This window comes from Cajanus cajan, chromosome 1 (assembly GCF_000230855.2).
Source record: "Cajanus cajan strain Asha chromosome 1, NIPB_CcT2T_4, whole genome shotgun sequence".
NCBI lineage: Eukaryota > Viridiplantae > Streptophyta > Magnoliopsida > Fabales > Fabaceae > Cajanus > Cajanus cajan.
Genome location: NC_138517.1, coordinates 32683259 through 32755347, shown reverse-complemented (window position 1 = coordinate 32755347; position 72089 = coordinate 32683259). Strand labels below are relative to the sequence as shown.

General features: G+C 29.3%; 3 protein-coding genes and 1 long non-coding RNA gene across 8 annotated transcripts in view; 3 read left to right on the top strand and 1 right to left on the bottom strand.

The window, feature by feature from the left end:
• The window catches only part of LOC109815363 (large ribosomal subunit protein uL30w), a 2867-nt gene extending 2083 nt beyond the window's left edge, over positions 1–784 (top strand). The window contains exons 5-7 of the mRNA XM_083059319.1: positions 48–127; positions 213–315; positions 408–784. Coding sequence (XP_082915445.1) covers positions 48–127; positions 213–315; positions 408–623 — 399 coding nt within the window. The 3' untranslated portion in view covers positions 624–784. The remainder of the gene's footprint in view (positions 1–47; positions 128–212; positions 316–407) is intronic.
• Positions 785–11732: 10948 nt separating this feature from the next.
• On the top strand, positions 11733–13471 carry LOC145953939 (uncharacterized). Its single transcript, XR_014431156.1, has 2 exons — positions 11733–12235; positions 13253–13471. It is a non-coding gene; the product is annotated as an uncharacterized LOC145953939 (long non-coding RNA).
• Positions 13472–34103: 20632 nt separating this feature from the next.
• Positions 34104–34602, bottom strand: LOC109815372 (uncharacterized). The gene has a single exon (XM_020380083.3). The coding sequence runs from the start codon at positions 34499–34501 to the stop codon at positions 34298–34300; it is 204 nt and encodes a 67-aa protein (XP_020235672.1). The 5' UTR covers positions 34502–34602; the 3' UTR covers positions 34104–34297.
• An 18604-nt stretch (positions 34603–53206) lies between these two features.
• LOC109815370 (protein TRANSPARENT TESTA 9) lies at positions 53207–69528 on the top strand. Of its 5 annotated transcripts, XM_083059313.1 has the most exons (22): positions 53211–53494; positions 54363–54414; positions 54504–54580; positions 54658–54791; positions 54906–55002; positions 55163–55220; positions 55733–55841; positions 55962–56085; positions 56173–56359; positions 56506–56641; positions 56729–56828; positions 57116–57204; positions 57278–57348; positions 60290–60400; positions 63285–63350; positions 64384–64521; positions 66102–66207; positions 66300–66371; positions 66477–66535; positions 66660–66819; positions 68317–68483; positions 68677–69528. In XM_083059313.1, the coding sequence occupies exons 1-22, from the start codon at positions 53442–53444 to the stop codon at positions 69019–69021; spliced, it is 2511 nt and encodes an 836-aa protein (XP_082915439.1). In that variant the 5' UTR covers positions 53211–53441; the 3' UTR covers positions 69022–69528. The 5 variants fall into 5 exon arrangements, with proteins under 5 accessions (XP_082915441.1, XP_082915436.1, XP_082915439.1 ...); XM_083059315.1 differs by having other exon boundaries at positions 53207–53494; positions 56506–56828; positions 68682–68820; XM_083059310.1 differs by having other exon boundaries at positions 53210–53494; positions 56506–56828; positions 66480–66535.
• The last annotated feature ends 2561 nt before the right edge of the window (positions 69529–72089 follow it).

The following is a 72089-nucleotide window of genomic DNA, read 5'->3' as shown; positions in this document are numbered from 1 at the left end:
TTTTTAATAACAGTATAGCCTTATTGTTATATTTATTTTGACTGCAGATATTTAATGGCGTTTTTCTCAAAGTTAACAAAGCAACCGTGAATATGCTGCGCAGGGTTGAGCCATATGTTACCTATGGGTATATAAAATTTCAGCATTCTTGATTATCATGGTTCGTTACTACCTGCACCATGGGTTCTTAATATTTTGCAAATCTACTTCAGGTACCCTAATTTGAAGAGTGTAAGGGAATTGATCTACAAGAGGGGCTTCGGAAAAGTTAACAAGCAGAGAATTGCTCTGACAGACAACTCTATTATTGAGGAGGTCTGCATGGTTATCAAGCAACAGTCTTTAAATACTTTCTTTGCTGGTTTGTTTTATTACTCAATTTTATCACTTACACTATTCATTTTCAGACTCTGGGGAAGAATGGGATCATTTGCATCGAAGATCTGATCCATGAGATAATGACTGTTGGACCTCACTTCAGGGAGGCAAACAATTTTCTATGGCCTTTCAAGCTCAAAGCTCCCCTAGGTGGTCTGAAGAAGAAAAGAAATCATTATGTTGAAGGTGGTGACGCTGGCAACAGGGAAGATTACATAAATGAGCTTATTAGAAGGATGAATTAGTTTTTTTGTCATATCATCGTTAGTATAAATTTTGAATTTTGAGGTCGAGACCCAAGACATTACTTTTGTTGATGCATTTATTATTTTGAATGATGTTTGAGCTTATTGAGATATTAATTCATTGCTTGCAATGCAATGAAAGGATCCTTAGTTTTTCGAGAGTTGATAGATTTTAATTTTGATGCTTATGAGTGCAAACGGGGATTAGGCGTGTCTCTTTTGCAGTCAACCGAAGTATTAGATTCTATTCTTCTATAGATTATCCTATAATATATAATTTTACTCTTGCTGGAGAAATTTTATGCGTCTCGTAGCTCCCCCAGACAGATCCTAACTATTATGCAGGTTAGGACGACCACTGCTAATCGATAATTAAATATATAATGCAGATTAAAATTGCTTTAGTCTCTAATTATTTCTAGATTTGATTTTCGCCTTTATATGATTGTTCTGTTTTTTATCTTACTAAAAAATGATTGTTAATATCATTTGGGAGTAATGGAGACAAGTTTTTATTTGAAAATAATTCTCTTCAGAATTTCGTCTGGTCTTTTATGATACTCAAATTTGTTATAAATGAATATTTTTGTCATGTTATATTTAAGTTTTATAGTAAATAAATTATGTTGTCATATAGTATTTTTATTATTTTTAGTTGATAGTTTTCAAATATTAAAATTTAAATTAGAAATAATGTAATCACATGATAGATAGATTATTACATTTAGTATAGTATGGTACTATGTAACGGAAAAAAACATTAGTTACTCTATGTTTCTCGTATATCAGTTCTTAGTCATTTATGTAATTTCTTATAAAAAAATATAAAGCAAACTCCTTATAGGATTATATATATATATATATATATATATATATATATATATATATATATATATATATATAAACTTCTAGTGAAGAAGAGAGTGAATGCGAATGTGAGGAAAATTCTTGTTCATGTGCATTCAATATCAATGTGATTAATGCTGAAATAAAAATAGCTCTAGAAATGGTAGATAAAATATCCAATGAAGAAGATAAAATAGAATATTTAAATAAATTAAAAAATCTAATTCTAGAAGAAAATTATGTCGAATCTACCTCCAGTTCGCATAATTTCTCGTTCTTTCTTAAATATTTCATATATCGTTTCTGAATTTTTCTTATTCAATATTTCATATTCATATCCTGTTTATATTCATTATACGAGAATAACTGGATTAGGACCTGAAGAAGATAATTTAGAAAATACTATTTATAATTTTCAAATATATCGAAGAACCATTTCTTCTACTCTTCAAAGATTAATAATAAGCTTAATAAATGATGATTAAATTTAACCATTTCTTGGAGTTGTGCAGCATTTTATGTACAAAATGCTTCGGAAATAGAAAGAGGAGAACCAAGAATGGTCATAAATTATAAACCTTTGAATAAAGCTTTAAAATGGATAAGATATCCTTTACCTAACAAATCAGAATTAATAAATAGAATATATAATGCCACAATATTTTCAAAATTTGACATGAAAAGTGGTTATTATCAAATAAAAGTTAAAGAATCAGAAAAGTATAAAACTGCATTTGTAGTTCCTTTTGGTCAATACGAGTGGAATGTAATGCCCATGGGACTTAAGAATGCTCCCTCTGAATTCCAAAACATAATGAATACTATCATAAATCCTTATTCAAAATTTGCACTAGTCTATATAGACGATGTGTTAATTTTTTCAGAATCTATTGAATAACATATGAAACATTTAAGAATATTTAAGAATTTAATCAAGAAAAATGGAATGGTAATATCCCAAAAGAAAATAAAATTGGCTCAAACAAAGATAAGATTTTTGGGTCATGATATATATCAAGGAACAATAACTCCTATTAAAAGAAGTATTGAATTTTCTGAAAAATTTCCCAATGAAATAAAAGACAAAACTCAATTACAAAGATTTTTGGGATGTGTAAATTACGTAGCAGATTTTATCCCTAATATAAGAATTCTTTGTAAACCCCTATATAGTAGATTAAGAAAAAACCCAAAACCTTGGACCCCCGAATTAACAAGAATAGTTCAAGAAGTAAAGGCCCAAGTGAAAACCTTACCTTGTTTAGGAATACCACACCCTGAAGCCCAATTAATAGTAGAAACCGATGCTTCGGACCAAGGGTATGGAGGAATATTAAAACAAAAACTAGAAAACCACCCTGAACAAATAATAAAATATCATTCGGGTATATGGAACCCAGCCCAATCCAAATATAGTACCATTAAGAAAGAAATTTTAAGCATTGTTTTATGCATGAACAAATTTCAGCATGATTTAATAAATAAAAAATTTCTTTTACGAATAGATTGTAAATCGGCAAAAGAAGTTTTAGAAAAAGATGTTAAAAACCTGGTTTCTAAACAGATTTTTGCCAGATGGCAAAGTTTAATATCTTGTTTTGATTTTGCAATTGAATTTATAAAAGGAAAGAATAATTCAATACCAGACTTTTTAACAAGAGAATTCTTGCAGGGCTCCGCTCATGTCGAACCCCCTAAAGAAAATGGGCTGTTCTTATATTGACCTAACTTGGAGGCTCTGCCACCATTACAGAGAAATATAAGTTCTGAGAATATTAATTCTGTTTAATAATTTGAAACATACTTGTTTTCTGAATCATTTGAATATCATTTTTTAGCTTTGAAATTTCCAAGAATAATTTTATTATCCCAACTTTGCCTAGTTCATTGTGGGTAGTGGAAACGTTGGTAAGCCGGAGAGTGGTAGTAAGACCTAGTGAGAGGCAGTAAAACCCGAGGTGTTCCCGTTATACTACTTGTGTGATAGGATGGAAAGGGTAATAAAAATATTCAAAGGAAAAGATAAGTTAGAAGAAGATATGAAAAATGATGAAGAAAATAATATGAATCAGTTATTACAACACGAATTAATAATCCCAGAAATAGAAAACCAGTTAAATAGGTGGATACTCCCAAAATTGAAAATCTCTAGTATATATGAAAAAGAGTGGACTTCAAAATTACTTCTGAATATGTTATAAAAACAGTAGACAAAGAAATTGATCTTAAAACAAGTCATGAACAAATCCCTTTAATAACTAAAGCTTTAATAGTTGAACATATTAAAAATTATAAATATATGCATATAGGTTCTATTCAAATTGCCATAAAACCTCTGTTTAGGTTAGGCATGGATACTCCTATATTCGTAGCTTTAAGAGATAATAGGCCAACTGAACTTGAAAATCAGATATTGGCTATGTTTGAAACGAATTTGCATAATGGACCAGCATATATTAATAATTATCCAAATTATTCAATAGCACTTAAAAGTTTTCACCATACCGATAATAATTTAATATTAGATGTTAAAATACAAGAAAATAAATGGAATGAAAATTCATACCCTATAGCAATACTTTATAGAATATATTATAAAGTGATGAAAACTCATTTGGCTCCTAAAGCCTTATTAATGAATCCAAAGGATGAAACTACCATGTTGTTAGTAAATCCTGAAAAAATAAGTGCAGTAATACCAAAAACCTTAAAACATAATGAAGTAACAATTGGATTAAAATGGAGGTTAGAAGATATATTAAAACCAGAACCCCCAGAACCAGTAGAAGTAGAAGAAATTGTAGAATATAAATCAGGAACTGTTGAAATTTCTTTTGCCCCTTTAAGAAGAATAAATTCTTTAAGAATAGGAGAAAGCTCTAGGGCATCCCCTAATACTTTTCATACTGCTAGAAGATCATTAGACAGATCAAGTTTAATATATCATAAAAACATGAATTTAAAAGGAATTAGACCAAACCATACAGTCCCAACCCCAGAATATACTTGGGAAGAAACAAAAACTCATAACTCTCCATCACAAACCGAACTTGCCGAAGAAGAAAATATAGATTCTACTATAAATGTTATAAATAAATTTGAAATAGATAAAGAGTTACTAAAACAAGAATTCTTAGCCGAAGAAAATAAAGAAAAAAGAAAATGGTTTTTTGAAACATTTACACAAGAAGAATTAAAAACCCTTAGAGAACAATATTATGAACATCTAGAAGAAATTCAAGAAAATATTCCATATTTCCAATGGTTTGAAGAAAATTGTTTTAAAAATTTAACTGTTAATGTTCTTAAAAATGCTACTAAAATATGGAAAACTAAATCAGGAGAAAAAATAAGTGAAATACCCCCATTAGAAGAAGTTAAATTCCCAAATATAGAAAATAAGGAAGTAGTAGCATCACCCTTTAAAATGATAGGAAGAAGAAATCCAGATGAAAATCCCACAGTATTAGATATACAAAATATTCATAGTCAAATAAATTATACTAATCAATTAATACATCAAGTAGCTTTAAAAGTTTATGAAGAAAAACCAGAAAGTTCAGATAAAAATCCTTTAGGAATAAAACCTTTAGAAAGATCTTTAATAACTCCCACTAGATTTACAGATAAAGAATATAAAGAATTTAAATTAGGAAATAACACAGACAATTTATTGTCAGAAATAAATAAAAAATTAGAAAAATTAAATATAAAAAATATAAATATAATAGATATCCCTCAAGAAGAAATAGGTAATTTAGATATAGAAGATTTAGAAGATAATATATTTAAAATACAGAGAAAATTTACCCAAACACAACCTAATTATAATATGCCTACTACTAGAAATTATTATCAAAGGCCAACCCTTCCAGATATACAATTCGAAGAATGGAACTTAGAAAATCCTTCCTCCTTTAATGGTGAAGGAATTTCTGAATGGAATATAGATGGGATGACCGAACATCAAATCTTAAGAAAAACACACGAAATGTCCATGGCTGCTTCAGCCTATAGAGCAAAACATAGTGAACAACAAACTGTTAAATTATTAATAGCTGGATTTACAGGAGCATTAAAAGGTTGGTGGGATAATTATCTCTCCTCTGAACAAAGACAATATATTTTAACAGTAGTAAAATCTGAAGACGGAACTCCCTTAATGGTAGAAACCTTAATAGTAACTATAATTCAAAGCTTTATGGGAGATTCAACTGTGTTTGATACAAAAACAAATATATATATATATATATATATATATATATATATATATGATTATCGATCAAATATCTATATAACAAATATGTCACATTAGAGTGATTTCATTGAAATTGAGTCATTAATTACATGACTATCTACAAGTTAAATAAGTTTTCTTGTTAATTAAGTCCTATTCTCATTAGTTTCTATCATAAGAAAAATAAAAGGTAAATTTGTAAAACAAAATAATATCAAGTAAAACCTTCATCAACATAAATAACTTAAAGTAATGGATTAGTTTTTCAACTTAAAGGCATAACTCAACTTCAACATCATCTCACAACTTAACAACTAAGGGTAGTCAACTGAATAACTAAAAATTAATAAGGCAATTAAATAAACAATTTATATTCAACTAATAAACAACTAAACAACTTATAACTTTCTCGATGCAAGAAATTTCATGCACAACTTAACAACTTTAAACAATTGGTTAGCTTCCAACTTGAAACATAACCTCAACTTATAACTTAAATCACAACTTTCAATCATCAAATATAACTTACAACATGAAAAACATTTTCAACATAAACAACTTTAATCTTAGGATAAACAATTTTAAGCAATGTGTCATCATGTATATCAACTTATGGAGATCTCTTATAACAGAGGTGAGTAATCTAAATGGCTAAGCCCTATCTAACAACAATGTTTGACTTGTTAAAACTAGGTCAAGTATAAACAACATTAGGCCTCTTAAAGTTCTATGTATACATATTAAATTGATTTTTCAAGTTTTGCTACTTAAACTATGAAAGTTTAATATCAATGTTAGGATAAAACAACTTAAGTGTGAGTCTATCACGACCTTAGCATGCATATCTAAGCCTCACATGAGATTAGTCTGCCAACTATTCACCAAATAATACACACTTTTTTAGCAATTAATTAAGGATTTTACCTATCAATTTTATATATTACTTGATTTGTCACTTTATACATGTATACCTCAACCTAATCCTTATACAAATTCCACATAAAATTTAGAAGAGACAACTTAAAAACAATCACACATTCAGAAGCCAACTTACCTACTGAAAGGTTATCAACTGGACTCTTAGAGAGCACCACAACTTAAATTTACAAAATGAAATATTTTAATTTTTAAAATAATTTTACTCTCCTTTAGTTTTTATGTATCTCAACTAAGAGATGTATTTTCACCATATCCCTAACAACCTAACAACTTAAATCAACTTTAAACATCAAACACCTTTCAACTTACTCAACATTTAATCAATTATCAACTTATAACTTTAACAACTTGAAATATCATCATACATCATCCTAGATCAATGCATAATGAACTATAATCATACAACATCATTTATATAAATGCATCATCATACTTCAACATTAAGCAACTATCAACTTTAACAACTTAAAGATATAAACAACTTTAAACATAATCAACTTCCAATAATAGGCAACTTAATGCATCATACAAGTTTCAATGTGATCAACCCAAAACATCATCATAGGTCATTATATAATTAAATACATTCAATCTTCATCTTACATCATGTAAACAACCAATTAAACAAGATAAGTTGAGAACGTTATAATTTAAAAAAGGAAACAAGTGCTTCAAGCGCCTAACAACTAACTCAAAGTTACCAACAACTAACTTGGAGTTATCAACAACTATAGCTTAGAGTAATTGAAATTTGCTCGGAGCATCCAAAATTCATTTAAGCGACCAAACCAAAAAGCATCTATAAACGTTCTCACTTACTCTCTTTGAGCGACTCCCATGGATCCTTTGAGTGAGTAAGCCCATAAAACATGTATGAACCCAAGAACAACTCATCAACTCAAGAAAAACATCCAACAATTCAAAATCATATCATCCAAAACTCAAACCTTGCATACAATTCATCATATACCATCTATTAACATCGTGCAAGTAAAAATAAAAAAAAAATTGCTACATGCAACAATAGTTCTTAGCAAGATCATCAATTCTCCACCTTTACCAGGAAAATCTCAAGATATGAAGAACACTAAGTTTTATCTTCAAATTCAACTTGAATGATTTTCAAAGCATAATCATCATATTAGAAACAATAACACATCTTAGTAAATCAGTTAACTAACTTGTTTTATCTCGAATCGCTCGGAAATAAGAAAAGGAAAAAGGAATAGTGAAGAATGAATCTCTTCGGGTATTTCAAATTCACAATCTTCTAACCTTGAATCTTCAATCCAACACCACTACTTGACTAAGGAAAATATCTACAATGCTCTCACAAAATTAGAAATGAAATCTCTCAAGCTCTAGAGCTTATCTCTCTAACTTCTCTCTAAAATCCTAGAGTTATGAACTTATGAAGTTCATTTCTCAATATATGTCTTATATATCTCAACTCTCCTCTGACCAACTTTCATACACTTAAGTTATATCTTCTATAACTTGAGATTAGAGTTATCACAATTCTAACTCTCATCCCACAAAGGCTAACAGCAACCAAACAACATAAAATAACATTCTCATTTACATATATCATAAACATATATAATTAAGAAAGAACATAGTGTTACAAATAACAAAATGATAAATTAAAAATGATTATAGGTTAAGAAAATCTTATATAAGTATTTCTGTTAAAAGTAAAATAGTAAAAAATATTGGTGTTGAAAAATTATTATTAAAACACATACACACATTTATAAATATTTATACATATAATTAATCAAACAAATTTATATCATTTTAAAAATTACAATTCTTAAAATTTATAATTTTTAAATATAAAAAATAATTGTTGTGAATTAAACGTCACTTTTTAAAAAGTAAATAAAAATCCTCCAGAAAAGTTCACCGTGGATAACTCTCACCAAATCGCTCTGATTAACCTCTTATAATCACACACCTAAAAAAACAAAACAAAAGCAAGCCTATGAAACCTGTTTTATAAAATAACAGGGATACCATCCTTTCCTACAAAATAGTAAACCAAAAGCGATGACTCACTCTAATGAGGATAATCACAACTTGAAGCTCTATTGCACATGATCTCAATCATGAAGGCTCAAAGAGATTTCTAGTAACCACTATTTTAAAGAAACATGCCTATTTATTTATAATAAATATTATTTCAGGAAAACATTATTTGTTAAATATGAAATTTTTTAAGTTGATATTTTTGAAAATATTTGAGATATTAATTTTGATTACTATAGCAAATATGTCATTCAATTTTTTACAATCTTGGAATCTTTAATTTATAAATGGATTTGGATAAAAGGAATGCCTTATTTAGATTTTAGATAATTTTATTTCTAATTTTTTTTATTAATAAATTGATTTTAAAAAAAAAACTTAAATTAAAATAAGACATGACTTTATGTAAGATCAAAATTAACCATTAATCTTTTTGAATATTTTTAGTGAGATTACTAATCACCTATACTTAATAAAGGTACAAGTTATATTACATTTAATTTTTAAATCCCTAATCAATACAAATATGCACCAATTATTCCATGATAATCGATTATAAGGGAAGATTGATTTCCCAAAAACCTTTTCAATAAAAAAAAACTTTTTTCGTGATTTATATTTTATAGGCTTTGATTTTAGAAATTTGTATTTGGTAAACTTGAGTAATACAAAATAAAAATGATTTTAGGTTTTCAGATTCTAATCCTTTCCCAATTTTAATCCTAACAAGTCAATTACAGATAAAATTAAATGCAAGACAAAAGTATTTTAACACATCAAAACTCATGTTTTAACTAGTGGAGGTGGTTCCAACGCAATTTAATTAAGTGGTGATTACAACACTAGAGTCTCTCACAACCTCCCATCGACAAGCATAGAGAGACTATCGGTGTATCCATCAGTCAATGTGTGAGAGCCAATAGTTGAAAAATGCTCGAAAATCTAAATATGTAAAACCATTAATATAGTTGAATGTGAAAAAGAAAATTACAAAATACACGGGTTAAATAAAACTTTTTTTTTATAAATATTTTTAAGAGAGTTATATCCTCCGATGTACTTCATATGATATAAACTAACTGGTTTGACTGAGCTAATCATAAAGGCATACCAAGATAGAGACATTCCACGCGTTCTCATCATATTTGTCAAGGTCGTGAAAAAAACTCTAATATGAATGTCAAATCAATTTACGTGGCATTCTTGTCATCAAAGATAATGCAACCCACCAATTGCAATAAAAAAAACTCGTTTCTAATATGTCCTCAATCTATACTTACGCATTGTATAAGTCTCATAACTGGTTGGATTGCAAATGCTTCGTCGAAGGTGACTCCAAGTTGCTACATCACATTGAGGTATGGGCATGGTATCCTAACTATAGGTAAATGAAGGAGAAATGACATGTCATCTAGAGTGATGGTTTTCTCCCCAATTAGAAGTGAGAGGAACAATTGCCTTTTGCCACCACTCAACAAAAGTAGAGAAGACATCGTTGTCCATTATGCAATATTAGTGTGCCTATAGAAGTGGTGCCAACCAAAGCTCTTAACACATGCCATCATGTGCTCATTTTGCCTTGAAGGACAACACCTTCTTCTCATGGTTCATCACCTTCAACTTGTGGCGGTCCTCTCACATCCACAAGGGTGTGGCAATATGGTGTTTATAGGACCTCAATGCGAGCACATTTTTAAGATCCCCCAAAAAATACTAATTTTCTTTCCATCTTCATAATCAATCATGAATCACAATTCATCATTAATTCTTAATAGTTATTAGAATACCTAAATTGACAAGTTTTTAGTGAGGACAATCGAATGATTTATAAAAAGATAAAGTGGTTAAGAAATAAATATGTTGAGATCTCTCTAAAACTTTCTAAAATATTATATTTATTATGAAAAAAAATAATTTTTCAAAATAACCTAAGACCAAGTTAATTCGTCAAGAATATAAGATAAAATCTACTCTTAAAAATAAGTCAAAAGAATAAGATGAGACTCGGTACATTACTTCCAAGGAAAAATAATTTTGATAAATCACTAAAATAATTTTAAATATTTTTTAAAACTTAATGAAACATATATATACACCTCAATATCAATCAAAGTATAAAACAAAAAAAGCTCAAAAGTAGTTGGTTGTACTAGTAATACACAGGCCTTAGGAGCCATAACTAGCTCATGTGATATGTAAATAATAACAAACATTGTCTCTAGATAGCTCTTAATTAACCTTTTTTTGTGTGTTGTTAGAGTTCTTTTTCTTTAAGTTGAAGTAATAGGTTATGCTTTATAACGATGTGACAGGTCTTACACTTACTGCAATTTAGCAATTAAAAAAACATAAATCTAAATATTTAAGATTATAATTTAACAATTTATGAATTTACATGCAACAATATATGTATAAGAACAAACAACTAAAAACATAATAATCCTTTAGTGGAGTTGTAACATAATGTACATATATTTAAAATTATCCAAACTATAAAAAATAAAATCCTAAGTTGTCGGTCAATTAAGCAACCACTAGCTGTATTAGGACAACCTCCACCTAAAACACTGCTACCATCAGCATGGCACCAAAATCCTACTTCCCCTTTGACCGAATCCTACCATGTTCCCATGATAATATGATTATTGTAGTTCAATAACAAGGAAAAACAAGGGTAAAAACCTAAACAAGAAAACAACTTAATATAGAAACACAATATATGGCTATATAGGTATTATCAACAACAATTAATTAACAACTTTCAATAACTCAACATTATCAACTTCACGACATGATTAAACAAGATACAACTCATTCACACATCAATAATTCATCTTCACAACACAGTAATTTCACAACATAACAACTCCAAAACACAACAAATATATGCAATCACACATTTCTACTAAGAGATCTCTTACAACACTTGTGAGTAATCTAAGTGCTTGACTCTACCAAATCACAATGTTTGATCTTTAAAAAGGAAATTTGTAACATCCCAATTTTAAAAATGGTAATTACTATTATTGTAATATTCCAAATTTTATTAAATAAAACAGGTTATTTTGATTTTAAATATTTATTGAGATTATTAGAAAGTTTATCATATTTTTATACGTATTTTTACTATTCATATATACGTATTTTTACTATTCATGTATACATATTTTTACTATTCACATATACGTATTTTACTATTCACGTATACGTATACGTGAATAGTAAATGGCTGCTAAGGGTGGCACGAGGGAAGCAAGGTTCAATTTTATAATTAATTTGAATATTTTAATGAATAGTGCATAGTAACTTATAATATTATTTTAATGAATAGTGCATAGTGCATAGTAACTTCAAAATTTCTATAAATAGGGGCCTAAGGTTTTGAAAATTCAGAATTCTAGAGAGAAGGAAATTCTGGAGAAATAGAGAGAGAAAGTAAGAGAGAGAGAAGGAGAAAGAAAAGGAGGTTCTGCTCTAGTGCCTCGTTTAAGGAGAAAGAGGAAGAGATTCTGCCCAAGTTTTTAGAGAGATATTGCACTAGTTTCAACTCCTACTTATCTAGGTAAGGGGGAGGAGAACCTTATCTTTTTAAAATTTTATATACTATTATGTATAATTATTTATGCATTTATTTGATTATATTTATTTAGTGGGGTGCCCCTAACCTCACTATATTTATATATTTATTCAGTGAGGTGTTCCTAACCTCATCTAACTACTTAACTTTTAATTACTATATTTATATATTTATTCAGTGAGGTGTTCTTAACCTCATCTAACTACTTAACTTTTAATTACTATGTTATTGATATATTTATTCAGTGAGGTGTTCTTAACCTCATCTAACTACTTAACTTTTAATTACTATGTTATTGTTATATTTATTCAGTGAGGTGTTCCTAACCTCATCTAACTACTTAACTTTTAATTACTATATTTATATATTTATTCAGTGAGGTGTTCTTAACCTCATCTAACTACTTAACTTTTAATTACTATGTTATTGTTATATTTATTCAGTGAGGTGTTCCTAACCTCATCTAACTATTTAACTTTTAATTATTATGTTTATTTATTTACGTTATTATTTAGTGGGGTGTTTCTAACCTCATATATTTGTTTAACCTTTAATTACTATTACTTATTCTATGATTATTCTTAAATCTATTTTGAGTAATTTTTTTTATGATTAATATAATTTGTTAAAATGTCTTTTACTCATTTTAAAGATAATTAATACTCTATGGCCATAGACGATAAAGTTTGAATTATTTGTAGCTGGAGGTTTAACCTTGGGGATTTAAATGAGTAAGAAATGGAGGTGGAATAATTTTTGGTTGGTGTTATAATGATGCTCATTTATCCTGACTAGTCACTACAAGTATAATTCAAATTTTATTATATCAAGAAAATCTAATATTTAATCTGTATATATATATATTTACATATATATATATATGTTAAAATTTTATTTATAAATAATTATGTTTATTCGTTCGAATTATTGTATTTATTGGATATTGTTCTTACTCCTTTCTTTTCTTTGTTTTTTTTTTTAAATTAAATATATTATAAATAGATGGATCAACTTGAGATTCCAGATCATTTTGCTGTTATTGTTACTGCTGTCCTACATGGAAGGAAATTGGAATATGGAGACTATTTGATGGATCTGTTATAACTTTACTTGTCAATCATATTATTTTAATTGTAATTTTCTTTCCGTTATGAATATATATATATTGTATTAAAAGAGTAAGGAAAATGAATAATGTGTAAAATAATACGTTATTCTAAATATTTTAGAACGATATGTTATGTATTAAATTCACAAGATATTCTTTTCTTTACTTTTAAATTTTATTAAATAAATATATAGATATTGTTAATAATATAATTGCGAAAATATTATAATTTTATATTGTATAATTTGGGTATTAGAATTAGGCGTTACAAAATTAAGTCAACAACGTCAAGTCAACACTACAATGGCATACCAATGCCTAAAAACTACTCCATTGATTTCTTGGATTTCTCCACTCATGTTAGAGAGCACTTTTAGGAGATGCGATCTACTTGCTTAAGTGAGTGAACCCCTTGCTTTGACTAACCAACGAGCTTTCCAAGCGAGATAATTCAAAGAGCACCTCTAAAATGGCCACACCATCTCACTTAATTGAGTAAATTCTCGCTTTGAGAGAGTACACCCAAATAAAAAATACAACTCAAGAACAAAATCATCAACTTATAAGAAACAAATTCAACAACTCAAAATTTTCTCTTCCAACATCATGATTCACACATGCAACTCATAAATTAATATCTACTAACATCATATAACTCATAAATCTCAGGAATCTCAACATGCAACCACATTACATCAAAGATCATCAATTCTACTATTTAAGCAAGAAAAGAACCCAAACAAGAACATCCAAGTTCCAAGTCTCAATTCAATAATCAAAGCCACCAGTTGGGCAAATCATCATAATAATCCATACATGCAACACAATAAAAGTTAATCTAAAAGCTTCCCTTACCTCAAGTATCCAAGAAACAAGGAAGAGAAGGTAAAACGATGAAGAACAGGACTCCTCAATGTAACACCTCGCATTTTTCAAAATTAATTATTTATAAATATTTTATTTTAAAATATTAATGAGCTAATTTTATGAAGTGTTTTAATTATAAAATGAAATATTAATGCAGGTATAAGTATATTATAATGTTTTATTATTATGTTGTTGTTATTATTATGATTATTTTAAGGGAAGGGGATTGATAACTAGGGTTAATTTATGTAACTGTTGGTTGGATAAAAGGGAGGTTGAGTCAGTTTTTAAAAATCAAAAATAAAGAACACACCAGTTTCTTCTTATGCTTTTATTTTCCATTTTAAGCTCCAAAGAACCGAAAGTAGAGAATAGAAACGGGAGGAGATCAACTCGATGATGCACATTCTTCACTTTTTCCGGAACAAAGTAAGGGGGTGTGAGAATTCTCATTCTAAGACATGGGATAATTGTTGGGTAGTGAGGTTGAACCCTAACCTCCGTCGATTATATGCGTTGTATGAAGGGAGAAATCTCAATTATTTTATGTTCTTGTTTATTGTCTTCCTTGTGATTTGTCTACTATTGGATTGTTATAAATTGTGATTATTTATGATTAATTTTTTGTATTAAGCCTTATTAATCTGGATTGAGTTGCTTGTGGGAACCCTAAGAGTATGCATTTGAGAGTTATTATATGAGTAATTAGTATAAGTATGTAATTATATGTATTATGTGTCTTATAAATGATTGATATGTTTTTTTTTAGTGTTTTACCTATTGAAATGATTATAGTGACTTTAGGTACGAAAATGAGATAGTTCGCATTTGTACAAGTTTGGTTTACAGATATGATGTCAAGCACGTCTCACCAGGCACCACTATGGCTTGAGTAGAATGCACATTTTATTCCACTCACACCGGGCGTGGGTTATGTCCTGCTAGGCATTATTGAGGCCAACAACTAAAGTTGTTCTCTATGCCACTCACATTGGGCATGAGTTAAATTTTGTCGGGCGTGAGAGCTCCAGGAAATTCCATGTGGCTATCTCGCCGGGTGTGATATGAGTCACATTAGGCCCGATTCATCCCGAGAGCTATAAGTGCTTTTTGGACGTGATGCATTGGGTGTAAGTTGATTTCCGCCAGGCGCCACCTTGTACATGAAACTTATTCTTGGGTTGGATTTAGAGTGGATCATTTGTGTAACTCTAATGTTTGATGAGTATGAATTACACATGAATTTTTTGGATGTTCTTGATACATTGATTGAATGAGATACTTGACTCGTGCATGACAAATCATATGTGTGGAAATTGTTGTGAATAACAAATCATATGCATGGGAAATTGTATGTATGACAAATCGTTGAGTATTTTAGTGATTCATGATATTATAGAGAATGTGTGACATGCATCATATACACGCAAATTGGCAAATTAACAAGTCATTATATAAATTTACTATGCATAGTTTTGTGATTAGAGCCACATGCATATAAATCAAAGTCTATATCTATTGCATCTCATATTTGCATGTGATTGTATCTGTCTTTAAGAATAGTGCCATAATGTGTTGAGAATGGATTCTTGTGTTATGATAATGTTGAACTTGTGATTATCTATGATGTTATTGTTATGATTGTTATGTTGAGTGTGTGTGACTATCCATCTTTTATTTCATGCCACAAGCTAGAATGAGAAGTTTTCACTCTGTTTATCTATATGTTGCTATTATGTATATTGTTGCAGATGAGGCTCATCATGATATTGATGATGTTGGTGATGAGACTTAAACATTGTTCTAGAAGTTCTTTGATATGACATATAACACCAAGGCTTTGATTAGGATTGTTCTTATTATTCTTATAATATGAGTTATGCTTATATATGTATTTTTGCTTTATTTCGGAGTTTTGTTTTGAGAGATTGTTATGTGAGATTTTTTATCTAATGTTGGAGAGACTATATTAATTGTCTATGCATGGATTTGATATTGTTATATCCTCCATTTTTGAATTATAACATATACAAGCATGCGGGATATAGAAGGTGTCACACCTAAGCTTTCATCGTACAACAACTCAAAACTCTCGATTCTTAGCTCCCAATTAGCTTTGAATCACAACTCTACAACTCAAATCTCTACTTCGAAAAAGGATCAAAGTTCTCCTATGAAATCAGAAGGAAGAAATATTTCCTTGGACTCTAGAGCTTACCTCTCTATGATCAAACTCTCATTTTCATACATGTTGAAAAACATTTAAACAACAAAGTTAACAAATTTGTCTCAAGTGATCTACATATAACACATGTGGATTATGAGAAATTCATTTACATAATAAAAAAAAGTTAATTTTAATATTATTATAAAAATAAAACAAAATTTTAAAATACAAATATATAACGCAAAAAATAAAATTATAATTATTATTATCTCTTCAATTAACACTATTCATCTTTTTTATTATTATTATTATTATTATTATTATTATTATTATTATTTCACTTACTATTACACTACCATATATTATTGTAATTATTATTATTATGCAGATCAAAATGAACCGGTGGTTTAGGCAAACCAAAACGAGTGCTCTACCCAAATTGAGTGCTCTAGGTGATGATGGTGACACAACTCATTATTTGGATTTTTTTCTTCTCTTCTTTCACTCTTTTTGTATTTTGTTTTTCCCCACCATACTTGATAAAGGGGGTGGTTATTGGGTGGATCACGTGACAAAGATATGGATGGTCCAACCTGTGTCGGTGGGTCATATCCTATCTTTCTACCATAGAGTCAATAGTTTTCAAATGTATGTATATATGTTGGTTAAAATGCATGTTATCAATGAGGCCAATATTCTGCTTCTATTCCTTTTATGTTCTTATTACATCCCTTGAAGTCATTGGAATCATCATAGGCTAAACAAACAGGTTCTACATCATTCTCAGCTAATTCTCCTTCATCTCAATTTGATGGAACTGCATTTAGCCTTTAGGAGCTTTTTAAAAAGCCAATTAAAATATTTATGAAAAATTATTCAAATACAGTAGACTTGTTGTTTTTTTTTTATTTTTAATGAGAGAATGCAATTGCAACAATATGATAGGATGATGTGTTTCATATTGATGCTTTATATTACTTTCTCCGGTTTAAAATAAAATCGTAATAAATAATATATTCTGTAATAAGTATATAAGATTTTCAATGTAATATTAATTATTATTATTTATATATTCTTAATAATATTATGTAAAAAATAGTTGTTGTATTATATAGTTTAGTAAAGAATTATAATATTAATATTGTAAAATTGTTATTCTCTTTATTTATTTATTTATTAATTTTTTTATTTGTTTATACACTTTTTATGAAATAGATGAAATATTTTTATGTTATAAAAAATAATAACAACCTTTTTAATTAATATTATTTATTATTAATTACATATTTAAAAAATATGTATAATTATATATAAATATTGATAATTTATTTTTATGATGTATTATCAAATATTATATATAATTTGTATTGTTAAAGATTTTTAATTTTATTTTTTATATCAAAGATAAAATTTTAAAATGTTATTAAATAATATTTTATAATATTTTAATAATAATGATAAATTTTATAAAATAATAATTAGTTTTAATATAAATAGTATTATCATTTATACTTTATAGTTTGTATAAGTCTTTTAAGATATAATAGATTTTAAATTAGTCATTATCATAGATCAAATATCAAATTTCTATTTCCTTAAGTTTTCCTCTTTATATATATATATATATATATATATGTATGTTCTTTTATTTAATTTAAGATTTTGATTTTGAAAAATAAATAAAAATAAAAGAAATATACTTTTTATATACCAATTTTTTATTTAATGAGATTTTAACTTTAAAAAATAATTAAAAAAGATAACATTAAAATAAAAAAATATTACTCTGATAATAATATTTTCTAAAAAGTATGTTGCTATAATTTAACTTAATCTGTCATAACATTTTAATAAGTATAATTGAGGATACAAATGTGACGTGCTAAAAAAAATAAAAAATTACATGCAATAGTGAGATAACATTCCTCTTTTTCAAAAGAAAATAGTTATAAGAAAATATGGTCTACTTTCGAGCATTATTTATAATTACCATCATTGTTAAGGTTATTTAAATTATAAATTTTATTTTATTTTTAAAATATTTTAAGAATGGAGTTTATGTCAAAATAAAGTAAGTCGATGTGTGTATTTTTTCAAAAAATTGTCGATGCATAAGAATAATCTACAAAGTAACAAAAACTGTATAATTATTTTGAATAAAATATGTTTTCCCTTATCATTGTAAGTCTAATAATAGTTAAAGAAATAAGATAGCTAAGGTGATATTTTAATATATAAATTGAGTTTGTTTTATAAAATTATAACTTATTATTTTTTATAAATTATTTTATAAGTCTAATTTAATTTTTTTAAAGTCTAATCTATCACATTTATCTATTTAAAAGTTTATTTAAATTATTAATATTAATTAAATTAATAAAATTAAATTTTAAAAATTAACAAAATAATTTTTAAAATATAATTTATTTAATATTATTAAAATTTTAAAAAAATACATAAAAAAAATTAAATCGTTTTTTACTAAAAGAATAATTCATATATAACCGTGTGTATTGATGTACACTCATGTACACATTGTAAATTTATAAAACTATAATAAAAAAATAATTGTATAAAAAAATTAAATTATAATAATTTATTTATTTATTTATATATTAATAGTATATATATATATACTAAACTTTATTATATTATATAAATAAATAGACTAATTTATCAAATTTAACAATTTTTTTATAAATTTAAATATAATTTTTTATATAAATAAACTTTTTAAAAATTTAAATTTAACTCTTTTTTTAAATAAATAGATCAAACTAAACTTAAAAAAAATCATAAATATTTATTTAAGATGTGAACTATTCTCATTCTAATAACTTAACATTCCTGCTCCATCCCTACTACCCTTAACATTTCTGCTCCATCGTATAATAATTATGATTCCATTAGCTAGCAAATGGTTGATTTACTTTTAAAATTTTACCTTCCACTTTATTTTGTTTCAAGAAAAATATTAATGAATCAAATTGTTCTTTTCAATAGTTAATATGTAACGTATATTTGCTATAGGAATAGTTAATTCACTAAAAAAAATATTACATATTGTGTTCCAATAGTTATATTTTAATAAATATTAATATATTATTTATTTATATTATTAATAAAAATAATTTTTAATACAACCATTATTTCAAATGTATAAAGTCATGATTTATGAACAGAAGTAACAGGAAGAAAATAAAAAATGATAAACATTTTTCTCGAAGTGCTTTGCTATGTCAGATGGGTCAGCTTCAGTGGGCGATTCTTATCGTATCCTTTGCATGATTGAGAAGACGCGTCGCTCTTGTGTTTACTTCTCATGCATGTCATGTGGACATGTGTAATTCTAATCATTTTACCCTTTGAAGATGATAACACACAGTGACACGTAGTAGTTCCTCGTTCAAAGACACGACAAGTGTATCCTTAACAATCCAACAGGTAATTACATCGGATTTGAAGGCATAAATTGTGGTCACGAAGACACATAGTAGAGTTGACATGTGTAGTCACATATTGTCCTTTCACAACCCAACACACATCGACATAATTGTGATGACAAGTTGAAAGCTATGCATGGCCCATTTTGAAGTGTCATCGTGAAGATGCATGCTAGTGTGTTATGGAGGCACATAAAGAGAAGAGAGAACAAATAAAGAAGGAAGAAGAGATGAAAAGAGGAACGAAGAGTAGTAACAAAGAGAATGATGAAACAGTGATGAAAAGGGTGATTTGTGAGTCCATAGTATCGGGTGGTGGTGGTGAGGGTGAAAGAGTTCAAACACTCGATGATGTATTGGCTTTCTCTCGAACCGTTCGTAACGTCGACTCTTCCCTTGAATAACACTTCATTTTGCTCTCTTTCAGCTTTTCAATGCATTTTGATTTTCAGTTAAATTTTCACACGTCTTTATTGGTGGAACAGTGTATCCCAATGAATAAATAAATAAATATTCTAAATTTGAGTTCATCAAATACATGACAATCGTGCGTCTCTTTAACTAAAAATCTAATATATTTTTTAATGTGTCACTAACGAATAATATGATACAGTGATATTTTCAATTAATTTTAATGTTTATATTATTGTAAATTTATATGTATATAGTAATTTATATTTATAAAATTATTAATTTATTTATAAATAGATTAATAATATTATTATTGATATTATTTTGTCAACAATATTATAATATTAACAATATATATATATATATATATATATATATATATATATTTAATAATAATAAATATATATCATTTAATATGTAAATAAAAATTATAATATATAACTTTCAATAAAAGTATAAATATTTTATATATCATATAATTTTAAAATTATTAATTTTTAACAGGAATTAATTTTAATACTTGGTAGATTACAATTGTTTGATTAAATTTTGGGGATTTTCAATAAAAGTGTAACTTAAAAATACTATATATATCATATAATTTTAAATTTTTTAATTTTTAATAGGAATCAATTTTAATACTTGATAGATTAAAATTATTTGATTAAATTTTGAGATAAAAATTGCATAATTATAATTTTTATAGAACTAAAACTACATAATTAAAATTTAAAAGAACAAATTGTACGTCTATAATAATTAATAATTAATAGGCTAAATATTACTTAATTAAAATTTTAAAGTCCAAAATACACTAGTACAATATTTGATAGATAAAAACATAATTAAACAAACAATTCTAGTTAAATATTTTACTTAAAAAAACAATTATCTTTGCAATGATGCATATTTGTCTTGGGAGAAAATAATATTTACAATAAAAATTAAAAATAAAATATTTTAGAAAATACAAGGATAAATAATAATTAAATGATATTATTTTTGTATTCAAATTTCCTCAAAAAAATATAATATATTTTATAAAATAGGGTTCCATCCTAATACATGTGATGAGAATTGAATGACACAAATCTAATTTTGCATAAAGAAGTAATTATAGAGGTATATAGGAAGTCTTCTTACCATAAGTTTATGATGCTAAGTTTATTATCATTAAGATTATCGCATTTAAAATATTATCTATTTTATTTATTTTGACACAAATCTGATTTTGAATAAAGAAGCAATTGTAGAGGTATATATAACAAGTCTTCTTACGATAAGTTTATTATTATTAGGATTATCGTATTTGAGATATTATTTATAAGTTTATTATTAATTATTGTATTTGAGATATTATTTATTTTGACGCTTATTTAAGATTTAGGATTAATTATAAAGTTGGAGATTCAAATTTTCCTTCTAGCGTCAATGTTTCTATCATAAGTACCTATCGTTATTGTTAAGATTACCACATCTAAAGTATTATTCACTTTGATGTTTATTGAGTTGTCACGATTTTATTTTTTAAAAAATGTTTCGGTGGTTTAAAGAAGAAAGATATTTACAAATTATCCTTAACCTCGACTCTTAAACGATGTAAGATTTTTAATGTTTATTGAGTTGTCACTGTAGAAGAAAATATGCACAAAGTTTTGATGATGCCAAAGCATTGAAGAAAATAAAGGTCAAGTTAAAGCAAGTTGATCAAGAAGCAAGATCTCAAGTAATAACTAGATAAGTCTTGACTGCTTAGCTTAGTATGTAAAATGAACTTTTAGAATTTGCAAATTTCACTTGGCCATTAAAATAAGAATTTCAAGAAAACCTAAATTTAATACTTTTGAATATAAGAATAAGTTGTTTGAAAAGAAAGCAAAAAGAGTATTCAAAAGATTAAACAAAAATATTTTTAACTGGAAAATAGAAGCTCTTTATATCTTAAGTTTTCATAAGCCAAAACAAGTGACATGTTTCTGGTAATCGATTACCACTTGTTGTAATCGATTACCAGAGAAAGAAAACCTTTCAAATATAAAATGCTCTCTGGTAATCGATTACCAGTGACTGTAATCGATTACCAGAAGAGAAATTTTCAAAATTCGAATTTGAATTATACAACGTTTCAAACATTTTGAACTTAAACCATTGTAATCGATTACCAGAGCCTATTTTCTGAAAAATTATAGAGAGTTACAACTCTTCATGAAAAGACATAACTCAAGAAACAATTGTCTATAAATACCTATAATTTTTTAGAGAAAAGTGACGAACTCTATTTGTGAAAATAATCTTTACAAATCACTTGACCAAAATCATTTGCAAAATCTCTAAAGAGTTCATCAAAGATCATGAAAGTGTAATATCCACTCTTCAAGAGAGTTATTCTATAATACTTAATAGATCATTGGATCTGTAAAGGAGAAAGGGTTTTTCTCCTTATTGGTGTTTGAATCTCAACACAAGGAAAGGGAGTTCCGAGGTGTTGGGGGATTCATTTTCTTGTAAGGTTTACAAGAGTAGTGGAAATCTCAAGTGGGAGACTTGAGGACTGGATGTAGGCAGGATTGGCCGAACCAGCATAAAATCAAGTTTGTAATTCTTCTTTCCCTACACTTTTAATTTCTTGTTATTAATTATAATTGAGTAGTTTGCATCATCATTCATTCTTTACATACAAATTTGTCTAAGGAAATAAATTGATAATGAAGTAATTGGAAAAGTTTTTATAAGAGGAAATTTAGTAAACTTAATTCACCCCCCCCCCCCCTCTTAAGTTAATTGAGGCTAAGGGACTAACAGTCACGATTTTATCTTTTAAAAAATGTCTCAGTGGTTTAAAGAAGAAAGATATTTACAAATTATCCTTAACCTCGACTCTTAAATGATGTAAGATTTTTAATGTTTATTGAGTTGTCACGATTTTATCTTTTAAAAAATGTCTCGATAGTTTAAAAAAAAATATTTACAAATTATTCTTAATCTCGACTCTTAAACAATGTAAGATTTTTAAGCATATCAGATAATAAAATAATAAGCATTATTAAGCTATAAAGTGAGGATTGGAGAGGGAGGGTGAGGTACCCTTGTACTGTATGTTGGTCGATGATGCATGTGTTAGAGCACCTCCAACGGAGGGTGCTTACTATGTTGCTTAAGAACAAGCAACGTTGCTTATAAAAACTTTCCATTGGAGTGGATCTAGGTGGAAACCCGATTGCTTAATTTTTTTTTTCAGTTGCTTGTCCAAGGAACGGTGCTTAGCACTGACAAATTTGAAAAAGAGAAACGTGATTGGCTGATAGGAATCCAAGTGGAATATGAAAAGGGTTTTGAAAATAAATAAAATAAATAAAACCTCCATCTTCAGGTTCTTCCTACATTGGGCATGTGCGAAGGCTGCTGGACGTTGGAGGAAGGGTTGTCGACGCCGGCAACCAGTCGCCGGTCGCGCGTCGCTGGCCGCGCGTCGCTGGCCGCGCTTAGCCGTCTGGGCCATGGAGCAACCCTCCTAACCCGCGCGCGACTCCACCGTCATGAGTACCTCCGCGCGCGCAACTCCGTTGAACCAGACCTCACTGGTGCGGAACCGCTTGACCAGCCCGATGAGACCCCCAGTCCGCGCGCACCTCTGCTCGACTAACCCCCTCCGCGCACGCGACCTCCGACGACAGAACCCACCAGTCCGCACGGGACCTCTGAACGACAGAACCTTCCAGCGCGCAGCTCCACACGAGAAACCCCTCCGCGCGCGCGCCTCTCCGCACGACAGAACCCTCCGCGCGTGCGGCTTCGCACGACTAACCCCTCCGTGCGCACGCCTCATCGCACGACTAACTCCCGGGGAAAGCTTGAGTGAAGAGAAAGAGAGAGTGAAAGGAAAAAGAAAGAGAAATGTGAAGAGAAAGAGGGACGTAAATTAAAAAAAAAAGACAAGAGACGTTGGTATTTCTTCTTTTTTTTTGTATTTTTTTTATTATATAATTTTTTTTTATTATTATAATTTTTTATATTTCTTTTTATTATTGTAATTTTTATATTTTTTTATTATGTAATATTTTTTTATTATTGAAATTAAATATTATTATAATTTTTGTTTTGTTAGTTATTTATATTTATATATTATTTATAATAATTAATTTTATAAAAATTTATTATAAAATGTAATATGAGGTATCAAAAAGTGTAGTATGAGTTGTAAAAAAATAGGAGTTCTTATAAGCAATTTTCATTGAAGCAAAAATTGTAAAAATATAATATGAGTTGCTTATGAGTGACGTGGCACAGTGAGATCCATTTAAAGTGATGGAGAGTTGCTTATAAACAACTTCCATTGTAGATGCTGTTAGCTGGACACATGTTGTGTCAGTTTCTCAGTTCTGATTCTGAATCGCTTACTTTACAATTGCATGCAAGTAATGCCAAATACGCATGTGTCAGTTTCTCAGTTCTGATTCTGAATCGCTTACTTTACAATTGCATGCAAGTAATATGCCAAATACGTACAGCCATATAACTTCATATTTTGTCAAACACCATGTAGCTTTTACAACATTCATAACTAGTGTGTTCCGTCTAGTGTTTATGCATTGGATTCACCTATTTGAATACTTAGTATTACTTATACAATGGCTATAAAAATGGCTACAAATAATATATAATCATGAATCTAGAGAATCGGCAATTTTGGTGAGCAGCGTGAAACTCTTCTACCCTAACTCTAAAGCGTTTTAATGTAATAATATAATAAAATAAAACAATTTATAAATAATAAATTCTGTTATCACTAATAGAAGGATTTACATCGTATATTTTATTGTCAAAAATTCAAATATTTAATAAAAAAAATTAGCTTTAAAATAAAGATGTTTAGGCATTAAAGCAATCTTTACATGTCCAGAGCAAAAGTATAAGTATAAATAGAACTTCCAAAAGATCTATCATCCACATGAAATAGCTACTAATTAATAAACTAAGTATGATAGACTATTTCTTAAAACTCTCCGATCTCATTCTAACTAAAGCAATCTCATTAAAAGATAAAAGAAACTAAAGCTTAAGTTTCATGTTTTGTAGGTTTAAAGTTTTCTATCTGATCCACATCTAGAATTGGTATTCAATCCAAATTAAATATACAGCACAAATACATCTTTTGTAGGGTATTTTTTTTATTAATAATTTATTTAAAAATAATAAAATTGATTTATAAGTAATTATGATAAATAAAAATTAAATTAGATAAGAAGTTAAAAATATATAAAATTCTTCTAATAAAAAAATCTCTAAAAATTTTATGGTACAAAAAAGACATTTGTACTTTATATACAGAAGTTAATTTTTCTTTGATTACTTACTAATTTTAATTTAATATATATTTATTCAAAATTTAAATATGAATATAGATTTAAAAAAAAAAAGATTGAGGTTAGTGTGAAGTGTCATGGAATGGATCCATTGAGAGCTTAAATTTTGAGAGGTATTACACTAAACAATGTTGTTATTTAATACAATTTTGAAACGATTTTTTTTTAAATGTTATCAACAATACTCACGGAATTATCGATGAATGTATCCGTGGATAATCACCGACAGATGTATCCATGGATAATTATTTTTTTATTAATAATTTATTTTAAAAATAATAAAATTAATTTATAAGTAATATATAATGATAAATAAAAACTAAATTAGATAAAAAGTTAAAAAATATATAAAATTTTTCTAATCAAAGAAAAATCTCTAAAAAGGTTATGACATAAGAAAGACATATATATGTGCTTTATATGTAGAAGTTAGTTATTCTTTGATTAGTCACTAATTTTAATTTAATATATATTTATACAAATTTTAAATATAATTTATTGATTTAATTATAATATTTATTTATATATAATTTATTATAAATTTTAATTATATATAATAAAAATGTAACTTGTGAAATACACAGACTAAAATATTAGTATTTTTTAATTTACATAAAAATTATAGTATTATAATATATTAAAACTTGTGAAATATACTAAAATGAGAGGGATTTAGAAATTGTACAAGTATGAAATTGTATAGTTGATGATGACTTAAATGAATTAATTTATATTATCTATATCAATAAAATGTATTTACTTTGAGTTATGCTACAGTGTTCGAAATTTTGTTCGAATCGTGGTCCAAAAAATTAAAATATTAATATTTTTTTAATAAATTTATTATAAAATAATTATTTAATTTAATATTTTATAATTAAAAAATATTATTTTATTCATTCAAAATTAATTTTGGCATACAGATTCGGAGGGTCAATCATTTTTCATTTATTTTTTGGTAACTTATTTCATAAGAACTTCATAGTTAAGCGTGCTTGACATAAAATAATTTAGAGATGGGTGACCTCCTAGATGTTTTCCAGAAAATGTGTGAGTGAAGACAAAGCACGCTAAAAGGTCTTGTGTTGATTTGTAGGATCAGTCTTTGATCCTAAAAACAAACAGACATCTCAGAAAAGGCTATCCATGGAGGGTTCTGACCGATGAAAGATTTTAACCAACGAGGAGTTGCGTGAAATGTCGTGAAGTGGAACCGTTGAGAGGTCAAATCTGAGGGGTGTTACACTAAACAAGAGTGTTATTTAATATAATTTCAAAATAGTTCTTTAAAAATATTATCAATAATTCCCATGGAAATACCCACGAATACATCCGTGGGTACTTATCCGTAAGTAACTACCCACGAATATATTCATCTATAATTACCCATGGATGTATCAGTTAGTAAAGCCGTCGAAAAGTTACCCTACGGCTGAAAATCCGTCGATAAATGTTTCATACAAGCAAAGTGTTAACCATAGATTTTTTTGGTTATTACCCACAGATTTTGACCATTTGTAATTTTGAAATTTCTTGTAATGTCATTAGTTAGTCACCACTACAAGAAATTTTGAAATTATAGCCGATCAAAATTCGTTTACCAACGGATTATAATGCGTAGGTAACTTTCCAACAGAATTATCCATGGATAAAATCCAAAGGTATTGTTGATAATATTTTTAAAAATTCATTTCAAAATTGTATTAAATAACACCCTTATTTAGTGCAACATCCAGCTACTACTAGAATTTCTCTTATTACATACGACTTTTCCTGCAAATTTTTCATAAAAATTTGCAGAAAACGTTGTTCCTACAAATTTCTCTACGAAATTTTATCTGCAGGTAATACCTTCGTGAATAATATGATTTTGTGAATTTTAAAATTCGCAAGAAATTTTCCTGCGAAAAAAATTTGCAGGAAACTTTCCTGCAAAAAAAAAATTCATAGGAAACTTTCTTGCAAAAAAAAAAATTCGCAAGAAAGTTTCCTGCGAATTTTTTCGCAAGTAATTCTGCAGGAATATTTTTTACGAAAAAAAATTAAAGAAATTACTATAAATAATTGATCAACTTTCAAATGCTTACAATGAATTCATCCGAACCATTTGTTTTCACGCCTCCAACATGTGATACATTAATTATAAGCCTAAACTCAACCATACAACACAACTTGTAAGGTAAGTGTTGCCCCAACTTATATACTCTTTAATTATTTTATTTTCAATCGATGTGGGACTTAAAGTTTTTTTAAAATATTAAACTTATAAATTTAAATATTTTTTTGATTTTTCCTGCGGATTAAAATTAGCAGGAAAATCCGCAGGAAAAGTTACCTACAAAATTTTTCTACCATTTAGTAAACATTACTTGCAAATTTATTTTTGCAAGAAACAAAATAAAATTCTTACAATATTTTCTGCAAATTTTTATCATGGAAAAAAATTTCTATGTTCATTAAAATTGTAGCAAAATTTTTTGCAATCATTTCTTGTAAATTATTTTTTAGAAAAAAATTTGTAAGAAATATTTGTAAATTATTTTTCGCAAATAAATTCGTAAAAAAATTTTGCAAAATAATTATTGCAATAAAATTCGTAAAAAATTTCTGCGAATATTTTTTTGTAGGAAAATTCGTAAGAAAATGACACTTTTTTAGTAGTGATTATATCTGACTTTTCAGAGACTCCACTCCATGACACTTCACACAACTACTCATTGGTCAAAACTCTTCACTGATCAAAACCTTCCATAGGTAACTCTTTTTGAGATATTCCTCCGATTTTTAAATCAAATATTAACCCCACAAACCCCACAAATCAACATAAGACTTTAGAGTGTGACTTGTCGTCACTGGCGCATTTAAAAAAATTTCCAGAAGGTCACCCATCTCTAAATTATTCCATGTCAAGCACACTTAACTATAAAGTTCTTAAGGAATGAGCTACCAACAAGTAGATGCATCTCATTGGTATAGATAGTACAAATGAATTTCCTTAAGTCATCCTCAACTATACAATCTCATACTTATACAATCTTTGGATCTCTTTCATTCCAGTATATTTCACAAATTACAATATAATATAATACTATAACTTTTATGTAAATTAAAAAATACTCATATTTTAGTATGTGTATTTCACAAGTTACATTTTTATTATATATAATTAAAATTTATAATAAATTATATATAAAATTAAATATTATAGTTAAATCAATAAATCATATTTAAAACTTGTATAAATATATATTAAATTAAAATTAGTAATTAATCAAAGAATAATTAACTTTTATATATAAAACATAAATGTTTTTTTTACCATAGCATTTTTTAGAGACTTTTCTTTAACTAGAAGAATTTTATATATTTTTTAATTTTTTTTATCTAATTTAGTTTTTATTAATCATTATTATACTTTTAAATTATTTTTATTATTTTAACATAAATTATTAATAAAAAATAATTAATCTGTGGGTAAATTACCCACGAATTTATCTGTCGATAATTACCCACGGATACATCCATGAGTAATTCTATGGGTAATTATCTAATTTAATTTTTATTTATCAAAATTACTTATGAATTAATTTTATTATATTTAACATAAATTATTAATAAAAAATAATTCGGTAATTATCCACAGATAAATCTATCGGTAATTACCAACGAATACATCCGTGGATAATTCCATGGGTAATTATCTAATTTAATTTTTATTTATCATGCATCAATATCATTTCACTAATTATATATTTCTCAATTTAAATAAAATTAACTATATAATATTAAAATATATTGATAGTAAATTATTATTTTATACTATCATTTAATTATAAATTATATATATGTAATAGTTGGTATGGTAAATTAATTAGCATGAGAAAATTAGTTAAGTATTTAAGAATTTAATTTGTTAATCTTTTATCATTAATTTTTTTAAAGTTACCCACGAACTTTTTTGCATTTTCTACGAACGTTTTAGACAGATAATCTGTGGGAAATATCTGTTTGAAACATCATAATTTTTCCACGAAAAAAATTCATGGGTAACATTCATATGAAATTTCAGACAGAAAAAATCTGTGGGTAATATCCGTCGGAGTTGTTTATGTTTCAGACGAACACATATCCATCGAAAAAATCTGTCAATAATGTCATTTTTCAGACAGATATTTATCCGTGGGAAAAAGTTCGTCAGTAATGAGTGTTTTTTTGTATTGCACACCATCCATACTTGTCACATGGCACCTTCCTATTGGCTAATTTAGATCTAGAGCACGCAACTTCTAGAGTCAAAAGTTTTGGCACCATTATTTGAATTTGAATTCAAATTTTCTACCAATTATTCCTACATGTATGGTCACTTTTGGAGTATTTTGAGTTTGAATTCAGAAGTTCTTTCTTCCAAAGGTCTTGTTCTATCTTTGGAGTTCATACTCCTTATAATAGCTTGTTCCTTGTGGAAAGATCTTTCCTTCTTGCTTATCATTCCTTTAAAGGTGGTGTGCTCCATTCCTTGTCCCTCCATCATATTTTTTGTTTTCTTATCATTGAAGCCATGGATGAAGATTGGGAAAGCTAGGAGTCTAGGATAGTGGAATCGATAATCATTCATAACCTTGATTCCATCAACAACTAGCCATACTTGTCCCTTATCCCACTTAAAACAAGAGATTTCCCACCCAAGGTCGACCCAAGGGCTAGGCAAACAAAGACTTCGCTTTAGACCCTTCAATAAAACATTTTATATTAACATTTATATAATTTTTTTCAAAGTTCCATAACTTAAAAGTTAGTTTTTTCATTTTTAAAAATTCACTTTAAAAGTTCTATTTCTAAAAGACATACAAATATAACTATTTTTTTAAGACTTGTCTCTAAAATATTTATATATTTTTTTATCGAAAGATATTATTATTAATTAAAAAAAAGTCTCACTTCAAGATTTGTTTTGTGCCTAATAATATGTTGAACCGATCATGTTCCATCATAACACCCTTAGGGTCAAGGTAGAAGATCATAAAGACCCTCTCACATAAACTTGCATTACCTCCAAACAAATTGTGCATTAATGAATGAACTCAATCACAACACACAACACATCAAGAATTCATAACAGACATATCATGCTAATCATGTTGTTAGGTGGATTGAGATTTTTACTAGGCTAGATCATTGTCTAAACTTCACAAATGACCAAACATAACTTAGATTCCACACTGCTAAGTTAACACTTAAACTTACTCACATCACACATATAACTCATAGCATAAGGTCTTAAGCACAAGATCTCAGAAATGTAACTTCCACACACATATATCTCAACCCATTACCTATTCATAATAGTTCTCTCAAACACTCTTTTTCTCAAGAATGATATGAGCATTTCAAATCATCCCTAAGATCATTTAAAAGGTAAAGTAATTCTAAGTTCACTCTCATTGAGCAACATAGTCTCATTGAATGATTTCCCACGTCAAGTTCACTTTCACCGAGTGAGTAGTCCCTCTCGCTTAAAAAATCAAAATAACCAACCTTCTAGTTGCTCACACTCATTAAGCAAAATGCCTTCACTTAGTGACCTAACTCACAAGGATAATCACGAGGACTTAGCCAAGTTGAGCAAGCTATTATCGCTAAGTAGACATGTAAATTGTTATTCATTATCACTAGCAAAGATTATCTTGCTGGGCGAAAACATAATGTCGAACCCAAAAGTTTGTCATGCAAAATCCAATATCACCCTAATATCTATTCCTAACATTATTAAACCAAAACTAATTGGTAAAGTCCCCCTTGTGATCTCAAGGAATTTGACCTTGGGGACATGCTAGGTTTTAAAACCCATGTTCTTTTGGTGTGTGCATCGAGTGTATCTTGCATGACATTATTGTCTTGATGCACCCTGATGTATCTTTCTCCGAATTGAGAGTGTTTGAGTGCTAGGCACCTTGGCTATTTGTTGGTCACTAGTATATCCTTTTAGGCTACTTTATGAGCATTTAGGCAATATGTGTTTTTTTACTAGCGTCATATGCATTTAGAATTACTTGAGTCTGTAGTTTCTATTGCATTGGATGTTTGATTTGTGATTGTTGTTGAGTGTACATGTTTTCTCATAGAATTGTTTATATACTTTGGATGCCATGATAACATGTGATGTATGTTTATATATATGTATTTGCTACTTATGTATTGTTTGTGGCTACTCAACCTTATCTCATACTAGAAGTCAAAGTAATACATATCTCACTTCCCTATTTGTTGTGCTTGTTTTGGTTGGTTGGACATCTTACATGTGAGGATCACCAAAAAATTGATGTTAGTAACAAGGCTTGGACCTTATGATACTTATATGAGTGGAGCTTTAATAAGATTTGACATAAAAAAAGTGTTTCTCATTTTACATTACATCAATTTTAGAATCAATGTACAATTCCTATATTAATTGATGTTAAATATCTTTATTGTAGTAAAACCATTATATTAGTTTGACCAATTAACATGAAAAATTTCTTCTAAATAAATGTATATTTCATAAAATTCACACCAAAATATAACAAATTATATATAGTATCATCACCAAAACATCAAATGTGCACAGTTTGAGTGGATATGTATAAAGTCCAATATCAATAAGAAAACAATAAATAGTAAATAAAATTTTCATGTACATGAACAAATATAATAGTTATTAAAGAAATAGTCTAATATCTATGAGAATCATTCGAAGAAGTATGAAGATAGAAAGGTAGCCAGTGTGAGAGATGCCTCCCAAAGGTATAGAAAATCTCGAGTAAGTCGTAGAAATGCATATATTCAAGGATCGCTCGAGAATCAAAAAATAGAGGGGGAAGTTACTAGCAGTTATGAGCAGTTAAGAAGTTACATCAAAGCGTCAGGATAGTTATCGAAGCAGACAAGCACTAACCACCTCTAAAGAGCTATTTGAGAGTCGAACGAAAAAATGTGTGACGAGCGATTACTCATAGTTAAAAGCAGTTGGGGAGGTTACTCAAACCACGTAGTGGGAGAGTAATTATGCTGACCACGCTAGACTCATATAATGAAACCGCCCCTCAATCAAAATTATAAATAGATAAGGAATTCTCAACTCAGGGGGTCGAAAAAATCATGCTTGAACTTTCACAAGCACTCACTACTTGCGCATACAGCTTCCATGCACGGGATTGTTGGGTATGACTTCTTAGCCACATTTTTCTTCTTTTTCTAGTACTATTTTAGTTTAGTAAGTGTAGTTTCGCAGTTTATTTTCTTCCTTAAGATCATCATATGTATTGTAAACTGGTCAATTATGTGAATTAGACAATGATTATATTCTTGCAAAAGATTTAGTCGCACATACCTAAATTGAAAAACTTAGCTAGTTTAAATAAAAAGAGCTCATAAACAAAATTTCCTACAAACATCAAGCAAAAAAAATTACTCATTTGCACAATGTTTTTTTATATATATAAAATATCCTTATTTATCACTAAATTTTTATGAGTGATGTAAATAAATTACTCTATATATAAAAACTTAGACTCCAATATCAATAAAAATACTGAATAATAATGAAGAATTTAAGAGATAAGAAAAAATATATATATTCTTACAATATTTAATAAAAAAAATTAATGCTTTTTAAAAAAAATTAAAGTACCTTATAAAATAGATAATCTATTCCTTATAAATTTATCTTATAGCTTGAACAGGAAGAAGTTGCATGTAAATGATGATAAAAATAACTTGATAGGGTTTTTGTTGTTTTTGACAGGTATATAACATGTTACTTAATTATAAATGTATCACATTAACGTTTGATATTAAGAATAATGTGAAACAATCAATTAATAAAATGTATATATATATATATATATATATATATATATAATATTTTAAAAAGCAAGTGGTTAATATACAACATTAAAAATAATTAGTAAATAAAATATACAAAAAATCGTGTAAAAGTTCGATTAAACAAAATTTCATTGACGTTTGTCCTTTTTTAATTCTTGTTTTATACGCAATCAATTAGGTGAGGTGAGTTGAGTTGCGTCTGATCCTCGACCATTATCCAAGATGCTCTCTCAGATCACAAGGACCAGACATGATCGATGGACATGTCGAATGATTGGCACTGTCTTGCCATGTTTGAAAAAAATAGAATCATCATTCATACACCTTTATAAAAAGACTTTATAATTAAACACGAAATCATCATAGAATATAAAACTAAGAAAAATATAGAACGCACTATAGTTGTTGAGCCATCAACATTTGAGATACAGATAAATTAATCATTTCAGAACCATGTCATATTGTTGTCAATTTGTCATCCTCCCAGCAAAGAAGAAACCCCCCATTTACTATTAACTCCACGCAGAGAGAAACCATGTTTGAACTTGGAAGCGATTCCAAACTCCAAAATTGAACAAAAATCAAAAGTAAGTAATTCCTGAACAGAAATAAAATTAAACCAAGAACGAAGAAACAGAAAGAAATGAAATCCATTTACATACATGGTCAAAACTCAAACACCCCATACAACCTTAAACTTGCATGGTCAAAACTGAAACACCCCATACAACCTCAAACTGGTATTCCCTAGTAAAAAAAAAAGATATATATATTTATGAGTAGATGAAGAAAGTGTGAGAAAGAAAGAGTTATATATATGTGTGACTAATAATACAATTCTAATCGTCTAGAGCAGTTGGTGCAGAAGAACTTTCTCTTGAGCTTGAAGCACATGGGCAAGAAGCAGAGTCTCCACTGGATCTCAACATCCATGGCTTCAACCTTGCCTGCACAGTAAGGGCAAGTTCCAGGGGCTTGTTGCCTACCCAGTTCCTTCTCTTCCTCATCCCACAAGTACAAGAACCACATTATTATTTTTCTTCTCTTTCTCTTCGCCTGCTACTTGTTGATTGCGAAAGGACCAAACATTTTCGCCTATTTATACAACGAATATTCCCTACCATCGCCGATTTCAATGCCTTTTCCTATTCTTTTTTCACTCACTTCGCCTTCAACTTGTGTTTTTTAACCCTCCATCTTACTCTACTCCACACGAAACCATCACGTTAATTTCTGACCCCTCTTTATATTTTATTTAATTCTTAAATTTTAAAGTCTAACATTTGAATGTTATGTTTATAAAGATAATGAACTTTTATTATTTAAAAATATATATACTAAATTTGGATATAATTTTTTTATATATGATAAATTTTTATTCAATTTTTAAAATTATATATTTTAATATTTAATTTTAAATTTTAACATATTTTATCACCTAATGTTTTCTTAATAACATTTACTACTAACATAAATTACTAATGTGACATGAGAATATATCATATTCATATATAATTGAATAATGGCATTAAATAATTAATTAAAATAATAATAAAATGACTAAATTTTAAAAGTTTGATTAAAAATCTATAATTATAAAAATTGAGTAGAAAAATATTTAATAATTAAGAATATTTATTAAATTAATTAATATTTTATTTGATTCATAAATTTAAAATTTTCATATTTCAATCTTATATTTATAAAGATAATTAATTAATAATAATATTATTATTATTTAATATTTAATATTTAAAGATAAAATTGTTTGAAAATATATATACTAAAACAGATTATCAGTTTTATATATTTTATATATTTTTATTTAATTTTTAAAATTATACACTTTACTAATATCTTCTGTGTAACATTTACTAACATAAATGACTAATATGATATACAAATGAGAATATATCATACTCATAATTAAGTAATGACATTAAATAATTAATTAACATAATAATAAAATGACTAAATTTTAAAAGTTTGATAAAAAAATGTATAATTATAAAAATTGAGTAGAAAAATTCACAAATTACATGTGAGTAAGAAAGGTTAATTAATTTTTTATATGAAATAACTTTTAAAAATTACAAAATAGGTATTGCATGTGTTTTGCACACCTTTTATGGAGGAGAAAAATACTTTATCATTGCGAATTCGTCGCAGTTTAAAATGGTTTCGTACGAAATAATAGTATCTAAAAAGAATTAGTATTAGTTTTTGGAAAAAATATTAAACAATGTTCTAGAGATACTAATTAAAGACAAAATAAATAATAATGAAAATATATAATAATTAGATATTGTCTTACTTTTCAATCACTTCCATATATATTAATTAAATGTAAATGTTAAGAGTTACTTTCTGACAATATCGATTTTACATATTTTTTTTGTAACTTCTTAATTAATTTAACATTTTTATTATTATACTTTTTATCAATTAAGATTTTAATATTTTAAAAATAAATTATTAATAATTAAAAATATTTTTTTCATTTAAATCAAAATATAATTTATATATTTAAAAAATATATATTTATATAAATTTTAAATATAATTTAATTTTCAAGTATATTATTTATTTGTATGTATAATTTATTAAAAAATTTAGTTATATATAAAAAATATTTTGTCTATAAAACACATAATACTAAAATACTATAATAAAAAACTTTTATTTAAGCACTCATTTGCGGCATTGGCACTCTTACTTTTTATCATAAATTTATACACTTTCTCTTTACTTTCTAACCTAACTCGCTTTTTACCTAAAAATTTAGGTGTAAATTTTTTAATACAAATAAAGCATTATCATAAAAATATACAAAAGAAATAAAGTATTTTCTAGTGATTTGGATGACAAATTGCGAGTTTGTTAAGAAAAGTTATTTACGAAAATTCATTTTCCAAAATGAAGCTGTACGTTGGTGAAGAGAATGAATTGTGGATAACACAAACGAACCGGCATAAAAAAGCGAAGTGTGCAATGTGCATAGATTAATATTATATTAAAAAATCTAATGAAACTTATTTTAAAAAATATATGACATTTTTTAAGGCACCGACATGACATAAGTTTTTTTTTAAAGCTTACACTTTTTTTTTAAAAAAAAAGGGGTAAGTTTTTTTTATAGAGAAGTAACATAATAATTACAATAATAAATTTGCAACAATAAGAGATAGTCAATTTCATCGAAATTAAAGTTAATTTAACATAAAGTTATGAATAATATTATCACATCAACATCTCAATAACTAATAACGTAACATAATATTATTATAAATAATTTATCAATTTCAGTTCAATCAAAATGTTTAACCTAAATAATTAATGTATTATTATGCATATCAACTATAGAAATCTCTTATAGTAGGAGTAGATAATTTAAGTAGTTAGACTCTATCAAATTACAACGTTGAACCTATCGCAACTAGCTTAAGTATATACATTAGGCTTCATAGGGTGTTATATATACAATTTAAATTGATTTATTAGGTTTTATTACTTAAACTAAAAAGTCTAGTATTCCTCTCGGGCATAACAATTTGATTTATATGACAGTAGCTTGCAACATTAAGTCTCTTATAGGATTAATCCATCAATTATCCTCCAAATACTACGCCTTCTAATACTTAGTTAAAAACTAAGTCTTTGACCTTTTATTTTACTCAATTAGTCACTTTATACATGTATGTTTCGACTTTGCCCAGATATGATTTTCATATAAAACCTATATAAGACAACTTAAAACAAGTACCGATTTAGAAGTACCATAACTTATATTTACATAATGAATAATACTTTAATTTCTAAACAAGCTTTTATACTCTCCTCTAATTTTTATGTATCTCAACAAAGACACATATCTATATCACAAGCCTAACAACTTAACAACCTGATTAACTATAGCATCATATAACTTAACAACTTCATCATTATCAACTCACAACTTAGCAACATAAACATCATTATCTAGTATATCAACTTAAAACATAATGAGTTATCATCATACAACTTAATCATCATTCTTCAAGTATTAGACAACTTAGAATATCATATAGAATCACACAACTCACACTCGACATCATCCCATGGGTGCCAAACACTATTAAGACAAGGGGTTTCTTGTCTTGGCCACGTCCAGTGCCAAACCACCTGCGTTTAGCATGAATGAGGCAGAAAGCCTTCCATTTTCTCATGTTTGGCATGACAAAACTCACGTCCAACCCCAAATCAAGGAGAGCCTAACTCACATTTGAAGTCACTCCATTGACATTCAACATCACTCTTTTGGCACTCGACGTTTGTTTAAACAAAGATAATTCTCTCTCCTCACGTTTGGTGTCATTCAACTTAACATCTGACGTGAGTAAGTTAGAGATGATTCACTCTTCTCACACTTGACGTCACCAATTTTGTGTCTGAAATCAAAAGATTGGGAATCCTTGACTTTGAGCCATGCTTGACACCATAAAAGCACACTTGATGCGAAGATAGCTTTTACACTTGACAAAAACTCTAATTTCCCAATTCCATCTGAAATCCAAAAAACATGCAACAAGGAATACCACACATATACAACATATAGAACTCGAAAACAACTCCAAAAAAGCAACATGCAACCAAAGATCTATAAGAATCATCAACCCATTTTACAACCACTTCCAAGAAAGAAACCAAAACTCAAGCAATCACATCCTTATGGAATTCAGTCCAAAACAACCATCTCTTGATAAATATTAATAGCAAACAATCATCCCAATTAAATTAACAATAACCCCACACAAAGCTTCCATTACCTCAAATTGCTCCAAAGTAAGAAGAAGAAAAGAGGGGAAAAAAACTCCACACAAACTCCGACTCAAGATCTTTAGCTCCATAGACTTGGATCTCCTAGCTAATCACCTTGGATCAACAATAGGAAAGGATTGAAATCAAGTCTCAATAGAAAAAGAAAATGAAGAAAAAAGTTTGGCTCTAGAGAACTTATTTCTAATTTTTCTTAAAACTTAGAACTTATGTGATTCATGTCTTAAAAAAAAAATCTTACATATTCTTTCTTATTGAACACTTAACTAAATCTAAAATTATCTAAAAAAGAACCTAACTCTCAAGGTTCATAACTCTTAAAACTCTAAAATAATCTTCGTATATAACAACACAACAACATTTAAATCATATAATTAAATTAAAAAATACCTAAAACACACAATGTTACAATATTTTCTTTTTCTTTTTCATTTTTAATTTTGTCTCCTTTTTCAGAATTTGTACCCAGAATTTCTTTTAATGTTATAGATAATTATTAAAAGACTAAATCGATGATAAAATTATGAAAATATACATTTGGAAACTGAAGTGAGTTTACCTTTACATATATATCGAGTATAACAGGGATTAAAAATGCATGATACTAGAAAATAAAAATAAAATAAAATAAATATTAATTAATTATTCTTCTATAAGTTGGTTGAATGCTACATTAATTTAATTAATTTTAAATATCTATTAATACTTTAATTAAATTGTAAATGCACTCCTCATATTATAATGTAGATCTACCATTAACCGTAATCTTTTGGTGTTGTCTTCCCATTATCTTTTCACTGTTCAATTGTTCATTCACCCTTTTATTATCCTTTATTTTCATTTTAATTCGTGACCAATTGGTTTAGGGTCGAAAACATCAGGAAAAAAAGAGGTTATATTACATGCGAGTTTACAAAGAGGATTTTCTGGGCACAATGTTTCTATACTACTATCAATTTTATCATAATGATACGATTTAAATAACAAATTTACATTATTTTTTTTTTATCACATTATGATTATCTATAATATTAAAAATAGCCCGGTTTTATACCATACTTTATTGTACAAGAATAACTATATTAATTATTATATTATAATATCTGACAACTGTAATTATTTTAAATAGAAATAATTTATATTATTATAACTGTGATAATATGACATTAAAATAATGGAAACAAGTATATATAAAATAATTATTATAAAAATTACTAAATTTACAGCTATGTATTATTTATACCTACTTAAAAATATATTTAAAAATATAAATTATTAATATTAACATAAATAAATTATAAATATAATAAAATTAAAATTTAAATAGTGTGTAAATTATCAAAATTAATTTTTTATCATTACAAAAAATAATTTAAAATATTTTTACCCCTAATTTTAGAAATACTATATCCAGTTTATCTTCTAATAATTTTTTTTAATATATTTTTTGTTTTTTTTTTATCTCTTTTCATCATGTCGGTCGTTTTATTATACACTTTTTCTTTCGTCCAGCTACAAATATCTTCGATCTATTATATCATATTAGCGACTAATATTTTTGTGTGTATTTTATGGTAAAAGTTTAATGTCAAATAATATTGTTTCTATTATTATTTGTTTTTGGATACATATGACCAATATATTTTAGCACAGACAATATTCTTATTTGAGATAGATACAACTGTTACAAGTGACAAAACTTTTTTTCCTGAAATATTTAGCATATTTATATTTTCAAAACTTAAACTTAAAACATTAATTAAACTAATTCAATCTTGTACAAATTAATTAACGTAACCCTCGATTTTCTACTATTATTTGCTAAAAACACAATGAGATTATTTTGATTTGTTTTTCTCAACTTGACTGAGAAAGCCTGAGTGTTTTCATTTCAATCATGATCCCAATATTGAAATAAAAATAAAAAGCAAATAAATTTACGGTGGGTTGGTTATTAAGAACGATGAATATCTCTCTGGTTTAGTCTACCAAGTCAACACCAAAACATTACCTCCATGTGTGCCCTAGACATCATCCCCAACCTACATATATTCACATTTAACACGTTTTTATAAATCAAACATTCAAACTTGCTTCGAACTTTCCTCAAGTCATATTAGTAATGCGCACGAACACGTACGATCTCGATGCCCATTAAATTTTTCAACTAATAATTAATCAAGGTCGACATAACCCTTTACATATATACATAGAAATTTCTACTATGGCAACACAAAACTATTATAACGTATCTTTCACTAATGAATTGTTTGCTAGATTCATAGTCCAACGTGTGGCATGCATACAGACAAGACAGTCCATGGTTTTCAAATTAAAATTCAAGTGTCATAAGTTTGTGACATCATGACTGCTTATATGATCCAAATAAATCGATAAAAAATGAAGTTACGGAATATCTAGGGAGGAGAAAAATGAGAAGAAATGATGACATAAACAAACTTGTGTCTAGATACATTAGTTGTATTGTTTTGATGAAAAATTAAAGTCGTAGTTGGCGATGTAGTTTAGTTGCAGTCATTGCGGCCAGAGTGTATCTGACATGTATGTTATGCCATTTGAGTTGTAAGAAGGTAAAGCAAATTAAAGAAATAGGGTCCACTTGCCGAAAGAGTCTCCTACTTGATTTAAGCATCTATGTTTCGCAGGATTTATAAAATAAAAACAACAACTCTGTTTATCGGAAGTACTATGCACGTGGTTTTGTGTGCTTAAATTGTTTTTTTTTTTTTGTTTTAATTCAATTCAAGGATAGGAACGTAAGGAATCGGGTTAACTCAAATTTGAAAAAATATGTTATTTCACATGTTGTATTAGATTTGATTTCTATGATTTTTTTTTTTAAATTTAACTCAACTCGATCGGAAATGGGTTGAGATAATCTGGTCAAACATAATTAAGTTTATTTATTTATTTTAAAAATTTAAATATTTCACAATAGATATAAATTAAATTTAAAATAGATATGTTGTATTATTACAATGTTATGAATTCAAAAATACAATCTACTATAGATCAAGAGTGACATAGAATATTGTCATGAGCAAGTGATCATCCAAACACTAACTTACTATTATTACTATTATTATTATTATCATTATTTATTTATTATATGTGACTAGGTCGGATTTAGTCATAGGTCAAAAAATATAATTTATTTATTTATTTATAAAAAATGTCAAATTTTGATCGGATTGGGTTAAGTCTTACCTGAACATTAAAAAATTTGATCCAAACTCATTGATTTGAATGAGTTTGAATTTATGAGTCACTCATATCCACTTACACCCCAATTTAGTAAAATGATTTTTGGAAAATAATTTTAAGTTTGTTTTTAATGTAGTTTAATTGACTCAACTAAAATCAAATCGAATATAGTTTGGATTCATTTACTTATGTTTGGTTTTGGTTTCAATAGGTAAAAAAAGTGTTTGGTAAGGTGTCTTTTTGAGGACCTTATATATTTTTAATTAATTTATAAGTTTATTTTATTAAAATAAACTTATTCAATATAAAAGTTTATTTTTCAAACCTATACATTATTTGTTTGAGTGAATTTTGTAGAGAGACGTAAATGAGAGAGAAGTGGAAGAGATAATATATTTTTCAATTGTTTGGAAAGAAGAGAAGAGAGAAAATATTTGGTGGGGTCATATTAAAAAAACTATCCCCAAAGAATGAAGAGATTTGTAACACTACATTTTTTTAATATTAATTGTTAATTTTATTAATTTATCTATTGTTGTGGTTAATTATTTAGTTGTTGTGGAACTTTAAGGATTTAGAAATCTTGATGAGTTATGTTGTTTGAGAAGTTACTCTGAGTAAAAGTCAAGTTGGTTATTAGGGAAGGGTATATAAGGTCTTTCTTAAGAAGTGAACCTTATAAGTTCCCTTCCTTAATAGTGATTTTATGGCTATTTAGGTGATTCCTAGCTCCAAAGCCAATAATCAGAGGAATAGAGGTGTCGGTGCAAAGTTAACTTGGAGTGACTTGTTTTCCTTTCTTTTATCTCTTCCTAATCGATCCAAGGGTAAGAGAAGTTGTAAATTGATTCTTGATGAATTGTTGAGTTGTATACTACTTGATTTTCACTAAAATTTGTTGTTGTGTTGATGTTTGAGATATAAATTTGAAGGATGTGAGTTTTTGGTGTTCTTGAGAATGTTGAGATGAATTATTGATATTTTTGGTCATATGTTGATTGCATGATGAAAATGTTGCTGGAAATGAGTCGTTCATTTTGTGTAATATATCATGAATTCTTGAGTCAAAACGTGAATCTTCCAAGTGCATAATTTATCATCATATTGGGCTCAACTTAATTAAAGGAGTCGGCCATGATGTAGGCCAGAGTTTCTCTACCTCACTCTTATTGGGCGTGAAATTGGTAGCGTTGGGCGTGAGCTAGAGGAGAGCTCTCTGACTTGATCACATCGGACATAGGCTGAATGTCTTCGGGCGTGGATGCCTATGGATCTCTTTAATTTGGTGATGTTAGGCCCTAGTTGAGTGGTGCCAATTGGCGTGATCAAGATAAAAACTCTCTGCCTAGATGACATCAAGTGTCAATATTGTGATGCTGGGTGAGAGTTAGGTAGAGACTCTTTGCCTGAAATGGGGTCAAGCATGGGTTTGGTCACGCCAAATGTGATTGACATAAGGGCTCTCTACCTATTCACATTGGACACAAGTAGTTTGGCATTGAGCGTGAGCGAGCCAGAGGTTCTCCACCTCAATGATGTCGAGTGTGATGAGGAGAATGACGTCAAGTGTGAGGATAATGATGTTGGGCGTGAGATGCCTAATGAAAAACTTGTTTTTTTTATTGACTAAGTGTTGAACATGTGTTAGTAGATTGGATTGCTCACATGGTATAAGTTGATTTATGATTCTATTGCTTTATAATTAATCTATGATGATGAATATTGATGTTTAAATTGTTAAAAGTTGTAAGTTGTTGAATGATGGAATGTAGTGAGAATTGTGTTGTGTAGTGCCAAGTTGCTGTATTGAGAATGCTGAAGGCATTGTGTTGAGTTGTGTTGATTAACTTAGAACTAGAGGAGAATGTTGTTTTAAAAATTGAATATCCTATTGTGAGGATATGATGTTGTGGTGTTTCACAAGCCTAGTTGTTGAGAATCCTTTTTGAGAAGTTGACTCTTGAAGTTGAATGTTGAGTCTCTTCTGAGATCTTAGTTGATCTCGTATGGGGACCAGGTCAAGTCATACGTGTATAAAATGACCAATATAAAATATTATAGGAGTTAAGTCGAGCTATACTAATTATAAAGAGACAAATGTAGATTCTTATGAAGGCAAGGTCGAGCCATATGTGTACAAAGTGACAAAACTAACTAAGGTACAAGGTTAGGACCAAAATCACTAAGTATTAGAAGAGGCATAGTATTTGGAGGATATGCAATATTTTAATCGCATAGGAGGCTTAATTATGCATGTTAAGGTCATGGTAGGTTCACACATAAAGTTGTTCTACCCTAATAGGAATACTAGACTTTCCTAGTTTAAGTGACAATATTCAAAAAACCATGTTATGTTGCGGATTTATATCCAAATTTGTTGTTGACCTAACAAACCCAAGAAGATTGCATTGTTAAATTGGTTCGGTAGGATCAAACCACTTAAACTATTCACATGTGTGGTAAGAGGTCTCTTAGTTGAAAATGCACGATGATGCATATAGTTGTTGTGTTATGCATATAATGTATTTTCATTTTGTGTTGTTCATATGATATGTTGAAATATTAGTTGCATAGTTGTGCTATAAAGTTGTTATGTGTTGACGTGTTGATCTATATTGTTAAGTTGATACCTTAAAAAGGTTGTTGATGTGTTGTATGGCTTATATGCTAACTTAAGATGAAGATAATTGCTTGGTTGTGGTATGTTGGAATGTTGTTGTGTTGTTGAAAGTTGGAAATCTTGAAGGAGATATGATTGATATTAGTAGTATAATTGTAGTTTTCTCCTATACTTGTTATATTGTTTTCTTGTAAGTTTACCCTTACATATTTCATAGTAGTTAAACTATGATGGTCATACATGATACGGGAGTAGACTAGAGATGGGTTGGAGGAGGAGTTCCTTTTGGAGAGTCATACATAAATAAGAAAAATTAATTGAAAGTTGGAAAGTTAGGTGGAACCTAGTAATTGAAAGTTGGTAGTTTGAATGTATTTTGAAATAACTGAGAAATTATATTATTTCAACAATAAATTATATGTATAGTGAAATTTCATTTTAGTAAATTTGCTTAAATGATTTTAAGGTAAAAAAAATAATAATCAATTTTTAGATAGTAAATGAACTTTAAGGATTTTTTTTCCGATAAAATAATCATAAGTTTCAAATTTTTAAATACATGAAAACAATATTTTTTTAAGGAAAAAAAATTGTTTTACAACTTTTAGCTATACTTTCAAACACAACTTATTTTGAAAACAAGTTTTTACTATTAAAAAAAAACTATTGAAATCTCTAAATATAATAGGTCAAAAATGTTAGCACTGATGATTGAAAAAGGTTGAAGATGTGACACCCTCTACCCCATTATTAATATACAACAAATGTAACAATAAGATATTACTTTTCTTCTTTTTGGGTAAATAAAATCTTTCATAGTTGACAAATATTTCAAATATAACAAGGTAGAAGATTCACATTCGTAACTCATAAATCATAACTCCAGTGTAAAAATTATAAAAGAAAAGAAGTTAAGATTTTCAATACAATTTAGTATAAAACAAGAAATCATATATATACAAATAATAATAAAGGAAATATAAATTAACTCCAGTAAAGGTGGCAGGGCCTCCTAGTTAGGAATCAATTTATATTTTCCAAATCATGTAATAAAATATAACAAAGATATTCATTCTGGTCTTTTATCAAGAACGTTCAAATTACAAATCTTAACATACAATTTCCTTGAATTATAAACTTTATCTACGATATCTCTTCGTTAGAAATTACAAAGAAGAGAAACTAAAGTTATTAAAACAATAACATATTAAACTAAAAATAACTATGTCCCGATGTCACATCCTATCAGAGCATGCCCAATTGAAGCCTTTAAGCCTCATCACCAACATCCCCATGATGCTGATCATCTGCAACATAATTTAAAACATATACAAAAACAACAAGGGAGTGAGAAACATCTCACTCAGTTTCAGATGCAGAAATAAAGGTTAGATAGCACACACACACACAACAAATATAAGTCACATGTAAACAATACACATACATCATCAATATTACAAATACATTCATTTATCATGCAATGATGTCATGGACTCATCTCATAAATACATGCATGTGGCGCCATAAGGAAGTTTCACATATCATCACTGGTGACCCTAAGGCACACCTGCACAACTGTCGGTGACCCTAAGGTACACCTGGTTAGCATATCATCAACTGTCGGTGACCCTAAAGTACACCTGGTTAGCATATCATCAACTGTCGGTGACCCTAAGGTACACCTGGTTAGCATATCATCAACTGTCGGTGACCCTAAGGTACACCTTGTTAGCATCAACTGTCGGTGACCCTAAGGTACACCTTGTTAGCATCGTGGGTATGCGGCCTCAGCGGCACACCTGGAGTAATATATGCATATGATGCATGTCAAACATTCATTATTTCATGAACTCAACATTTAACTTATTATAAGATTTCATCAAGTATATCATGTCATTATTTGTCATAGTCTCATAATCATATCATGTCTCAATAGTCCATTCATATGTCTCATGTCATTTGTCCATATTTCACAAGGTCATGTCATAAATACTCCTCTTAAGGTCCGCATAGGTATTCACAGAGATTCAGAGAGCATTCTTATTCATATTAAAACTCATTTATTATTAACATTAATTTCATATTCATTTATTACTTTAACAAAGAAAAAGGTAGAGTAAATAGAAAATCAGACAGAACAACGACACCTTTAACAAAAACAAAGTAGAATAAATAGAAAATCGGACAGAACAACGGCACCTTCAACAAAAAGCAAAGTAGAGTAAATAGAAATTTAGACAGAACAACGGCACCTTCAACAAAAAGCAAAGTAGAGTAAATAGAAATTAAACAGAATAACGGCAAAGGATTGGGGGCCAATCCGGCAAACAACTATCCAACAATTATCCCCACACCCTTGAGCGAGGTTCTCACTCCCCCCTTACCTGGATAGGCGGAGTTGGAACTTGGGCAGGGTCTCCTCCTCTGGATCCCCTCTTTTTCTTTCCCTCTCTCTCTCTTTCTTTCTTTCTCTCTCTTTCTCTTCTCTCTCTCTCTCTTTCTCTTTTCTTTCTCTCTCTAAAATTTTCACTTCTTCTCCTCTGTACCAAATTTTCACCCCCCTGCCCCTATTTATAGGCCTCCTGGCGCAACCGGAACGGCCGTACTGATTTCGGAACGGCCCGTTCCGGATCCTTCAAACGTGGGCAAATTTCTCAACTGGAACGGCCCGTTCCAAAATCGGAACGGCCCGTTCCGAGACTCAGCAGAACGACCCGTTTTGTTTCTAGAACGGCCCGTTCTCCATACCAGAACGACCCGTTCTCCATCCAGAACGGCCCGTTCCAGGCCCGTTCTGGAACTTGAAAAAATAGCATATTCGCTCTTTTGGAACGGCCTGTTCTGCATTTGGAACGGCCCGTTCCGAAACCCAGAAATACCCTTGTCCCTTTATTAAAATTACGAAAATGCCATCAATAATTACGAAAATGCCATTACTAATAAAAATATCCTTTTAAGGAAATTGGGGTGTTACAGAAGATAAGTTCATGAAGACTTAGTTTTAGCTTATAATCATGTATCTTTTTCTTTCTAAGTTTCAAATTGTATAAAAATGCCTTTTTTAAAGCTTATATAGGTTATGCAGTGCTGGAAGAAAAAGAAAAAAACTTATCTACTATTTTAAAAAATTAAATAAGTAAAGTGATAGGAGTTTTTATCAAGCTAAAACCAAACAAGGAAGTTAAACAAAGTTATTTTCTTAATAAATTCGTGTTTTCATAAACAGAGTAGTTGATTACAAGGATGCTTAATTAATTACTGTAGTTAAAATGTATTTTTAGAAAAACCATATTTCCTTATTTTAATTGATTACAAATTGTTTAATTGATTAAATTGAAAACTCACTTTGTTTTTGTTAAGTCTAAACCCTTTATATTTTAATTATGACAAACCTTATAAATAAAAGTCATAAGCCTTCTGAATATTTATGCTACTAATGAGTTTGCTTAGTGTATTCAAAACATCAATTAAAGTAAACTTAAGATTGATGCAGAATGACTCTTAGAAGGTGGACAAGAAAGAACAAGTTTAAGCTAAATAAAATACTATTAATGTGGCATAAGCATTAGAATGAAACTTCAAAATGTAGAACTCATAAAAACTTTGAATGGATGTCTTAACTATACATTCAATACTGAAAATCTTTAGAAGACTATGAAGTCTATTTATGTGATATCTTGAGCTCTAGAAATTCATATGAAAAACCTAAAGAATTATCTACATTCTTCGTGAAGAAGTTTAGAGCTTATATAGATTAGATCATGTGAAAAATTGTAAAAGATGTTGCAAATGGTGTTGATCTTGACTACAAAACATAGTTACTGTACTTTGTACATATATTTAGTTTTAGATAAGATCTTAAGCCAAAATTTGTGGCTTTGGATAGCTATAATAATTATCTACAACCTTTATGAAGAACTCATGATGCATTGGAAAAGCCTAGATATGGGCAAATATGGCAATCAAGATGAAACTATTATTTTGAGTTGCAACACTAACATAATGTAGTATTTTGAACATATCTGGACTTGTAGTGATGATTTTGAGCCAAACTTAGTGTCTATTGAAAGATAGTAAAATTTTCTATAACTTTGATGAAGAAGTTGTGGGTTGATAAGGTCTCTATCATGGACAAATTATGTTTGCAATATGGAAATGTTGATCTGTCTAGAACAACACAATGTTGTTGCAATAATTTGGGAAAATCTTGTGCTACAGAGGTCCAAATAACATGAAACCAATTTCTAATGATAAGGACATATTTATCTACAAGTTTTATGAAGATATCGAAACTTAATTTGGTCATTTGAAGGGTCAAAATACTAAATTATAGAGACTACATCAACAAAGTTCCATATCATATATAGAAAATGAAACTTAGAATATGCATAGAAGGCACCTTGTTTGAGAAGCCTTGCTGATGTAAAAAAATATGATGCCAACACAAAACTTGGGGAACACGATATGCTCTAACGACTAGTTCATCCCATGTAACTTATATATATTGACCAAATACAACTACAAAACACAAAGGAGAGAGCCTACACCATTCCAAGTCATTAATCTACTCCTCTCGACTTCAACACTTCTCTAAAATTAAGAATGCAAAAAATAAAGTGAAGTACAATAAAGCTACCATGAAGAGTCCAACCTATGAGTGTTGATTAGCCGTATATTACCCCAAAAACTTTCTCTTTGTATGTAATATGTTTTTATCCTAAATCACCCGTATGGGTAGAAGTTTGGTTGTAAGAAAGGGATAGGGAGAACTCATGGAATGTGGGTAGCTTAAAGAGAGTCTATAAGGTGATAGTATGGAGAGACTAGAATGAAATAATACTAGGCAACCTAAAAAGCTGAAATAATACTTGTATCTTGTCTCTCCCATGGCCAAGTGGGTTTCATGGTTGAGTTTTGTAAGAATACTTGTATTTTGTAACATCAATTTTATGAAAAACACTTTTGATTTATAAATGTTGTTCTAGGAATAAACTTTGACTTTTAAGATATACATCTAAGATAATTATAATCTTTTGAACATGAGCTCATAAATAATGATATTATCCTTTTGAGTAACTGAACCATTTATTTCTAGATCTTTTGAACACCAAGGCAACTTGAGTGATAATTCAGAAGGGTTAAAGTTTAAGAAAAAGGCTAAGTCACAATTCAACTCTCATTCTTATGATATTCTTACTAGTTAAGTTTTGTGAGAAATCATAAACTTTTTGTTTTAATTGATTACAAAGGTTTTTGTAGAAAAAAAAAGATACTAGAAGGGGAGTTGAATAGTGTCTATCAAAACTCAACATTTTCTTTCGAAACAATGAAGTAGTATCAAAACTCTTAAGAGTGTAGACAAAGAGTCAATAGTAAAGAACATAAAATTTTTATACCAATTCGTATCAACCAATAAGATTACGTCCAATTCTTGATTAAATTTCACTATCTTTTATAAAGATACAAATATTCTTTCATAAGCCACTTTTGGCCTAACTTAAGTATTCTTTAACTTTCCTTTTCAAACAACTATCCAAGTATTCTTTGAACAACGAAACATCTCCAAACTTCAACAACCAAGTATTCTTTCACAACAAAGCCTCCTCAAGTTACAACTATCAAGTATTGTTTACAAAGAAACCTCTTTAGACTGTAAGCAATAACACAAAGTTAAAGTTGAAAAATCACTTGTTGTTTCTTCTTACTATCAAGACTTTATTCAACCAAATTAGGTACACAATTTTTTTTTACAGAAAGAACGAATATCTTTTTACAAAATAAAAATTGTTCTCTCTGTCTTTCTGAATCATCAAGTTTCTTTGTATAGGTGTTTCATAAAGATAACTATTGCAAATCCTTGAGCATCTCTCATAGGCTTACTTCGTCTACCTCCATCTTTCTTCCTTGTAGAGAGAAATGTTTATTGATGCATTAAATGTGTTTCATTGAATTTTCACTTCATATATGGTCAAAGACACTACTTATCAGCTTTATAGTTCCAAACAGAAGGAACTATTGTTTGTGTCAGTCATGAATGACTTTTTTTGAGAGTTCGCATGCTTTGAGGGATTTAATTGTCTTTTCTTTGACACAAAACATATTTTTGTTCCGTTTTGAAGTAGAAATATTGAAGAAGGTTTTTATTCCTTTCGATACGTTGAGGAATAATATAGACAAATAGATTTGCTTATCAAACATCATAAATGATATATATTAAATGCATTCATCTTACAAATTAAACGAAGTAGTTCATATAAGAGACCACATCATTATAACCAATCATCTTATTCTAATTCATCTTATAATATGATTTGAAAATTGTTCTCTAAAAAATGTCTAAGTTTGTTAACATTAAAACTTATATGCTAAAGGATCCAAGATCGTCTTTTGATCTAATAATTTTTAATTGATTCAATGATGACTTGTTTTGTTTGTAAAAATCGAGATGTTTGATTTTAATCGATTACAATTTTATTTAATTGATCAAAATGTACTAGATTTATATATTGAGTTTTGAAAAAACACTTTAATTGATTATGATATTTTTATCAATTAATCTGGCTCTCTTGAAAATACACTTGCATGTTTTAATTGATTATAACATATTTTAATCATTTAAAATGTTTTATAATAAGTCTGGAATTGTTATGATGATTGAATTAATCAATTACAAAACGATTTAAATTTGTTAAGAAACAATATGTTATATGTAGCATTTTACATTCTTTTTGAAAAACAAGTCAAATATCTTTTTTTAAAAGTTTTTCAAGTTCTAAGAGAAAGAAAATTGTGATTTCATAGTTGATCACCACCTACCTTTGAGCTTTTCTTAATGAAAAGGCAGAAGGACTATCATTGTGGAAACACTAAACATTTAGGTATTTTATTTCCTTATACCTTTTGGTTGATGATAGAAAATTTGATCTTTAGAGAAGGACTATAAAAGTTCTTGCATAGATTTGATTACGGTTTTTAATTGGGCAAGGGAGAAAACTTTTTTTTATAGGATTTGAAAGAGGTTATGGTATTAAAATTGATTGAAAGATTCTTGTAATTCTAATGGAAAAATCTCGATGAGTTACTAGATTGGATGTAGTCCTTCTTGGTTGAAAGTGAATCATTATAAAATCTTGGTTTTCTTTCTCTCTTCCTTATACTTAGGGATGACAATGGGGCCCCATGGGGACGGGTAATAGTAAGTCCGTCCCCGCCCCGCTGGATGAAAATTGGCCCATACCCACCCCATATCCACGCGGGTATCCATTAAGTGAGTATCTATGAATTTCTTGAATACCCACAGATATCCATGGATATTTATAATTTTTTTAAGAAATTTAAAAAATTATATTACAAATAATTTTAAGTTTATATTTAATAATGTTAATTTTGAACTTGTATTTAACGTTAATTTTGTTGAAATAATAATAAAAATGCAAGATAATCAATAACTTAAAATACATCAATCTCACAAGTTAAAGTCTCATCACAAAGCTACAATAATTCAATCTCATAATTCTAAACGAAAGTAAACAACTTAAAATACATAAATTTTATTGGTCCAATTAAAGCTAGAAAATTAAATAAAATTACATCCAACATAATTCTATAACATGCTTAACACATGTTGGTAACTTCATCAACCTCACTTTTGTAAGAAAAAAAGATGAGAGAGTGTAGTTTTAGGGTTATGTGATATAGGGATAATTAGGATATTTAAAATTTTTTATTAAACGGGTACTCACGGGTATGGATATCATCATACCCAACCCCCGTCCCGTTTATAAACGGATAAAAAATTATCCGTCCCCATTATCCGCGGGTACCCAATTAACCTATCCATTTATTATCCATAGCAAATTTTACCTACAGATACCCACGGGTGCAGATATTTTTTTTATCCCTACTTGTACTCTTTAAGACTCTTGCAATTTATTATTGTTATAACATATGCATCAAAAAGAATTTTAAGGAATAGATCTTTATTAATTTTTTTGTCATGTATTAATTGAAAAACGTTTTGTAAATTCAAAGGGTAAAATTTTTGAGTGTTATTCAATTCACTCTTATTGAATGAGTCATTTATTATAACAATAAATATAATATAAGTAATTAGAAGTTGATAAGTAAACTTATTAAATGATAAGTATTCGGTAAAATTATCTGTTGAAATAGATAATAAATGTAAAATTATAAAAATTGACATATTAATATTGTAATCAATTAATTAAAACCCTTTTACTTTTTTATTTATTTATAATTTTTGAGTCAATTATTTTAATTATAATTTGTAGTTCCAATTATATTTATATTTATATTATATATATTAAATTATTCCCAACCAAGTTTAGAATAAAATGAATTAACATACATTTAAGAAAGTCATAATTTTATTATGTTGATTAATGTAATAGTTGAAATATTTTGAAAAATATTTATGAATTAAATTTTAATTTTAAAATAATATTTATTTATACTCACTCACCCACCCATCTATATATATATATATATATATTCTCTTCTATTTTAAAATAGATATATTTATTAGTCATTAAATTTTGTTGTTGTTTAATAATCAGTTATTACTTAAGTCACGTAATATGTAGGAATGAATTTTTTTAAAAAAAGAATATAAAAAATATTTGTTTGTATATATTTTAATCATTTATTTTATTAATAAATTTTATTTGCTTGATTATTTTTTAGTTTTTTTAATCTCCAACTATCTTATTAATAAAAGTCAAATATGAATATATATTAAAATTTAATCATTAATAAATATAAATTTAATGAAAGAATTAAAATTTTATATTTTTAAAATTAAAGATACTAAATGTATCTACTCTAAAATAAGGAGATTAAAATTATATATCAACAAAAATAAAAAATAAAAATACAATTTAGAAAAAAATTCTTGGTGTTTTGAAAAATTAAAATTACTCAAACCGGTCCATACACATTGGGCCAAGAGAAGGAGGGTGTTCAAACCCGATCCACATACCACATACCGTGAGGAATCGGGTCGAATCGAGATCCCGGTTGGCATTCTTTGTTGTTTTGTTAATTAATTATAACTAAGACAACTTGCATCACTTTTTCAAGTTTTCCTTGAAATTCTTCAACTTCTACCTGGTTCGTTAATCCAAGGCCAAGTGTTCCTGCTTCGTTCGGTAACAGTCTCTCTCGTCACGATCCTTCGAAAACCCTACTCTCTCTCTTCCTCCAGAAGCTGCTCGGAAGGATCGAGCAGTTTCGAATTCGATTCAGCATGAATTTCAGTGAGCTCAATTCCGCGCTCTGATTCGCACAACCATGTGGTTTTCCTTCTGGAGATCCAGAGATCGTTTTTCCTTGGATCAACTCAGGTTTGCATTCCGAATCCGCCCAATTGCATGTTCTCGTAAATGCACCTAATTCAACAAAAATTAAATTAAAATAAAATCCGCATTTCTCGTTCAGGCGATCCTTGATTCAATTGTGCCTTTCTTTCTTTGCCTGAGACCTGTATTCTGTAAAATTTGTTTGCGCTTGAATTGAAGTGAAGAGTTTCGGCTTTTGAACTTTCTGCTTGTCCTAACTTGCCGGACTATTTTGCTTGTTGATTTGGATTCTATTAGTTGCAAGGTGGAGTTTGAAGGATTTGTTTTGCTAGGAGATAGTAACACACTATTATTGGTTAAGAATTTATTGAAAATCTAAAAGTATGAGTTAGGGTTCATTAAACTAGGAGTGCGGCCGAGCCAATTTTATGATTTACAACGTATTTAGCTGATAATAAAGAGTGTGTTTAAAACTTAAAAAAGAGCGCTAGAGTATGTGGTGTTAACATTTTTCGTATTTATAATGATCAAATTGCATGGAGCTGTGTGTTCTGTAGGTATCATTTAGAGCCTTAGTTTCTTTGAAGCAACAAATCCCTTGTCTTGTTTCCATGATGCTAGTTGCCAATCATGTTCCTCCCTTGTTTATAATCAAGACAAAGATTGGTCCTTTCTCTTAGTTAGTAGTATTTCTTATTTAGTTGTCACTTGTCAGCATTTTATCAGGGGACTGGGAGAGGGATAGAGGATAAGAGTTTAGTTGCTCCCTGGTTTTGATTTCTTGAATGTTGACTTGAAGTTCATTTGTGTAGATATAGCTTAATGATAATATAGAAAATGATTGGGTAAATTTTACTGATTATTTATTTTGTTTATTCAATTAAGTGTTGTCCTGCTGCCTTATGGTGCTTAGGTACTTGGCTGACCAATTGACGAAAGTTCAAATAGTTAATGAGGTTAATAAGGTAAAAATAACTTCATCCTATGCTCAGAGCAGTCTTTGACTTGTTTTTCATGGTTTCCCTAATTTTCTAAATCGTGCAATGTGTGGAAGGATTTTGTTATTGAGGCACTGAGATCCATAGCGGAGTTGATAACATATGGCGACCAACATGACCCAAGCTTTTTTGAGTGAGATTCCCTTTTGCTTATGTTACTTAGTAAAATTGGTTTAGTGCTGGCAATTTATATATCATGGCTTGTGGCAGATTCTTCATGGAAAAGCAAGTTGTGGGAGAGTTTGTACGTGTTCTTAAACTTAGCAGAACTATGAGCATTCCACTTCAGTTGCTACAAACAGTGAGCATTATGATCCAGAACCTAAGAAGTGAACATGCTATATGTATGTTGATTGTCAAATGAAGTGCCCTATTCTGCACTTATATCAGTTTCTCATCTATATTTAACACATTGTTGATGATCGGCTTAATAATCGTCTTTATCTTAACTTCTGCAGACTATATGTTTAGCAATGAACATATGAACTACCTAATTACATATCCATTTGACTTTCGCAACGAAGAACTATTGTCATACTACATATCCTTTTTAAGGTTTGTTTTAATGCATCCTACTGGTGAATGGAAGTTTATGATTACACTGCATGAAATCTGTTTTCTGGGGTTGTATAAATTTTGTTGACGCCCCCCCTCTCTTTGTTTTTAAAACTTTTGCTAACTTGTTCTTTGGTTAAATGTCTTTTGGTCATTGAAGAGCAATAAGTGGAAAATTGAACAAGAATACAATTTCTCTGCTTGTGAAGACTCGCAATGTAAGTTTTCTACTCTCTGGGTCTACTTATTCTGATAGCTATTCAGAATATTAGCTTAAGGGAGATCTGTAAGATGTTGTTAATAACTGTTGAATAGTTGCACTAATATTTATGGGTTAAAAATGGAGGAGACGAGACTAAGTTTTTATTTCTTTTTCTAGCTGGTGGATAATGCAGGTTTAATTGTATATCAGATTCTGTGTTGAATTTTTTTTTTTGGTATAAAAAAGTGTATGCAGGATAAAAAAATAACTGTTTAAATACAACAAAATTCTGTTTGATATTTTCTGCAATTGAGGTTGATATTCAAAGTGAATAGACTTGAGCAAGAAATCTGTTGGACAATTGGTAGTCCTGTTAGTGTAACAGCCATTTTGTGAGATTATTAATTTTTATGTTGGCCATCTGTTTTTAATCGGTAATTCAATTTGGTTGTGAAGGAGATATCAGATGATTCTGCCTTTGTTTTCTACATGTCCAAAGGTTTTTACTCTACTTTTCTATGCATTTAGGATGAAATAGTTTCATTTCCACTCTATGTTGAAGCAATACGCTTTGCCTTTCACGAGGAGAGCATGGTTCGTACTGCTGTCCGTACTGTGACCCTTAATGTTTATCATGGTAAGATACTAAGATTTACTGTTTTATGTGGCCTTTCTCCCTCCAAGTTTCTTTCCTGAACTTAGTTATGTTACGATGCAAAATACTAAATTTTCTGACAATTGTCTGTGCAATTTTCAGTTGGGGATGAATGTGTTAATAGATATATAGCCAGCGCACCTCACACTGATTACTTCTCAAACCTGGTTTCATTCTTTAGGAATCAATGTATGGATTTAAATAGACTGGTCTCTGAGACACTGAAGTAAGACATCATTGCTTCTTTTCTCTTTAGTATATTAACTTCAGATTTCCTTTTTTCCTGATAGAGGAATTATTGTTACTGAGACAGAAATCCAGGTCCAGATTCAACCTCTGCAATTATTGCTGCTGTAGATGAAATTGAGGATAACCTGTATTACTTTAGTGACGTTATCTCTGCTGGAATTCCTGATGTTGGGAGGCTAATAACAGACAGCATTCTGATGCTTCTGATTTTTCCAATTCTTCTTCCTTCCCTGAGATTACTGGATGTTAATGTATGAAACTTCATTTTCTGGTTTCTATGTTCACTGTGATCTAATTTGCATCTGTTCAAGGATCTCTAAAAGATCTTTCTTGGATGGATTTTGATTTAATATTATACAGTGTGTTCTTATTAATGTTTAGTAGCACATTAATCCAGGACATGCAAAGTGGTGTTGTCACTTCTCTCTACTTACTTTGTTGCATCTTAAGGATAGTCAAAATCAAAGATTTGGCAAATACCATAGTCGTGGCACTTTTTTATCCCTTAGAGGCCCTTACAACATTTTCTAGGGGTAAAGTCAATGGCTATATATCTGATCTCGGTTTTACCTCTGTAAGCCAAGAACCAGATAATGATAATATTGCCAAGTGCAATGCAGAATGCTTGACAGTGAATGTGCCAAACCCTTCTAGTTCTCCAAGTTTTCACTCAGAAAGTATGTCAGAAGATAATTGTAGCAATTCAAATTTGGCTTTAAGGTAATGACACTCTTTTCACCTGAATTTAGGTTTTTGTGATATATGTTAGATTGAAAACAGTTCACTTTGTATTTCTTCTTGTCTTTGGATCTGGAAAGATTAGTAAACTTGTCATGCCAGCTCAAACTATCATTCCTATAGTGTTTAGTTTTTACTCGGTCATTGAAGTGTCAATATGCAATTTCTATTCTATCAAATAAAAAAGTAATATTCTAGTTCTTGGATTTTTCTCTTGACATAATTCTGATGATTTTTTCTGGTCATCATGACTACTCTAATTGATGTAGGGAGGTTTTTCTTGCATATATTACAAAAGGGAATGACTTACAAGTTTTGGGTTCTCTGAGTGTGCTTGCCACCTTACTTCAAACTAAAGGTCATACCAGTGAATATCTGATTGCTTTATCATTACCTTCATTTTTGTATACTTAATATATCTTGTTTTGTAGAACTTGATGAATCAATGTTAGATAGGCTTGGAATTCTTCCACAACGCAAACAGCACAAGAAACAGTTATTGGTACGTTGCATCTTCCATCTAGACTATTTTAAATGTATAAACATTTGACTGTTGACTTTTGCCTCCATTTGTCAAAATAGTGCTTGTTAGGACGTGTGAAAAGAGGAAAGCCCAACCCCAAAAATAAGTTAATTAGGTGGGAGAGCCTCTTGGCTTAAGTACCATATCAAGTTTCTCAATCTATTTCACGTGGAACTCTCAACATTGCCACTACGGTTGGAAATGAGTTGACTTCGGTTCAACTCGGCTTGACTCGATAACATTTGATGTAGCTCGTAGCACGACTTGAGCATTTTTTCCAGTTCAAACTCAGCTTAGTTCGAGCTTGCTAGCAACTTGGTTCAGCTCGTTAGCTTGAATCACATGAACCAAGACTCAATATTTTTAATCTTATACATTTGAAAATTTCAATTTAACAATAGATTTTAGATAAAATGATTGTTTATTTTTTTTAAAAGACAAAACATAAATTATTCTATTAGCTTTGTAAGATTACAAAGTACAACTCTAAAAAAACATTATTACAACTAAAGTCTGTATAAATTAATTAAAACAACTTCACCTTGTATATAATAATAGAAAATCCAATCCATAACCATGAAATTCTAAAATGTTCACTTCTTTATTATTAACTTATAACTAAGTTTTGAAAGTTCTTTCATATTTTAATAAGCTGAAACTAAATAGAAAGTTAATTATATAAATCATATATTTATATGTCGAGTCGATTCATGAACTAAATGAACTAAATTATGCACAACTCAAGTTCGGCTTATTTATTTATCAAGTTAAATCTTTAGGTCAAGTTTAGCTCATTTGGTTCATGAACCAAGTTTAATGAGTTAGTTATCGAATCGTGTTTTGAATTATTTTTGAGTTGGTTTGGTTTATTGCTACCCCTAATTGCCACCCTTTTAAGAGTTGATGTCCTCAACTTTCATTCCATTGACACTAATCCGGTGATAGTTCTTTTCCCTTTGAAGGCTTTCCTCACTTGTTGGTATATGGTATTGCACCTTAATCCAACCTATAGGTAGTCCTTTTTATAGCTCAACTCTCAAAGAAAGCACTAATAATGATATGGTGGCTGTTACACTAATGGTAAAAGAGCTAAAGAAAATTAGGGTTGCTAAAACTTATGCAACAGATAAGAGACATTAAATTTTAAACTTTTCTTCTCATAATTGATAATATACAACCAGGCTATGAATAACGTAACATTCTGAAAATACTACATCATGGCCCACGAGGCAACAACCTGATCATCAGGGAAAGGAAATACAATAAACCAAATAGAAACCTGGCACAATTAGATATAGTCCACTAACCAGGAGGGTCTTTGAGCTATGTGCTTGGGCCTTGAGCCTTAGTGAGCCAGGTATCTTGGATGAGTCATAAGACACACTAGCAGTGCATCAGGTAGGATTTCTACTAGTGATATCCACTGACCAAATTTTTATAACAGATTCTCAAGCAAGGTTATATTGTTTCTGCTGTAGATGATGTCCTGTATTCTGTATTTTTAAATTTTCCGGCCATTAAATTTGCCATTTTATGCCAAATACACAGTAAAGTTGAGTATTAGAGCTCAGTAAGTCATATTATTATTTATTTTCGTTTGGAGTTTACCCTGATTAGCATTTTCCTCACCATTATTTCTTTATAAGTACTGTTGAATTTACCTTCAAGTGCCATTATTACAAAATCCGTAAATCTCAACAATGACCTAGCCTTTTCCCACTTGATTCTTGGTATCCCGGCTCGTGGTTACTCTGGTTACTCGCTACCCTTTGTATGATCTACTTCCCTAATTGCGGCTTCTATAAGTCTTCGCCACACATGCCTGAATCACCCAAGGCAAAGTTCTACCTTTTATTTTTCTACAAAAAAGTACTATCCCAACTTTCTCCTTAATAGTTATTCCTAATCTTAATATTATCTAGTATAACCACTCATCTAATGCAACATTCTTATCTATGCTGTAGTGACTTTAATCTATCGATTTTTTACTGCTCAACATTCTGTCATACATTGTAGAAAAGCTAGACTGGTGACTTTCTGTCACAACACAAAGAATTCCATTTCTTCCCTCTTGCTTGAATCATATGACTAACATCCCCACCATTTTGTCCCTTGTTTTGTATGATGATCTATGATGGACCCAAATACTTAAACCATGTGACCTGTGGTAAGGTATCATCTCCAATTTTTACCTCAAAGTTAAGATTGGTGCACTTCCTGCTAAACTTAAATCCTACTTCTATTTCAATGAAAGCCATATGTTTCCATAGCTTGCTTCCTCTTCACTAACTTCTCATTTATTTCCTCTCTTGACTATTCAACTAGGACTATATTGTCTGCAAAAAATAAGATGTCAAGACTTTTGGATAAGTGTTAATGGCACATATTAACATCCTTAGCATTCTTGGATGTGATTCTATAAATGAAGTTGAGGTACTGGAGAAGGCATTGCATATAAAGGAATAATAATAAGGTTTTGTGGATAGAATTAAGAAAAGGGAAACATTTATTGATGGGAGGAATTTCAAATTTGAAACTCATGTAGAAATCTATTCACTTGTGCTTAGACTTTATCTAAATCAAGCTTTGACAAGGAATATTTGTTTTGAGTAAATAAAGTTAAAATGTAAGAATATCTTAGCTATATAATGTCTCGAATATTTGTGATAGTAAGTTTTTTTTCTTTCTCTTTTGTTGCTAGAAGAAACAATGATAAATATAGTGGAGGATTCGACAGCTTTACCTAGGAAGGTTATTGCCAAATGAATTATTAATTTTTTCGTGTTCATTTAGAAATATGGCCCATTTCAGGAGGGGGAAATAGCTCATAGTTGTAATCTAGTGAATGGTACTTCTTTCCACTTTTAATGAATTCGGTCTATTGTTGTATGTTATTGATTGATATTGCATATTTCTGCAGCAAGCTTTGGTTGGCGAGGATTCAGGTGAAGAGCAACTTTTTTCTTCTGAAAATAGCTTGGCGAGGGATGGCAGTGGCTGTGAGCTTGATGTCTATCTTGAAAAGATCAAGGTTTGCAGTTCCCTGTTTTTTAAGTGTTAGTGGCTGTCCTTTATTTGACCTTTATTATAATTTTCATTTATGCTTGCTTGACGCAAGTTTGGTTCTATACTTTTCTATTTTGTTAATTAGTTTTACTAGCTGACTATGTGATTAGATTTAATATCTGATTGCTTCTAGTTTCCACTCTTGCTTTATTCTTAGTTAGCCTAATTGAGGAATGTCTATAATACCGTTAATTAACAATATCTATCCTAATCTTGGTTGAGCTCTGAACGCCATAATTTTTCTAAACTAAGTGAAATAGTTTAGAAATTGGATGGAAACATTGCCATTCTATCAAAGAATATGACACTAATGATTTTTGTTTTTCGTAATTTCTGCGAAAATAAAATCATCTAAGGAGGAATTATATTGGGGAACAGGAGGATGATTAGATTTGTAATACGTGTCACTGTGTCTTGTTGTCCTGAGTCGTGATTCTTTGTTGGTTGACTTTCATCTTTTTTCTTAGTGCTTTTATGAATTGTTATGTTTATGACTTTATGTGATGAGATCATCAGACTTTTATGAATATGACATTATTCTTTTGAGATTTTAGGCTATGATTTGGCTGTTTTTAATTTATATTTCATACACACACAAAACACACATAATTTTTTTTGTCTGCAATGGCTTCTGCCATAGGCTGCCACCCCCATCTGCCATATGTTTATGGTGGGTTTTTGGCACATCACCATAGGCCATTATATTATTAATTTTTTTCTCACTGGTGGTGGACAATGGGTCTGTTGGGTATTAAGTATTCAGCAATTAGGGTTTTACTCCTTTTCAGGTTCTATATACCATGGTGTGTGTGTGTGTGTGTGTGTGTGAGAGAGAGAGAGAGAGAGAGAGAGAGAGAGAGAGAGAGAGAGAGAGAGAGAGAGAGAGAGGAGTTACAACAATGAAATCCTCATGTACAATTTTTGTATATAAAATAAATACAATTGTACTGATAACTGTTCCCTAATAACTATTTATTCATTATATGTACAGCTAAGGTTACCCTATTTACATTTGATTCTTTTCAGTAATGCCTTTTTTGTTCCTTTTATTTAATGTGTTCTAGATTTTGGTAGAATTGATTATGAAAGAATTAAGGTTATAAAATTTGATATTTGTACGGGAGTGATACTCTTTACAAGTGAGTATAGAAGAATTGATTATGTTTTGTTTATGTAAAACAACTTTTGAAGTCTAAATGTAGATATATTTCAAGAAATTTGTAGGTCCCACGTCAAGAATCATTTTTGTACAACATATAAGATAATGATTTTCACTTATCTCAAAATCAATTCTTTTTGCTGCAATCTCACTTTACTGTTAAAAGTTACCAAATAAGAAAATTTCTATTGAAAGTCATTCGTTTTGCTAGAAACATGCTTTCCTTGCAAAACACACAGGCTCTTAACAGTTTAAGATTCTCTGTCCCTTTGAGTGAGAATGTTGGAAAAAGGTCACCGAATAGAAGAATCTTGTGGTTTGTATTCTAGAGATACATGAATGATTCAAAGCCATATGCTTTTCATCATGATTCAAATTTCTGTAATTTGTGTCAAAATGTGCTATTTAATGGGTAAGTAAATGTATAACCTCTTACCTTATTGTTTGAAGGACTAGTCCAACTTTCAAAGTGATGCTATGTTTAAATCAAACTTCCGACCAAATTACATGTACCTTTTGGTGAGATCTCATGTTAAAAATGATACTAGGTCTTGAGTCCTTTCCCTTTAGACTACAAACATGTTAATGGTCTCTCTAAAATTCTTTAAGAGGACTTGGGCAATATTTTGCTGTCCGAGATAATCATATCTATCAAGGTGTGAGAACTAAGAGCAGTGGTGAAAATTCTATATGAATTATGTTGATTACAACTTACAAGTGTATCTTTTGTATCCATTTCATAATATATTTGATTTCATTATCTATAATTTAGTACTTTGTTACTCAGCATTGCTTCAAAAAATAAGAATTTTTTTTTAGAATTGCTCTCATCAAAGTTTAAATAAAATTTGAATCACTTTCCCACTGATATACATACATGAACATGGATTCATGGATGGGATTTGTGCTATTGGTTTGTTTCTGTAAGTGTATCCAAGTGTAATAATGCAAAAATATGTTAGGCATATGTTAAAATTTACCCGTGGCTAATTTGTGCTCAACTTCCATAAGTCTTGGTGTTTGTTGTTTTCTATTTCCATTGTTGGGTGCATAGAGATCCTAGTGCGGGTGATTGATAATTGTAGCTAGTTATACTTTATAACTCTGTTTGATTCTCATCAAAATGGTGGGATATTATGTTGCACAGGTATGGAGTCAAGCATCTGATATGATACAATACTTAAATACTGATTTTTTTAAGATACTGTGTCGACAATATATGCTAATTTTAAATAAAATATTTATATTCATATATGTGAATGATATGTGCATATGATTATACTATTCTAGACGAAGTTTCAAGTTTCCCCTCTGCGAAGTCCATATTTTATAATTTTTAGGTTGGCAAGTACTTTGAGGGTGATGGATATCCAAAAATTAAAGGATACACCAAAATTAGAAATGCAGGTGTATTATGAGTATTGGATTTTGGATATGGATGCATCACCGTATTTGGAGTATCTATGTATCATAGGTTTGATAGAAATACTCACGTGCTATTTGAGATTTTGAATCTGTTTTTGATATTTTCTAATAGATTATATCCAAATTGTATTAATATTTGATTTGATTTGATTCACTTAATCTTTGTGGAGTAAGCTATATGTTCAGTTGTTTTTTTCTTACCAACATTTAGAAGCTCCGTTGCTTGATATTAGCTTTCTTACTTTTTCTTTACCTTGTTTTACAGGAGCAGTACGGGTTATCTTTTCTGTCTTCTGATTTCATAACAAGCCCTCGTGTGCCGCGATTTCAGGTACATGTTTGTATCTCGTTGAGTGTTGTTTATATTATTTTTTGTAATAGTTTCATCACTACTATGCAAAAGCCCTTAACTTGTTAGTGGTTGTCACATTTGAAGGGGAATTATGTTAGAGAGAAAGGAGGTAGGTAAAGTACAACTAGGGAAGAATGGTATATTCTCTAAAACTTAAGAAATTAAATTCAAGGAGGAGCATGAGAGAAACTCAAGAATGCAGCAGAGAAAGGCTGCCCAGTCTCTTTGGATATCAGAAATAGCAACTTGAAACAGCCATTGGCAAAGACCCAAGAGATGGCATAAACAGAATCCTATCTTGGAGGCTGTAGCAAGTTTAAGGGAAATAAAACTCACGGAGGTGTTTGTTGATATGAGATATGTATAACATAATGTTGATAACCGCATAATATTTAAATTTAAATTTCACTTATAAATGTTATAATTCATAACATAAAATATTCAAAATTAAATATGAAATTAAATAAAATAGATGTCATAACATTTTAGGTCAACAACATGGTAATATTAATTAGCAACTACAATTAGAAACTAAATAAATATAGTTGATATGATTATCAATCATCATAATATTTGGCTAGAATTGTATCAATCATCATAATATTGTTTTTTTTTTATAAATTAGATTAAAAAAAAGTATGTGTGTATGTGTGTGTGTGTGTGTATATATATATGTATGTATGTATGTATGTTTTTTTTTCCAGTGAACTGGTTATGCCCAGCTTAACAATTTTTTTGCGAGGCCAGTTTTTGGAATTAAATGGACTTATCTAATGTCTGGTCCCAGTACTACTTTCTGGTCCAGTCCAGTTTTGACAACATAGATGAATGCTTTACATAATCATATAATGAGTAGTTGTTCCTATTGTTAACATTAATTTTATCTGATGCTCAAATAAAAGAGAAACAATACCTTTATCTGTTTCTGTGTATTACTTATGCCATGCCAAGTTCTATGACATTCTGTTTATCAATTTAATTATATATGGTGTGTCTGTGTTTTCATTTTCAGGTGCTCGATGCATTAGTGAGCCTCTTTTGTCGTTCTAATATATCTGCAGAGACACTGTGGGATGGTGGTTGGCTTTTACGCCAGTTGCTTCCTTACAGTGAGGCAGAATTCAACACTCAACACCTGGAATTGCTGAAAGTAAGAACATATGAGGCTTAACCAGCAACTCCTACGATAATTAATGCATGCACCTATAATTGTGTATTATTTGTATACGTAGGAAGTCCACCTCTTTGCTTAGTATATTGAAGTGATTTTTGGGTGGGGCTGATTTGCACACATGGAACATCCTGGTTCACTGTTAGTTTGTTTTATGTTATTCCAGATATATAATTTGCAAAGACTCAATTATTATTTTGTAGACGGAAAAATCTTGTTAGGAAACTGGTATGACAGGATAGGCACATAAGAGAAGAGAATCTTCTATTGCAATGAAAAGTGGGTTTCTAGAGAAGGTAAAACAAATAAGGGAGGCTATACACAGGACTTTAAAATCCTGATATCTCCTAACAACCAATTACAACTTACAAAACTGAATTATCTCCTAAATTCTTCATATTTATACTTTTATAGCAGATATAACAGCTGTAACTTCCCAACATCCTATGAAGCCTCATCCAATCCCTTGAACTGGATTCCATTTTATTTCTTCTATGATTCACTTTCATAATAGAAGCTCTAATACTTCCTTGCTTGATTTAACTATAATTTACCATTTATCTTTTAAATTTTAGTCCTGCAGTAAGAAGTCTGTTGTCACTCTTTGGAAGACATGGTAACCTAAACCCTTTCTTGAGATTTACAAAGCAACGATTAGGGATTTGATTGTATGATTGTATCTAGATAATATGGTTCTTTATTGTTGTAGACCTTTTTATGGAAGTTACTAAATATTTCTTGAAGCCACTTGGGTTGGGATAGTTTACACAATGTCCATTCTAACCTTATTGCTGCCATTTTAGACAAAAAAAACTAAATATTTCTTCAGAAAATGGTTATTGCTTACTAATATGAAGTTAGAAGTTTCTTTATATCTTTTCCTAATATCATTTCCATAGACCTTTCAAGGAATTTAAAAGTAGTTTGAGAGAAGTCGTATCCTACTGAGTCAGTTACATAGATTGCATGACGCTATTGGACTCATTTAAAGATCAAATTTTCAAGAATATTATTCACAGTTCCATCACAATGTAGTTTGAGATAAGGTACTGACTACTGATACAAATTGCACAAAAAGTTTTCATGCCTTTTAGTATTGTCATCTATGATCAATTTTATTAATCCTAGTTTTGGGATGGAATTGTGAATAATTTTTGAGAATTTGGTCTTTAAACAAATCAAGTGGCGTTGTGCAATCTTTGTAATTCACCTCACCTAATGGGATCATACTTTTTTTGTTCTGGGAAGGAGTGGGGATTATTTCTAAATTCCAAATGGTTCCATTTTTTAAAGTTGTTAATGATGGTTCTTTGATTTGTAAACTTAGTCTATGAGTAACTCTGTTGATGGTTTGTATGGTGATTTTTTTCATTGATGCATATGTGCCAATGACATATATGAAATAATTTATAATCAATTAATACATCAAATGTATGGGTATAGACATGAATTTACCATATTTCCATTTGTTTATTGTCGATACATTCACTATATGCATCTCATATCTCTGCTATTTGCATCTCCTAATCACTGTTGCATCTATTTTTCTCCAAATACAGGATTCATACAAGAATTCTGCTACTGCTCTTGTAAAGGAGGTTAGAGGTTTCTGGCTCGATCTTCTTATCACCGTTCTTTGTAATGAGTGGAGAAAATGCAAAAGAGGTGATTTTATAACATATCTTTTTGTGCTTAATGGATTTCTATATTCAAGTGGTTTACTTGTGTGCTTCAACGAAATAATTTTCTACATGTAGCAATGGAGTCATCATACCCTCCAAAAGAACCCAAGTGCATACTTTTTCCATCTCAGATGCTCTCTTCAGAAGGTAAGATTGTACTAATGAGCTGTTCCAACATATATTTTTTCCTTTGGCTGGTGGTCCTGGGGAGAATAGTAAGTTGGCTCTTATTTGATGTTTCTGTTTACACAGAAGATATACCCGAGGGCTCATCATTTGCTGCTGGAGAAAGAATGCATGAATCTGTGAAGGTCTGCTCTTATTCTGTAGTCTTGTTATTTTCTTAAAAGTGCACTATAGCTTAACTTACTAACACTTTGACTTTTCTCAATTTTTTTTTCTTCCATGAATTGTGTGCCCCACTCTTTCTGTTAGGTATTTGTAGTTCTGCACCAACTTCAAATATTCACTCTAGGTAGACATGTGCCTGAACAGCCTCTTATTTATCCTCCTGGTGATCTCCCAGCAAATTCTCGTGCTCAGACTTCTGGACTTGATATTTCAGGCCCAAAACCAGGAACTGAAGTCAGCCTTGGTAAATGTTCCAACTGGAGTTTTCTTTATGCTCTTTTTGTGATTGACACAAATATATCTTATATTTCCAAAAATCCTAATTTTCATTTCCCATGCAGTCGAATCCCATTCTGCCTACTCCATACTCTATATTCCTTCTCCTTTTTCCTTTAGAGAGGGGAAGGGGGAAACAATTTGGTATTTCTATTTTTTTTCTTCTTCATAATACTGTGCCTAGCTGTTTAAATGAGCTATGCTGCGAGTTTAGGAAATGGTATGTTGAAGAGCTGTTTTTCATGTATACTGAAAGGGTTTTATGGCTTTATGAAGCCAAAATGCAACGTAAACATGGTATGTCATTTTCACCAATAAGAGTTACATAAAATGAATACGCAATGTTGTATGGTAACAAACCTAACTGGAGAGAGAAAATTGTGCCTTGTTGAAATGCAAAGGAATGTTTGCAATTTTTTAGAAAATAATTTATTTTGCAAATTGTACTTTACTATTGTGTTATGGTGGTACTTGTTTTCTTCAGTAAATTACACTGGTACCTCTGAGTTTTCGCCAAATTGCACAGAGATCTACTTTTTCAATTTTTACAGCAGCTTCCCTTACAGGGAGACATGGTCCAATGTTTTGTAAACATTTAAGGGAGTTTAATGTAATGCCAAAGGGGTTTTAGTGTCATGTTTTTCGAACAATTAAGAGGAGTTAGTCTAGGGGTAGAAAAACAGAGGGTTTATCTGCAATCTTTATAAGAAACCCTCAATTTGGTCCTCTGAAATGACATGTATATCACCATTCACCACATTAGTTGGTTGGATAAGAAAGTTCAATAACCCACCTATTTGGAAGATATACTCCAGGAGGGGGCGTAGTAGATGTAGAATACTTCCATGTGGCAGTTTTGCAAGATAGTTGTGTTTTTAATTATGCAGGACAATCATCAGTTATGTAGCAGCTATGTATTCGTAGTATATGACGTAAGTAGGGGTTAGGAGGCAGTTATTATGTGTATATTTGGTAATTTGGACAGAATTCATTCTCTTTGTAGGAATTTCTCAACCCTGGGAGCTGGGACTATTCGTGCTGTTCTTTCTGTAAAATTTTGTATTTGATCAAAATAAACACTAATTAAAGATCAATTTCAGCTGGTAATCTATCATTTGTCCTTAAAAGAATTTAGTAACCAAATTAGTCCCTCAAAGGACAGAGTGACATTTTAGATCCTTTGAGGGGTTGATTTGATGACAAAATTTTTAGAAGCTTGCTGTTGCATTTTGGATCTTTGAGGGGCCAAATATGATAACAAAAAATTTTAAAGGGTCAATATGGTGACGTATGTAACATTAGAGGACTAAATTGATGGTGTTTCTTTCTTTTATTGTCTGGGGATATGTTCCGTTTTAGGTTGTATAAGTAATTCCTTACGTGGTAAGAAGAAAGTTACATAAAAGTATTGTAAGTTGGCAATCAACTGGTTTTTGGTAAAATTGCTCTTATTTTCCATGTGCAGTGAATGCTGTGCCTTGTAGAATTGCTTTTGAAAGGGGTAAAGAGCGCCATTTTTGCTTTCTAGCAATCTCTGTAGGAACATCTGGGTGGCTTGTGCTAGCAGAAGAGTTGCCAATGAAGAAGCCCTATGGAGTTGTTCGGGTTGCTGCACCTTTGGCTGGGTGCAATGTGTGTATAGTTGTCTTCTACCCTTGCATTTTTATCTTGAATTAGCTGACAACTAGGGTACAAATTTATGTTGCTGGTTTTGACTTTAGCCAACCGATCAGTGAATGTAATTTGAAGATTTGAATTTTACAGTTAATTTTACTTCGATTAATATATAATAATTTTACTATCATTTTGTGTCCTCATTTTTTAGCCCAGGATTGATGATAAACATCCAAGATGGTTACATCTGCGGATCCGACCGTCTTCGTTACCTGTTCTGGATCCTGCCAAGTTCAATGTCCATGCCCAAGGGAAATTAAAGACAAAAGCTTTTGTCGATGGAAGATGGACATTGGCGTTCAGGGATGAGGAATCTTGCAAAACTGCTTCATCCATGATTCTTGAAGAGATTAATCTTCTAAGTGACGAGGTTCACCGAAGACTAAAACCTTTGCTCAACCTTGAAACCACATTGGATTTATCTGGCCTGTCTACATGTGATTCAGAGGATTCCTCTTCACATACAACACCTCCCAATTCGGCGAAAGGTTTTTGACTTTATTTACAATAACAGGCTGTTTTTCTACTCGAGGGGTGGGAAATTATTAAGTCGGTCACCCTTTTTGTATATCCTCCAAAATTACATACCAAATTTGTAGATTAGCAACTGTGGTTTAGTGCCATTCTTTTTGTATACTAGCCTTTCCTTTTCCTGATTTTTAAGTTTATATTCTCTCATTCTTTAGGAGCTCTAACCTAGGCCCCAGATTTCTTTTTTGTATTTCATTATTGCTAAGCTCTGTAACAAATGTAAATTTGAGGGAACCCGTTAAGAATTTTTTTCCTCCTTGTCCAGACAAGTGTCTATTTATTTACTTTAATGAGTTATTGCTAATTATATGGATTATGTAATAATGATAGGCTTCAGGTTTGGCTAGCCAACGATTCATTTCATATCATAAGAGGAATCGTTGATGACTTTGAATTAAATTGTCGTACATGGATGAATTGATGTAATTGCATTTTATCAGTATGAATCATACAATATAGTGAATTGATATTCTATCTGTCTCTTACTTTCTCCCATTTTCATTGAAAAGCAAGTTAAAGAAAAGAGATAAAGAGTACTGTTGAAAACATATTATTTGATGATTCTAATATTCTATTTTCATTCATCCAAATAGAGGTTCCACATCCTCACTCATTCATTTTATACACTTTATTTGGTTGTTTCACTGCTTTGTTTTTACTTCTTTGAAGCTAAGATGCCAGTTATTGTTTGTCATTTTGTTGAGTCTTATGATAGTTAACTTGTTGGTTTCTAGTTTAAAACTACAATATTGAGCACTATTTTTCTGCCTTCCAATTTTACAACACGATGAGATTCACAATTCAAAAGTTAATTGTGATTTCACTATTTGAATCCAAATTTAATAACCTCACTGTTATGTGTGTTATTATGTTGTCGAGTAAAAACTTGTCAAATATTACGCCACATTTACGAAGTTTTTATCATCTGATTACAGTTTGTATCACTTTGTTTTCTATGCCCTCGTATTTTAACTTGAGAAGAGCTTCCCGAAGGTTAAGCATGCAAGATTATGAATAATTTTGCACTGTAAGGAAGTAATAATATTTCAATAGTGAATTAGAAATATTGTGAGAGCATTTTCTTTTTCTTATCTCAGGTCTAAATAAGTTTAAAACGTTAATAATGCTTTGACATTAATGCTCTCAAAGTATCATGTGGCAAGCTCCTAACGAATACTGCCCCACGCACTCGTATTTACCAGACAAAATTAGAGATAAGCTCGACTAAAAACACTTAATTGAATTCACTCCCCTCGTATATTTCTCACACTCAACACTATCTTGTTCACTCGTTCCGCCGACACCGTGTGTCGGTATCATCAAATGGGGAAATTTTTTATGTCCTCTCAGTACATGTTTTCTTTTTCTTTAAATAGCAACACCCACTTTTGTATGATTGGATTTTTCTTGACAAAAATAAAGTTATTAAAAGAAAAAGAAAAACTGTAAGGAAATGTGTACTACAGGGACACCAATTTTTTTTTCATTTGTTAGACATTTTACTCATCATCATAATCAAATGAATTATGTTTAACTTTTAAAAGAATGTCATTGTTCTATAATCTTTGTGTTCTAATTAGATTGATAATTTATCTTAATTTTAAATGGACTGTCTACCCTTATCCTAAATCTTATTAAAAAATTTATATACGTCACTTAAAATAAAGCATACCAACACTACTACAACCGTAATGATTTCAGGCTTATTGCGCTAATATCTTTTTAGGCTATTCAACTTGTATTCTTTTAAAAAGGTTTTAATTAATTGCATTCTCAACAGTGATGATTGGGTATAACAATTATATCATTGTACACTTTTATTTCCAACTGAACACCATTGATAGGTCTTTTAGAGCACTAATTCAATCAGAAAGCGAGGGTCCCAAAAGAGTGAAGGTACCCTATAACATTACAAAAGACACCAAAATGGAGTTTGTCATTATGAAATCTTAATAAGAGTACAGCTTTTGGAGAAACTCTACCCTATCATCACATGCTTTACTATTCCCTCATGGTTAAAGTAAGAAAGTGACAACCAAACCAAAAGAATGTAAATAAATCAAATCAAAACGGCAGAGTCCCCCCTTTCTATTTGATCGTGATTCATTAACCACTTTATGCGTTTAAAGTGGACTAATATCGACAACTGAACAATGTAGTTTAATTTACAGAAATTAAAAATAACCTTTACTAGCCTAGGAATTTAATTAGCATATGTTGATCAAGTGTATTTTTTACATGGTCATCTAATAATGATTATCACTTATGCTAATATTATTTTCTTTGTAATTATTTTATAAGTTATATCTAAAATGATTTTTAATTTACTAACAGTATATATTGATAGAGTTATGATGTAATGTTTGTCTTATAGAAATATATTTATCAAGAGAAGAATTATATATTATTATTTTATTGATTATTTACATCCAACTCATTAATGGTAAGATATTGTTTATTTGAATTTATAATTTCGTAATTTTGCTTTTAATCATCATTTAAAAGACTTTTTTTTGATAAAATATATTTGTGTTTCATAAATTTTTTATTTCCTCTCATATTTTAGCGATATGAAATATTGTTTGTATTCCAACACACATATATATATATATAAGGAGAGATCAAATGTCACTAATATAACTATTACACTGTTCAATAACTTTCAATCAAATCATTATCTTTTAAAACTTATTGTTAGATATATATACAAAATTCTATTTAATCTGAGATCATTTGATATCTCATTCATATAAATCAAAATTTTCATAATATATACATTTCAAAATATATTAAAATATAATAACTTTGATTACCATCAAATTGTTGCTCAATTTTAACAAAATTCACATTAAATTGAAAGGTGTAATAGTTAATAAAAGTTATATTAATGTCATTTAATCTCTTTCACACACATACACACACTTATATATATATATATATATACACATATATATACATATATATATATATATACATATATATATACATACATATATATATATATATATATATATGAGGAGGGTTCAAACGACA

Bases quoted from the DNA above. Each gene is read 5' to 3' on its own strand.
- LOC109815372 (XM_020380083.3), bottom strand. From the start codon at position 34,501: ATGTGGTTCTTGTACTTGTGGGATGAGGAAGAGAAGGAACTGGGTAGG.
- LOC109815370 (XM_020380081.3), top strand. From the start codon at position 53,442: ATGTGGTTTTCCTTCTGGAGATCCAGAGATCGTTTTTCCTTGGATCAA. The intron at 54,581-54,657 runs GTGAGATTCCCT...GGCTTGTGGCAG, and splicing joins CATGACCCAAGCTTTTTTGA to ATTCTTCATGGAAAAGCAAG. The intron at 56,360-56,505 runs GTATGAAACTTC...ACATTAATCCAG, and splicing joins TGAGATTACTGGATGTTAAT to GACATGCAAAGTGGTGTTGT.